Here is a 72,089-nt window from a genome sequence, read left to right as displayed (position 1 = left end):
GGATGGATGTTCAACTCCGTGTTATGCCCCATTGACATCACTCTTGCAAATGCAGAGTACTGACTCACACACCACCTTTTTGCTGGTGAGTAAAAATAGAACTTCAGCTTTCTTCTGAGCTTTACTTACACCTCCTTGGAAACAATAGATCACTTACTGGAACTGCCTTATTGCAGCTTCATGGGAGTGGAGGTTTAACTCTCTGCTAGGCACCACTGACAACAGACTGGGAGAAAGTACTGTGTTGACTAGCACACCTTCTTACTGCCTTGCTTCAGCCATTGTTGTTGGGGGTGGAAAGGTATCTCCTCACTTGTCCTAGCTGACATAAGTGGAGAGGAAGATTAAGTGCCAACTAGTACCACCTCACACCATCTCCTTCTGTCTTGGTGCTGCTATGTGGAAGTGCAAAATCAGAGAAGGGGAAAGCAGCATGTTGTTTAACATTACCTTGTACTGCCTCATTCCACCTCTTTGTGGGCAGGTGGAGGTGGGTGTCATCTTCCTGCTGGTCCCTACTGACACCAGGGTTGTGGAAAAGCAAAGTGCCAAGCAGCTCCACATCATACCACCTTGTTGTTTCCATGTGAGGGTGGAAGTTGAACTTTCTACTGAGCTTCGCTGATACTACTCCTGTAAAGAAAGACATCAACACACAGTGCTTTACACTAGCTCATTTTGGCCTTCTTGTCACCTCATTACTACTAAGTCAGGGTGGAAATTCTGCTCCCCACTGGGCTCCACTGACATTGAAGTGGGCGTGTGGACTGCCAACTAGCACCACCTCACACCACCTGGTGTTCCATGGTAAGAGTAGCAATTTAGCTTTCTACTGTGCCCTGCTGAAACCAGGAGTTGGGAAAGCAGTGTGCCAATCAGTGTTACCTGTTTGCTGTTGGTGGGAATGTAAGTTCAGCTCCTTGCTGGGATCTGCTGACACTATCTCTGCAATAGCAGAGTTCTAATTCACACTGCCTGTTGCTTCTGGGTGGAAACAAGAGTTTAGCTCCTTACTGGGCCCTGCTGACACCAGGGGTTGCAAAGCAGTGTGTTGACTAGTAGCACTCCTTTGCTGTCTGGTGGGGTTGGAAGTTCAGCTTTCTACTGAGACCCACTGACACTACACTGGTGTGGAAAGGAAAGTACTGACTAGCCCTGACCTTCATTGTTCATTCTGTTTTATTGATGCTGGGTGGGCATGGAAACCCAGCTCCGTGCTTGGCCCCACTGATACCACCCAGGTGGGTGAGTCCAAGCATCCTTTACTATCGCCAATAAGGGATTGAAAGTTCAGTTCCTTGTTGAGACCCACTAACACCATTTATTGTGTCTGTCGATAATTCTGAGTTGCAGTTTTCTCCAATGCCCCATTCAGTAAATGGAAGGCAAAATAAAGATGTAGGCAACTCACCAAGTTCCTAAAGTTTCCAGGTACCTAAACAGTCTATTACCTTCTTTCCACATTTCAGGGCTATTTTATGTTTTATAATATCCATGCTTTTGAATTGTTAAGAGAGGGAACTAGAGAAGATAGGGGTTACTCCATTCTGGCTAGAGCCCAGTAGTATATTTTTCAATTGTGTTTACTTCTTACTGTTAGAATATAAAGATAAAATTAATTTTTGCACACTGAATGTGGTTCAAGGTTCTTCCTAAGTTGACATGAATTTGCATAATTATTTGGACTTTACATGTACACAATTTTGTCATCTGTGAAAAGTAACAGCTTTTTCCCATTTATAACAATCATACCATTTATTACCTTTCACTGCTTATTGCAGTGCCTAAGATCTCCATTGCAATAATGAATTAATGCAGTGATGATGGACATTTCTTCTTTGTGCCAAAATCGAAAGGGAATTTATTAAATATTTCCCAATTAAATTTCTGTCATCTGTATAATTTTTGAATATGTTCTTCTATTAATGGAATCCTCTTCTATTCCAAATTTTCTGAGATTAAAAAAATTATACATCTGTATTGAATTTTATCAAATATATTTTTTCTGTATTTTTTTCCTTCTATGTGATTTACAATGATTTTTGAAGATTAAAGAAATCTTGCATTTTTGGACTGAATACTAGTGAGTGTTGTAATATAGTATTTTTCATATATCCCTGCAAGTTATTAGCTTTTATTTTGTAGAATTTTTGGATCTTGCATCTATATAGGCTTGTAATATTCTTTTCTTGTAGTAACTGAGTCATGTCTTCATATCAGAGTTATGCTGGTTTTCTTTTATTTATTTATTTATTTATTTATTTATTTATTGCTGTGTTGGGTCTTCGTTTATGTGCAAGGGCTTTCTCCAGTTGTGGCAAGCGGGGGCCACTCTTCATCGCGGTGCGCGGGCCTCTCACTATCGCGGCCTCTCTTGTTGCGGAGCACAGGCTCCAGATGCGCAGGCTCAGTAATTGTGGCTCACAGGCCTAGTTGCTCCGCGGCATGTGGGATCTTCCCAGACCAGGGCTCGAACCCGTGTCCCCTGCATTGGCAGGCAGATTCTCAACCACTGCACCACCAGGGAAGCCCTTATGCTGGTTTTCTAAAACAAGCTGGGAACTGTTTGATATTACATATTCTCTGAAAGATTTTGTATAAGGTTATTAAATAAAAATCTTCTTCTTTAAATACTTGGAAGAATTAACTAGTTAAGCCATCTGTATTTGAAATAATTTTTATGAGATAAAGTACAAAAAAGAATTCAATTTTTTCAAAGAATGTTCAGATTACTATTTTTTTCTTTTGTTATTTTTTCCAATAATGCCATTCATTTAGTCTTAGATATATATATAGTTTCATACAGCTATTCATAATGTTTTATTTTCAATAAGAGTAGACTCATAAGGTATTCATTTTTTCATATGTGATTTTGGTAATATGTATTTACTTTTTCTTTCATCTATCTCTTCAATAAACAAAATTGGCTTTGCTTATTGTCTCTATTTTGTGTCTGTTTCTATTTTTTTATTTCTTTTATTATTCTTTTATTCTAAATGTTTGGGTTTGTTTTGTTATTTTTTTTCCCCTAGCTTCTGAGATGAAAGTTTATGTGACAGGCAGAAAAATGTCCTCATTAAAGATGTCCAAATCCTAATTCCAGGATCCTGTGAGTATGTTGTCTTACATGGCAAAAGATACTTTGCAAAAATTATTAAGTTAAAGATCTTGAGATGGTAATGTTAAGTTACATTATCCAGATGAGCCCAATGTAATCATAAAAGCACTTTTAAGATGGAGGAAGAGTGTCAGAGTCAGAAAAGATGAGAAAATAGAAGCAGAGATCAGAGTGATGCAATAGCTGGTTTTGTAGAGGAAGGTGCCATAAGCTAAGGAATGCAGGCAGTATGTAGAAGATATAAGAGATAAGAAAACAAAGTCTCCGCTGAAGCACTCAGAAAGAATGCAATCCTGATGAGACCTTGACTTCAGCCCAGTGAAACCCATTTCAGATTTCTGATGACCAGAATAACAAAGATAATTTTGTCTTGTTTTAAGTCACTAATTTTGTGGTCATTTGCTACGATAACAATGAAAAACTAATGTGATTTTAATACTATCAGTTTAATAGAAAGTAATATGTTTCTAAAAACTAAAACTAATGGTATATATTTTTAACAGAAAACTAATAATATTTTGGTACCAGGAAGAGAGGTGCTGCTGTAACAAATAATTACAAATGTAGAAGTGACTTTGGAATTAGAGTCTGGAAGTATTTTGAGAAGCATGTTTAAAAAAAAGTCTAGATTGCCTTGAATAGACTATTAGTAGAAATACAGATGTTAATGACTGCTAAAACTCAGAAAGAAGTGGGAGCATGGTACAGAAAAATATATCATCTTAGATATACCTGAATCATCATGAACAGACTGTTTCTAGAAATATGAACTTTAAGGCACTGCTGGTAAACACTCAGATGGAGATGAGCAACATGTTATGGAAATTGGAGGCAAAGAATTTCATATTATATAGTGGCAGAAACTTATCTGAATTGTGTTCTGAAGCTATTCTTTTTGTAAAAAGAACTTGTAAATGATGATTTGGATTTTAGCTGGTGATATCTACAGGTAAAGTGATGAAGTTGCAGCATGATTCTTCTTGCTGCTTACAGTAAGTGCAAGAAAAAAGAAATATACTGAGGGAAAAACTGTTAATTAAAAGAACAAGATGAAGTTAGGAACCAATAACAGGAAGAAAACTGGAAAATATACAAATATGTGGAAATAAACAGTCTTAAAAAGCAATAGCCAAGAAAGAAATCAAAAGGGAAATTAGAAAACACAGTGACAAATGATTATAAGAACACAGCATATCAAAATTATGGGATGCAACAAAAGCAGCTCTAAGAGGGAAATGTATAGCTGTACATGCTTAAATTTAAAAAGAAGAATGATTTCAAATAAATAACCTAAGTTTTCTCCTCAAGGAACTAGAAAAAGAAGAACAAACAAAATCTAAAACTAGAAGAAGGAAGGAAATAATAAAGATTAGAACAGAGCTAAACAAAATAGAGAATATGAAAACAGAGAAAATCAAAGAAAGCAAAAGTTGATTCTTTGAAAATATCAATAATACTGACAAACTTTAAGCTAGACTGACAAAGAACAAAAGGAAGAAGATGCAAATAACTAAAATCAGAAATAAAAATGGGAAAGGATGATTCAAGATGGTGTTGATGAAAATATTCAAAAAACAATCTATAATAGGAATATAAAAGAGTTTTATTTGAGCCAAACTGAGGATTACAGCCCAGAAGACAGGGTCTCAGATAACTCTGAGGAACTGCTCTGGAGGAGAATGGTTTTAGGCACAGTTTTATATCTTGTCAGAACAAAGAACATTAAACAAGTCAAGAAGACATTCCTTCAAGTTTTCAAAAAAAAAAAACCCCAAAAAACACAAACCCACAACAGATCAGCACCTACACAATGAGTCAGTATGGCCTTGGCACCTGGGATGGGAGTCTTATCATTGAAAGGGTACCAGCATTGGCATCCCAGGAAGGGAAACATTTAATCTTCATTTTTAACATGGACATTCTTTACTTCTGGTCAATGCCCCCTTTTCTTTAATAATTAAAGCAGATGTACAATGTATGTTTGATAGGCCACACACAGGTTGTTTTAGTTAACATGAAATTCAAGTTAACTCATATATAAGCCAAAATGACTTTCCCATACCTCAGTATGTGAAAAATTTTTTATCAGTGATGAAGTAGGAAGATCCTGAACTTGTCTCCTACCATGGACACAGTGAATCTACAGCTACATATGGAAAATTTTTCTCTGGAAAAGACCTAAAAACTAGCTGAGTAACTCCTTCACTTCAGACAAATGAGAAAAAAAAGCCACATTAAAGTGGGTAAGAGAGGCTGAGACACAGTCTCACCATAAACTCCACCCCTGGTGTGGTGACCCATTATTGGGAGGGAACTATCAGATCCAGGGCTTCTCCCTGAGGCACAAAAAGTTTGTACCCACATCAGGCACCTCAAATTTTAAAACCTGCATCTGAGAAATAAGCCCCCAAAACATCTAGCTTTGAAAACCAATGGAGCTCATGTTCATGAGATATAAAGGGCTTTAGCAAGCTGAGAAATGGCTCTTAAAGGGCTTATGAGTGGACTCACCCCAGGACCCAGCACAAAAGCAGCCACTTGAAAAGTGCCCAGACTTTATGTGAAAGAAATTCATTTGCTTATCATAAAGCATCGGCTGAAGGGCAGGCGCCTACTGGGATACTCTCCAGGAACAGAGGCTTGTATGTGCCATTTTCATGTTCTCCCTCTGCCTTCCTAAAGTCAGTGGGTACCATCTTTTCTTTTCTTTCTTTCTTTCTTTCTTTTTTTAATTTATTTTTACTTTAGACCTTTGTTGTTGTTGTTCTCAGCAGGCACCATCTTTGTGCTCTCCCTCTATTGCACTTCAGAGCACCTGTAGCTCCCTGATGGGAGTTTTACTCACATCTGGTACCCTGATTTTTATTGCTGGTGTTCAGGGAACACCACTTGATTGCAAGTCTTTGGAGGACAGGGGAGTTTGTGTTTCCGTTTCCCCTGGGACTGTAAGAATCAGAGAGAGAGTTCATCACAGACTACCACCCCCAGGACACTGCACAGATAGATGACTAAAAAGATTCCCTCATCTTTCTGAAAAAGAGGTCTGTTTGCTTGACTAGGAGCTTTTGTCTGAAGGGCAGGCTTCTGGTCTGGCACTCTTCTAGGTGTCTATGGATGTACTCTCAGTGAATGGAGGTCAGTGGATGCAATCTTTGCCTTCTCCCTCTGCCTCACTTGAGCTCATTGGTATCTCCCCGAAAGGAGCTTATAACCTTGTCTGGCATCCCTATTTTTTCAGTTGCTACTAGGGGACACCTTTACATTACTTGGTTCTGGTGGCCAATGGAGATTATGCTCACGTGTCCCACAAGACTGCAACTAATGGAGAAAGAGTTCTTAAACAGCTACAAACCTCAGGGCACAGTAAGAGGAAACATCCAGGAGCTCAGTGTTTCTGTGAAAGAGGCTGTAGGTTTATAATCATAGCTGCATACAGAAGAGCAGGTTTCTATTTAAATACACATCTAAAGGCTGACTGTAAACCTCTCTAGAGACCTTGGAGTACAGCTACTATCTTCACGCTCTTCCTCTGGTATGCCCCAGAGCACCAGTATCTCTCAGAGGGGAGTTCTTGCACATGTCTGGTGCACCAGTTTTTTATATCTGGTGCCCTGTTTTTTGCAGCTGCTGTCCTGGGGATGCCCTTGATCATATGGCTCTGGTGGGCAGGGGCCTTGCATTCCTGTGTCCCATGGGACTGTAACAATCAGAGAGACAGTAATTTGCAGGCTTCCACCCCCAAGCCATTGCACAGACAGCAGACTGAAGCATACCCAAACATACCCACAGTATTTCTTTGAGTGAGGCCTATTTGATTGTTCTAAGCTTGGGTCTGAGGGGCAGGCTTCAGCTTTGGCACACGACAGAGGCCTTTGAGTGCATGCATTTGGGAAACAAACAATGCATTTCAGAATTGAGATGACAAGATTTTGTTCATAAGCCAGGGGAGATCAAAAGGCTCTGGATCTCTATGATGAAGGCTATTTTTCCATCATTGCTTAGGCTGTTCTATTTTATTATTTACCTATGATGGGCCCTTGCTGTGCAACTGAGTTTTAGTTTCTGTGTATATTTCTAAGAATTATAGAAAGGTAAACAAGTGTAAATTAAAATTTTGCACAGTATTCTCTATAACAAACTGAAATTTAAATATATTTGACGTCAATTGTGTGGGAATTATGGAAATTTTATTGCCAAGGAATGCTCCCAAGTGAAAGATGAGAGAAATATTTCTTTAGTACCTAATTGCATGCTTATTGTATTTTGTTTTTCAGTCTCTTCTTCTCAAGGAGATCTTGATTATTCCCAAACTTTCCATTAAAAAAATCAACTGTCATTTTGCCCTTTATTGGTCCTCTCCTTTACTTCTTTCCGTTATCTTCTTTTTTTCTTGATGTTGATCTTGTATTTGAGCTAGAAATATCCCTATCACTTACAGATTTCTCAGGAAAGAATCTAGATTTTGTGGAACATAAAGCTTATATAATCTGGGATGAGGGAACTCTTTGAGAAAAATTCTATAAATTTATCATAACCAGACAGAGCTTTAGAAGGGACCTGTGCAAGTGAAGGGCCCTGAAGTTTGAGTTTGTGGTAAATCCTCCCATCATTATTAATCCATTCCAGACTTGTTCTTCCTTTCCATTGATTTCTCATTATAAATTTACTGGAGGACAAAATGTAACAGAGCTTTGGCTATTGTTATTCAATACCCTATTTTCACCAACTATGAGGCAGTCAATTGTGTAAAGAAGCAGCTGTGAACTTGGTAGAAACTCTCAGAGATAAAATTCTTATCAATGTACACCTGCCTCTGAACAAAATTGGCACTACATGAGATTGGCACTACATGGCACTAGTGTGTATGTATATATATATGTATGTATGTATATATATATATATATATATATAATTTCCAGCCTTAAAAAGGAATGAAGTTTTGATACATACTACAACGTGGATGAAACTTGAACTCATTATGCTAAGTGAAATAAGCCACATACAAAAGGACAAATATTGTATGGTTCCACTTATACGAGATAACTTAAAATAGACAAATTCAAGGAGACACAAAGTGTAATAGAGGTTATCAGAGGCTGGGGGAAATGAGGAATGGAGAGTTAAACATAAGGGGTACAGAGTTTCAGTTTGGGATGATAAGTTTCTGGAAATGAATATTGATGATGGTTGTACAACATTGTGAATGTACTTAATGCAACTGAATTGTACACTTATAAAATGGTTAAAATTGTAAATTTTACGTTATATATATTTTAGCACAATAAAAATTCAATTACAGTAACTTTTACAATAAATTAATCATAAAAGAATATATAGGGTTACATTTAACAAAGGAAGTACAAGATTTGTTTACTGAAAATTACAAAACATTGCTGAGAGTAATTAGAGAAGTCAAATAAATGGAGAGAATTGCCCTGTTCATGGATTGGAAGACTCAGTCTTGTTAAGATACCAATTCTTCCCAAATTGATCTATAGATTCAAGGCAATCCTTATCAGAATTCCAGGCTTTTATTTTTTTTTTAGAAATTAACAAGCTGATACTAAAATTTATATGGAAATGCAAAAGACTCAGAATAGCCAAAACTCTTTTGGAAAAAGAAGAAAAACAATGGAAGACTTTCATTTCCGAATAAAGAAATTAATATAATGATACATAATCAAGACTGTGGTACTGGCATAAGGATAGACATATAGATTGATGAAACTGAATTGAAAATCCAGAAACAAATCCTTATATTCATGGTTGTGGTGAGTTTGAGGATTTGGGGACTGATCAAGGAAAAGACAAGGAGACAAGGTGATGGTAGTATTGTACAACAAGCTTTATTGAGTGGTGTCTGGACCAAGGTTGCATGAGAGGGTAAGTTTCTCACAGCAGAAGACCTTATACAGACTTTTCAATGGGCCATAACCCAGAGGGTGAAGAGGGTAAGGGAATTCCTGGGAGAGAGGTAAATCAAAGAGGGGGCTTAAGTGTCTAGGCGCTGTCCTTCAGCAGAAAGGTGGGCAGTCTTTGGATCAGAGAGCTCCAAAGGGCAGCAATTTAGGATCTTTTATAGCTACAGAGTTTATCTCTAGCTAGCAGATGTTGGGTGCAGTTTTGTAGGGTAACAGGCAAGCTCTAAATGACCAAAAATATGCTTATTTAGGTATAATTAAAGCAGTTAGATGTGTGAGGATTTGAGTTTGGTTCTGAAGGGCTTTGAGCTAAGGGTCCTAGCCTGCTATGATGAATAAACAATGTAGGGGCTGATATACAGGTGTCATCTTTGGTCCATTTATATAACAATGGGCAACTGATTTGTGATAAAAGTACCAAGGCAATTTATTGAGGAAAAGATAGCTTTTTAAACAAATGGTGCTGGGACAAATAGATATCCATATGCAGAAAGCTAAACCAGGGCCCTTGAACTCACACCATCTGCAAAAATTAACTCAAAATGGATCACAGACCTAAATACAAGAGCTAAAACTATAAAACCTTTAGAAGAAAATATAGGAGAAAATCTAGGACCTTGAGTTAGGCAGAGATTTTTTAGTTATGACACCAAAACACAGTCCATTAAAAAATGACAAGTTGGATCTCATCAAAATTCAAAACTCTTGCTCTTCAAAAACACCATCTTAAGTAGGTGTAAAAATATGTGCAGCATACTGGTGGAAAATATTGCAAAACATGTATCAGATAAAGGACTTGTTTGGAGAATATGCATAGAACTCTTATACCTCAATAATAAAAAGATAATCATACCAATAAAAATGGGTAAAAGATTTGAAGATGTTATATCAAAATATATGTGAATGGCTAATATGCACATGAAAAAATAATCATTAGGGAAATGCAAATTAAACTACAACAGGATACCTTTTCATACTCACCACAATGGCTAAAATAAAAAAAAGACTTGCACACAAATGTTCATGGTAGTATAATTCAAAGCAGTCAAAGTTGGAAACAGCCTATATGTCTATCAATTGGTGAAAAAGTAAACATAGTGTGGTATATCCATGCACTTAATTCCTATTAAGCAATAAAAAGGAACCAACTATGGATATATGCTATGACATGAATCTCAAAATCTTTATTCTCAGTGTAAGAAGCCAGACACACAAGACTACATATTGTATGATTCCACTTATATGAAATATTCAGAAAGATAAAGCTATAAAGACAGAAAGTGTATTAACATTGCCTATAATGGAAGTAGGAATTATAATGGAAATTAACAGTAAATGTTCATGAACTATCATATTGGGATGATAAACATGTTCTGAAATTGATCCATGGTGGTGGTTGTACAACTTGGTAAATTTAAGATCATTGAATTATGCACTTGAAAAGGGTGCATTACATGATATGCAAAATATGACCCAATGGGGTTATTTTAAAAATAATGATGATGTGAACATTTTTAATACCAATTTGTTGGTAGCAATATCTGAGAGTTCCAATTTCTCTACATACTTGTCAAAGTTTGGAATACTCAGTTTTTTAAAAATTATAGGCATTTCAATTCTCTTTATGTAGTAATCATTTATTTTGTATATATATATGTGTGTTATACATATTTTACTTATTTTTGCTTAGTGCTCATTTTACTTATTGTTTATGTTTTTGTTTGTTGGTTTGTTTTTTTCAGCATTTTATGGTAAAATATACATAACATAAAATTTACTATTTTAACCATTTTTAGTTATACAGTTCAGTGGCATTAAGTACATTCACGTTACTGTGCAACTATCATCACCATCCAGAATGTTTTCATTTTTCTGAACTAAAACTCTGTACCCATTAAATAAAAATGCCCATTTTCACCTGCCCCTAGGCTCTGGCAACCACCATTCTACCTTCTGTCTCTATGAATTTGACTAGTCTAGGTACCTCATATAAGTGGAATTATACAGTATTTGTCTTTTTGTGTCTGGATCATTTCACTTAGCATAATGTCTTCCAGATTAATAATCCATGTTGCAGCATATGTCAGAGTTTCATTCTTTTCAAAGGCTGAATAATATTCCATTGTATAAACATACTACATTTTGTTTATTCCTCTGTCAATGGACATGTAAATTGTTTCTAACTTTTGGCTATTGTGAAAAATGCTGCTACGAACATTGGTGGAAAACTATCTGAGACCCTGCTTTCAATTCTTTTGGGTATATACCCAGCAGTGGAATTGCTGGATCATATGGTAGTTCTGTTTATTTTTTTTTGAGGATCCGACATACTGCATTCCACAGCTGCTGCACCATTTTATCTTCCTCAGCAATACACAGAGTTTCCAATTTCTCCAAATCTTTGCTGACATGTTATTTTTTGTTTTCATTATTTTATTATTTTCATAATAGCTAGCCTATTGGATGTGAGGTAGTATCTTATTGTTTTTTCAATTTGCATTTCCCTAATTAATGATGTTGAGCATTTTTTCATGTGCCATTTGTATCTCTTCTTTGTAGAAATGTCTATTCAAGTCCCTTGCCCATTTTTTAATTGAGTTATTTGGGTTTTTGTTGTTGTTGAGTTGTAGATCTCCTTAATATATTCTCTATGTTAATCCTCTATATGACTTGTAAATATTTTCCCCCATTCCCTGGGTTGCCTTTTAATTCTTTTGATAGTATCCTTTGATACACAAATGTTTCTAATTTGAAGTTCAATTTATCTATTTTTTCTTTCATTGTCTATGCTTTTGGTTTCATATACTTTTGTTTCATGTAATGAAATCACACCATTCCCTTTGTGGTTTCTGTGGCTGCATGTATGACTATGAAGGACTCTTCAATCTTAAAATTAGATGAACATACTTTCTCTTTGCCCTTTAATAGTTTAGTTTACATAGTATATTTAAATAAGTGGATTTTCTTCTAAAATTACATTTTTAGAAACTAAGAACATTGGAATATGTTAATGAGAGGAAAAATTTATAAGTCTATCCCAGTTTTACTTTAAAAACACCTCCAGGGCTTCCCTGGTGGCGCAGTGGTTGAGAATCTGCCTGCCAATGCAGGGGACATGGGTTCGAGCCCCAGTCTGGGAAGATCCCACATGCCGCGGAGCAACTGGGCCCGTGAGCCACAACTACTGAGCCTGCGCGTCTGGAGCCTGTGCTCCGCAACAAGAGAGGCTGCGATAGTGAGAGGCCCGCGCACCGTGATGAAGAGTGGCCCCCACTTGCCGCAACTAGAGGAAGCCCTCGCACAGAAACGAAGACCCAACACAGCCAAAAATAAATAAATAAAATTAAAAAAAAAAAAACACCTCCAGCCTAAACACAACACTTATATAAACAGGTCAGAAAGAAAAGGACCAAAATGTTCACATTAGTTCTCTCAGGGTTGTGAGATTAGTAGTGATTTCAGCTATGCTCTAAAAATTTCCTTATTTTCCAAAATTTTAAAAATAATCATATACTGTATTTATTATCAGAAAACTACAAGGAATGTTGCTACTACAGAACCAGAAAAAGAAAACCGGAAATGCAGGACTCTTAACTATGGAACTACCCAGATTGATACATGAGCCTGAAAATTGAATTTTGTAAATAATGTAATGATAAACAGTACAGAGAGATTAAGTAAAAAGAAAAATTTGCCTACATACTGAAAGAATCTGTAAAGAAATACAACAATATGTAAACAGTGTTTATCTCTGTGATAGTAGTACGATAGAAATTAGTGTTCAAATCTGGAAAAGACAGTTAAATTTTTTTAATTGTTCAATTAATAAATAATCAGCATTGGAAATATGGACAAAGTAAACATCACCAATGATTCCTACCCAAAGGAAATTTTTAAATGACTTCATAGTATTCCATCCTATGAACACTCTAACATATATCTAACCATGTCTTTAATGCTGAGATTTAGATTATTTTCGATAACATTTGTCAAGCAAATGTTAAGATTTAAAATATATATATATATATTAATTTACATTTGAGCATTTCTTTTAAAAATTCCCAATGGCTTTAAACCCAGCATCAAGAAAGAGGAAGAGGCAAGTCAGTATTAGGACTGGGTTACTGACTATAAGCCAGACAACTGGTTTATAGTCTTGTGTGTTCACTTGCCATATAGTGGGATACAGCATTTTGGCTCTTCATCACAGGCCCTCTTTAACCCAACCTCCATCTAACCATCTAAACTCCTCCTTCCTGTCCCCACTCCCTACCCCAGGAAATGTTAAGGAGGATTTTCCAATCTCAAATTATTGCTCACTTATCATACAGCTTGTGGAAAGCACAGAAAACCAGAATATAGAATATTTAGATCACTGGCAGTTACACCACCCTGAGACCAGCATTTGCTAATTTTTTCCCCTTCTAATCTATTTTTATAAGTCGTCCCCCCACCCCACCACCTCTCTCCTTCCCAGAGCCCAGGGCTAAAATCAAAGGGACAGATTTAGGATGGGCGAATGCCTTGTCTGACATTTTAGTTACTACTTTCTCTTAACTCTTTTGAAATTATAAAAATATAATACCAGTTGAAAACTGAAAGGATAAACTAATAAAACCTGGTTTCTAGAAAACTTGGGTGGTGGTGTGGATCGAGTGGGAGGTGGATGAATCAGCCATATTAGAGAACCTGGAAAAGTGAGCAGAGTTAGAAACTTGATAAATCTATTAATTTATTGGCTCTTAGTTTGTCAATCACGTCAGCCCAGCAAATGAAGTTAGAATAGAGTCGTGGGGGAGGGAGGGTGTGACGCAACAAGCTATTTGCACCAAGAAAATCTAGCCGAGAGACAGCTGCGTAATCATATTGCGGCACCGTTTTTACTTGCAGCAGCTGCTGCTTGCGGAGGACATCAGCCGACTGCGGCTCTCTGCAGTCTCTGGCCCGCTCCTGCAGGACCGGTCACTGCGGCCATTGCTATTCTCTGCACCCCAGCCCGGCCACCGCTGCCTCTGTTCTGTTCTCACAGCCTCAGCACCGCCTTCATCCTGGCAGCAGCCTCGACCGTCGCTCCCAGCTCCCGTATCGCAGTCCGACCACTACCGCACGTTCCACCTCTGCCCCAGCCACCGCCGCTTCTGATATTCCGGTGAGTCTTTCCTTGCGGAGGTCAGGTCTCCTGATCTTGGCAGTAGCCACCTTAGGCGTGTGAGGTCCTTTGAAAAATGGCCGAGTCACCCGACCACAAGGAACTCTTAGAATCCAGTCAAGAAGAGGCTGGTGATAAGGTAATGATGGAGGGGCCCAGGGAACAGCCGGAGCGCGGTGAAGATGCCGCAGCTGGGCCTGGAGATGATGGGGAGCGCGGTGAAGAAGCCGCCGCGGGGCCTGGGGAAGAAGGGGAAAAAGGTGAAGAGGCTGCTGCTGGGTCCGGGGATGGCGGGGAAAAAGGTGAAGATGCTGATGAGGACTCAGACCCCGACCGTCCAAAAGGACTTATCGGTTATCTTTTAGATACAGACTTTGTTGAAAGTCTACCTGTGAAAGTTAAATACCGTGTGTTAGCCCTAAAAAAGCTTCAAACTAGAGTGGCCAATCTAGAATCCAAATTCCTAAGGGAATTTCATGGTATTGAAAGAAAGTTTGCTGAAATGTATCAACCTTTATTGGAAAAAAGACGTCAGATAATCAATGCAATCTATGAACCTACAAAAGAGGAATGTGAATATAAATCAGACTCTGAGGACTATGATGATGAGATGTATGATGAGGAAGAGATGTGTGGTATTGAGGAGGGTCTGCTACATGACTATATAGATGAGGATGACGGTTGTGAAGAAGATTATTATGATTATGCTATTGAAGAGGATGATGATGATGATGACGACGACAATGATGACGACGACACCGAGGCAGCTGGAGATGAGAATAAAGAAGAGGATCCTAAAGGAATTCCTGATTTTTGGCTGACTGTCTTAAAAAACGTTGACACACTCACTCCTTTGATTAAGAAATATGATGAGCCTATTCTGAAGCTCCTGACAGATATTAAAGTGAAGCTTTCAGATCCTGGTGAACCTCTCAGTTTCACGCTAGAATTTCACTTCAAACCAAATGAATATTTCAAAAATGAGCTGTTGACAAAGACCTATGTGCTGAAGTCGAGGCTAGCGTATTATGATCCCCATCCCTATAGGGGAACCGCGATTGAGTATTGCATAGGCTGTAAAATAGATTGGAATGAAGGAAAGAATGTCACTTTGAAAACAGTCAAGAAAAAGCAGAAACACCGGATCTGGGGAACAATTCGAACTGTGACTGAAGATTTCCCCAAGGATTCATTCTTCAATTTCTTTACTCCTCAAGGAATCAACTCAAAGGGAAAGGATGGAAATGATGATTTTCTACTTGGTCACAATTTACGTACTTACATAATCCCAAGATCAGTATTATTTTTCTCAGGTGATGCACTTGAATCTCAGCAGGAGGGGGTAGTTAGGGAAGTTAATGATGAAATTTATGACAAAATTATTTACGATAATTGGATGGCTGCAATTGAGGAAGTTAAAGCCTGTTGCAAAAATCTTGAAGCAATAGTAGAAGACATTGATCGCTAAAGCAGAGTGTACATGGCCCTGAAATTAATTGCCCTAGATCTAGTTACTCAAGTTATAAGAAGTTAATTACATTCTTGTGTTCTTAATTTTTCTTGTAGTGTCAGTTAAAATGTATGTCTCAGAAATATAAGAGAAGTTCAAATACTAATTCATTTGACTTTGCATTTTAGTAGTAGAATACCTTCAAGAAAGTATTTACTGTGGTAAATGATTTAAGACATATTAATATAATGTGTAGTTTAATCCTTCTGAAGTCCTTTTGTCATGTAGGTATTAATCTGTAGCTGTGAATATTATCAGAAATGCTAAATGATGTCAATATTTATTCCAAAAGAAAATCTTGGGGAACCAACCCAAGGTTCTTTTCCTGTTGTTTGTTTCTTGCATTTGTGTTTTCTTAGGACTTTAGCTAGTGGGTTTAATTTTATTGTGCCTGCTTCAATTTGCAATAAAAATGCAATAGAATTCAAAACTTGAATGCTTAAGAAAAAGCCTGTATATGGTTAAGAATTTCAGGCAAAACCACATTTATTGCTAATAACAGCTTGTTCATAGGCTCTTGTATTTTATGTGACCATGATAAATAATGAAACTTAGTCATATTGAGGTTATCAGTGAAGTGTTAATCACAGTATTCTCCAAAGATTGCCACATATTGCTCTGTGTAATTGTGTAAACTGTAATTACAGTGTATAATTTCTCTTTTCCTATAGTACTTAATCATTCATTGAAAGTGATCACTTTATTATTCTGAAAAGATTTTTCATGTTCCTTCACCACAAAATAAAATGAATAAAAATTTCAGTGTTTCATGTTATAAAAGTGATTTTTTTTATTATAAAAGTAATATGTTTATTGGAGTACTGAAAACCATATACCCATTCCCCAAAGATAAGCATTGCTTATGTTTTGATTTATTTTCTACTCTTCTTTTTCTGAGTGTTTATATATGCCTGCAAATTTACTAAAACTCTGCTTAGACGGGCAAAGAAAGTGTATCTTTTTATTGTTTATAACTGATCTAGTCTTAATCATGAGTCCACGTCCACCTCCCAGGGCTGCAGGGAAACAAAAATCTCAATTTTAATCAATCCAGTAAATTCATTGCCATTTAATAATTAAAACACTCCAAAAATAACAGGCTTATGTGTGTTAGTCTATATTTCAGATTTACCTACTCTTCCACAATGTCATCTGGATGTATAGGGGCTTATATTGCTTTATGACATTGGTTGGGGGTGCACTGACTGGGGACAATGAGATGAGGTTGGTCAGAGAGCTGACTTTGTCCCAGAGCTGATTTTGCCTTCCTCAAGTGTGGAAACCCAGAAATTTGGCTGCCCCCTTTGGCAAACTCTGTGAAGGTCACATCTATCCCTCTGGGATAGCAGCAAACTTCTTAATCTCTTCCATGCCATGTGAGAGCTGAGAGTGGCTAGGAAGTGCTAACTCTATCTCGTTATTGCTGCCTATCCACTCTTCCGTCCCAGGTGGTTGTGATGTGATCCCACAGAATTATAAAATGAAAGTGGAACAAAAGCTCCTCTGCTCATGACTTATTCTTCCACTATTGAACATACCTCTTCCTTCGGATTTCGGCTCAAAGAGGTAAGTTTATAACATTGCCTGCATTTCTTACCACTGTCTCATCTCTACAATCAACTGGGGAGGAAGGTATGGGCTTTTTTCTCTCCTTTTCCTGTCTGGACAGGACCCTCCTCTAATATCGTATCTTTCTCCCAGGGTTAGGGGTAGATGCTCACTTGCTTTTGTCTGGGGTTGCAATAGTTGACAGGATATTGGGAAACAGACAACTTACCATAATAGGGGAACCTAAATCAGGAAACATTTACAGTGTATACTTGATAAATGTAGACTTTTTCACACTTTTCACCACCATTAATCTTGACCTCTATTAAATTCCTGACTCCCTCTAAACCCCTCCCACACACAAAAATTGGGCGACTTTCAATAGTGGTTGCTGTTAGTATGCATTAAAAAGTTAGGAACATGGGTGTATCTTTCTTGCTATTTCAGGGAGGAATATCAGACATTTTGAAGTCCCTCCTGTCCCTTTCTCTTGCCTCCATGAAATAGAGCAGTAAAGCTGCTTCTGGGCTTTCTGTAAGGGCAGGCCAGTCCCCTTTGCTGTATCTGTTATGTCAGTGGCCTCCAGCCAAAGACCACCAGGGACATACCAGTAGTTGAACAAGTTGGGTTTATTCATCATTGCTGTGACAGAGAACCATCGTATGTTATCAGTAAGTGGGTGTTAGAAAACATACTTCAGGATTTGGGCTTTGGTTGCATGATTTGGTGTATGGTCTAAGGAAGTGGGGGTATTGGTAGCTCAATAAATCTTATCTATAGGGAGGAGAAAATAGAACAAAGATAAGGCAGTAGTTGATAAAGAGGTTTAGCTACTCATTTTAGCTAGAATGGCAGGGGTGTTTGTTTGGTATTTTGTGGATGTAAAAGTGACCTTGTTTTTGTCTGTGCTTAGACAAAATTAAGAGACCTTGCTTTGTCTCATTTTATTGTGGTCCCAGAGTAACCTTTTCCGAGGTTGGTATTCTATGAGTTGGTTTATCTACACTAGAATAACATGGCCTAGTTGTGAGTACCAGGCCAGCTTCCTGATGTCAGGGACTGCTTTTTATATTTCTTTCTCTTTCACCTCTTCTCAGGAATGCAATTTGATACTATAATCGCTCCCATAGCTTGTGGTGGGATGGAGGTTCATTTGGTTTGGGTTTAGACTAGTGTAGAGGTCCTTTAGGCCTTGAGGGTAGGCCATCAGCTTTTGCCCACATGCCAGAGAGACCTGTATTAGGGTTTAGGGCTCAAGTGTGACTAAAAATAGAATTTTACCTTAATTCTTTTTGTAACTGTTCTTAAAAAGTATGTCATTAATATGGTTCTAGAGGGATTGTTGAGCTCACTGTTAGGCATTGTTAGAATTTTGGTATTCTGAGGGAAAATACTGAAATACATAAATACAACAAAATTTCATTTTGGGGTACATAATAATTTATAGTGTAAATCATAGTATTTAATATTATATATCATATGGCAGAGTGGCTAGTCTTTGAAGCCAGGCTGCTTGGATTCAAATTAGTTGTGTGACCTTGTGCAAGTTACTTTATGTGTCTCAGTTTTCATACCTGTAAAAATATGGTAATAATTGTACAATTACCTCATAGATTATTATGAAGATTTAACTGGTTTATGTAAAGTTCTTGAAATATACATGGCACATAATAAGTGCTATATAGGTGTGTCTATCTTTATTATTTTTATTATCAAGTTTATATCTAAAACACTCAAAGCTGTCTGGTATACAGTAAGGGTGCAGTAAATTCTTATTAAATTATTAATAATTGTCCCCCTAATATGTTTCTAACTTATAAAAAGTAAAATCATATACTTTGCATTTTAATAACAGACTCTCCAAGACTTCTGCAAGTATTAAGAAGGGCTAAGTGGCAAGTTTACCAGCAATACTTACGTTAGTGGCAAGCCTGGTTAATGAAGAAGAAAATAAAGTGACTCTGACTCTGGTGTTCCTCACTGCTGAGTGCATTTATAAGCCTTGTAGCTGTGTACACCAGGCTCAACACTCATCACAGGCCATTTTGTTCACTGGCCAATAAATGCATCATTAAATTAAAATATTTGGAAAACAGAAATAAATACAGAAAATGAAAATCACATGAATTTATATATCATTCATAAGTATATAACAAATTTGATTTTTCAGTTACCACACAGCTATGTGCAGCATGTAGCTAACTATTTGAAAGCAGATAATCTTTTAAAAAGGAATATAAATTACAACTTTATATGGAACGCTTTAACATGTGTGAATGTGTCTTCACTTCCAGCCTCCTTCAAAGCTGCTTATGGCACCTGACCCCTGTGTGCCTCGGCCAGAATTGCCTTCCTTCTTACAGGCCACAGGTACTCTTACACATAGAATATGGTTTCATAAAGCACCGGAACCTGAACACTATTCATCCACTCCTTTTGACCAGCGTGCTTGCACAAAGGCCAAAGAGGAGACTTACACTAGGGGCCTCCATGATGATTCAACCCTATCTCTCCTCCCACCCTGCCATCCATGTATGCTCGTACATGCCCTAGGAAAGAAGTTTTATCCGGGCTGGTGTCCTTTATGACCCCTAGTTGTAATTCACTGCCTCTGTAAGATAGAGAATTCGTGTATTGATTTAAACCTCATACAAAAGGTTCTGCTTTCCAATGGAGTGTATCACTGGGCCATGAGAAAAAAGCTTTCCCAGTAGTCTTATTTGCTAAGATTGGTGCTGAAATAAAAATTTCACAAGGCAACTTCATGAAAATGGTAAAAAATGACTATTTTTATTAAATTTTCTATTTCACACTTAACATGCTCTCAGACTCTCTCTCTCTCTCTCTCTCTCTCTCTCTCTCACACACACACACACACACACACACACACACACACACTGGATGATCCAGAATGAGAGGAAGCTCATGGTCAGAGAGATTGACAGCAGGTGGAACCAATATGGAGTGCTTTATCATTTGTTACTTCTCCATCAGCTATCAATGTGAAAGGAGGTAATAAAAATTGATATTGTGTGCATGCTCACATCTGTGTGTAAATATACGTTTTAATGCAGAATATGCTAGTAACAAGTGGAAATGATACTTAGACAATAATCTTTGTTGTCCAAAATATCATGTAGTTTGTCAGGAATCCTATGGATAAGGAAAGAGCGAGTGGTTTGCGGTGAGTTTTCCTCACTATGATGAGGTATGTTTCTCTTTACAACTTAGAGGAATTGAAAAGGTGCTTTTACTTGCTGAGACCCATATTATGCAATTTCAGACATTTACATTTCTTGGTCAAGTATTAAACTTACATACTCTTACTGTATGGTGTTTGCAGAACACTCCAGCATTAAAGTCCTCAGTAGTGTTTGGGTAAGAGTGGTTATCTCAGTTTTTCAGATGAGAAATCTGAGGTCTGACCTCATCGCTTGCACTCTTTTCATTGCATCATGCTGCCTTCAGTGAAACTGAATGATGCTGCTAGTTTACTTATGTTAAAATGTCTCTACCCATATTAAAGCTGCTTGGTACTAGTACTAGAATAGATATTAACCTAAGTTCCTTTGTCAGGTTTGCTACTTGATTGACTTAGAGTATATGGTAACAGCTAGGCTGAAGCTTTTTAAGAAAACTTCCTAATGCAGCTTAACAATGTAAAAGTACTACAGGAATTAAATTTCATTTCCTCTTAAATATTCTATAATTTACACTTCAGTAATGTGACCTAGTTCTCACTTAGTCATAGATTTAATTTAAATTTATTGCTTTTTTGAACCCTCCTTTTTAAAAAATAATCTGGGTTCTTGTCCCTATTGTGAAACTTGTGTATTATGTGACCTGGGTCAAACTAATAAACTCCACTTGTCAGCAGTTTCCTTATCTGTACAATGGAGATAATTAGTAGTGTCTAGGTCATAAGACTGTTTTGATAACTCATTGCGATAAAGACTGTCAAGTACTTAGCACAATGCCTGGCACATAACAAGCCCTAAAACATTAGGTGATTATTATTATAATCATCATCATCACTTCTTAGGATTCTTAGGATCACATTATAATATAATCGGCTTTGTACATAATAGGGACTTAAATTATAGCTACTCTTTTATAGCTTTATATCCCTGAGGTAATCACAAACAGAAGAGGATTTGAGGTGATTAAATGCCACTTTTTCTTTTTTTCTATTTTTATTTGAAATAATTATAGACTCACAGGCAGGTGCAAAACTAGAACATAAAATCATGTGAACCCTGTAAGCTTATGCTTTTTGCCAGATTTTGGGGTTTTTCAGCTTTTATTTACTTGAATATTTTTTCAGCACCACACTCCTGCTCCTTTCTTTCTGGGACCCAGATGACGTGCATGTTAGATCTTTTATTATTGTCACAGGTGTTGTGGTTTTGCTCATTTTTTTCAGTCTATTTTCTTTTTGTTCAGATTGGGTCAATTCTATTTGTCTGTGTTCAAGTTCACTGATTCTTTCCTGCCATTTGCATTCTGCAGCCAGTGAGTTTTTAATTTTGGTTGTTTTATTTTTTCAATGTTATTATTTCTATTTGATTCATTGTTATAACTTCTATTTCTTTGCTGAGATTTTCTATTATTCATTTGTTTCAGTAGTGTTCATAACTGCTTCTTGAAGCATTTAATGATGGCTGCTTTATTAAAATCCTTATCAGATAATTCCAACATCTGAGTGATGTTGGTGTTGGCATCTGTTGATTGGTTTTGCTCATTCGGGTTGTGATCTTCTGGTTCTTTATATGTTGAGTGATTTTTGATTATATCTTGGACATTGTTAGTATTATAAGACACTGGGGCCTATTTAAATCTTATATTTTAGCAGGCTGTCACCCTGGTTAGGTTTAATGTGCAAGTGTTTTTGTTTTTGGTGACCTTGACAGTTTTGAGGAGAATCAGTCAGGTACTTTGTAGAATGCTCCTCAATTCAGATTTGTTTCATGTTTCTCTCATGCTTAGACTAGGTTTATGGATTTTGGAGAGGAAGACTAAAGAGGTGAAGTGCCTTTCTCATCACATCGTATTGATGAAAAGTGCCATCAAAATGATATAACTGATGATGTTAACCTTGATCACCTGATTAAGATAGTGTTTGCTAGGTTTCTCCACTGTGAAGTTACACTCCCTCTCCCCCTCCACTTTCCATAATGTTACTCTTTGGAAGCAAGTTAATAAACATAGTCTACACTTAAGTGTTGGGGATTTATGCTACATCAGGAGTATCTACATAAACTATTTAGAATTCTTCTTTGCAAGAGAATATCTCTTCTTCCATTTATGTATATATGTATGTATGTATGTTTTCATAGACATGTATTTTATGACTTGGGTTATAATCTAATAGTACATTATTTCCTTTGTTACACAGATTGTTCCAGCTTTGGCCATTCGTAGCTCTTTGAGTTGGTTCCTATGTCTCTAGGCATACCCGCATCTTTGTATGTGCCTGGCATTACAAGATGCTACAGACTAATTTTGTATATTCCTATTTCAGTCCTAGAATCAGCCATTTCTCCAAGGATACCTTATTCCTTTTTTTGGAGGATGGTGTCAGAAATCAAGATCTAAGCACTTGGTGGGTTCAGTGCTACTGGGATGTCTTTGCTTCTACACCTTTTCAGTAAACAGAGCTAGGAAATTTACGTATATATGCTAACCTTTGTATACACACATCTCTATAATTATTTCTATTACCATCCATCAGTATCTATATTAAACTAAACATGCTTTCATATTGATTTCTCTGACCCTAATCTGTTACCATATGGATCATTCTAGACCCATCTCCTTGCTTCTCTGTAACCTCTCACTCCAACAGTGAAAAATCTGATTCTCATCATCCACTATCTATTTACTTATTTGCTTAATCCCATTATAAATGTTTCAGAATTGTTAACCCATATCCCCAAGAGAAACAACTTAACCAATTACAGTATATTGCTTATGTACAGTCTCAGAAATAATATTTCAATAAAAACTATTCATGTAATTTGAGCAATCTGTGTGCAATCCAAAGTTATGTCATGGGTTTTCCAGAACTTGAGTGTATATTTGTAAAACTGGTACTTCTATCTTTTCCAAATCACAATCCATTTATATGTTTTACCTTTAGATAGTTTATTCATTCATTCAGACTTAGGATGTGTCTACTGTGTTCTTAGTGTGGTCTTATATATAAAGAGAAATTAAATTGTATTTCTGTCATTAGGAACTCGTAGATAAAGGAATTAAAGGGACTGACCTATGGAGGGCAAATCCCAAGAATCTCATAGGTACTGGGAAATCTAAAATGTGAAAAACGAAATACAGGGAGTAGAATCTGATAGTCATTGACAGTACTACTGTCATTGATTTTTTTTTTTTTTTTGGGGAATAAGATTATCCTTGGGGCATCTAAATTATAGGAGATTTTTAAAGAATTTGTAACCTATTTTTTGTATTAATAGACTATTTTTAGAACAGTTGAAGATATACATTAAAATTGAGTAGATAGTATAGGAAGTTCCCATATTACCCCCCTCTCACATACACAGTTTCCTCCTTTTTTTTTTATATTGGTAAAATATACATAATATAAAATTTATAATTTTAACCACTTTAAGTGTGCAGTTCAGTGATATTAAGTACATTCACATTATTGTGAGACAATCACAACCATTCATTCCAGAGCCTTTTATCTTCCCAAGCTGAAACTCTGTATTCATTATACAATAACTCCCCATTCCTCCAGCCCCCAGCCTCTGGAAGCTACCATTTTACTATCTGTATCCATGAATTTGATTACTCCAGGTAACTCGTATGAGTGGAATCATACAATATTTGTCCTTTTGTGTCTGAATTATTTCACTTAGCACAGTGTCTTCAAGAATCATCCATATTGTAGCATATATTAGAGTTTCCTTCTTTTTAAAGGCTGAATAATATTAGATTGTACATGTAAAATACATTTTGTTTATCTATTCAACCGTCGATAGACATTTGTTTTTCCCCCCCACCATTTGGCTATTGTGAGTAATGCTGCTATGAACATGGGTGTACAAATATGTTTGAGACCCTGCTTTTGGGTATATATCCAGAAGTGGAATTGCTGGATTATATGATAATTCAATGTTTAATTTTTTGAGGGACTGCCATACTGTTTTCCACTATGGCTGTGCCATTTTACAGGGGTTCAAATTGCTCCACATCTTTGCCAATACATACTATTTTCTGTAGTTTTCTTCAATAACAGACGTCATATTGGATGTAAAGTGGTATTTCATTGTGGTTTTGATGTGAATTTCCCCAATGATTAGTGATGTTAAGCATCTTTTCATGTGCTTCATGGCCTTTTGTATATCTTCTTTGGAGAAATGTCTATTCAAGTCCTTTATCCATTTTTGAATTGGCTTTTTTTGGTTGTTGTTGAATCATAAAAATTCTTTGTATATTCTATATATTAATGCCTTATCAGATATATTATTTGCAAACATTTTCTCCCATCCAAGGGTTGCCTTTTAGCTCTATTGGTAGTATCCTTGATGCAAAAAACTTTTTGATTTTGATGAAATCCAATTTATATTTCCTTTTGTTGCCTGTGCTTTTGGTGTCATATCCAAAAAATCATTACCAATGCCAATGTCATTGTGCTTTGCCCCTATGTTTTATTCTAAGAGTTTTATGGTTGCAGCTCTTACATTTAGGTATTTGATCCATTTTGTGTTAATTTTTGTATATGGTGGAAGGTAAGGGTCCAAATTCATTCTTTTGCATGTGGATATCCAATTTTTACAGCACCATTTGTTGAAGACTCTCCTTTCCCCCATTGAATTATTTTAACAACCTTGTCAAAAATCATTTGACCATATATGCGAGGATGTATTTCTGAAGAGTCTATTCTATTCCACTGGTCCATTCTATTCTTATAGTAGGTCTGTCTTTATGCCATTTTCACACTGTTTTGATTAGTGTAGCCTTGTAGTAGGTTTTGATAACAGGAAATATGAGTCATCCAACAGTGTTCTTCCTTTTCAAGATTGTTTGGGCTATTCAAGGTCCCTTGAGATTCCATATGAATTTTAGGATGGAGTTTTCTATTTTCACAAAGTTATAATTGGTATTTTGATAGGGATTGCATTAAATTTGTAGATTGCTTTGGGTAGTATTGACATCTTAACAATATTGATTCTTCCAGTCCATGAATATGGGATGTCCTTATGTTTATTTCTGTCTTTCAGCAATATTTCATAGTTTACAGTGTCCAAATCTCTCACCTCCTTGGTTAGGTTTATTCTTAAATATTTTATTCTTTTTGATGCTATTATAAATGGAATTATGGAATGCTTTCTTAACTTCCCTTTTGAATTGTTCATTGCTAGTGCATGAAAATGTAACTGTTTTGTGAATTGATTTTTGTATCCTGGAACTTTGCTGAATTTGATTATTAGTTCTAACAAAATTGTGGAATCTTTAGGGGTTTCTGCAAATGTGACCGTGTCATCTGTAAACAGAGGTGATTTTACTTCTTTCAAATTTGAATGCCATTTTGTTTTCATTTTCTTGCCTAATTGAACTGAATAAAACCTTCAATAATATGTTGAATTGAAGAGGTGAAAGTGAGCATCCTTATCTTGTTCCTGATGTTAAAAGAAAAGCTTTCAGTCTTCCAACACTATGATGTTTGCTGTGGGCTTTTCATTATACCCATAATATATATTCCAGTAATTGCTTTCTATTCCTAGTTTGTTGAGTGTTTTTTTTTTTTAACATGAAAGTGTATTGAATTTTCTCAAATGCTTTTTCTTCATAAATTGAGATGATCATGTGAGTTTTTTCCTCATTCTGTTAATGTAGTGTATAACACTGATTATTTTCATATGTTGAACCATCCTGGTGTGAAAAATTAATGAACAGAAACCTAAATTAAATAGATTTGGGAGACCAGAAGGGGTGTTCTCATGCCTTGTGACAATAACCGAGTTCAACAGGAAGAAGAAAGACTCCTTTTTTTTTCTGGCAAGGTGTCAGGCAATGAAAAGCCATGGACTCTTTGTTTACTATAGCCCTCCTAACCTTCTTTTTTCTCCTTATTAAAGCCTTCTCTTTTCCTTGCCGTGTGTGGACTTGCATATGGCTCACCATGGTTGCAGATGCTGAATTGCAATTCTCTGCTGATCCTGAATAAATCCATATTTCCTGGAGAAATATCTGGTAGTCTGTTTGTTTCAGGCCAACACTTGCATTTTGAGGAATAAATCCCACTGGGTCATGGTGTATAATCCTTTTAACATTGCTGAATTCACTTTGCTGGTACTTTGTTGAGGATTTTTGCATCAATATTTATAAGGGATAATGGTCTGTAGTTTTCTCTTCTTGTAGTGATTTTGTCTTTCTTTGGTATCAGAGTAAAGCTGTCCTGCTAAAGTGAGTTAGTAAGTGTTTCCTCCTCTTCAATTTTTTAGAAGAGTTTGAGAAGGATTGGTATTATTTCTTTAAATGTTTGGTAGAATTCACCAGTGAAGATATCCGGTCCTAGACTTTTCTTCATTGGGAAGATTTTGAGTACTGGTTCAATCTCCTTTCTGGTTATAGGTCTATTCAGATTTTCTAGTACTTCATGATTCAGTCTTGGTATGTTATATACCCCTAAGAGTTTGTCCCTTTCATCTGGGTTATCTAATTGGTTGATGTATCATTGTTCATAGAATTCTCTTATAATCTTGTTAATTCCTATAAAATTGGTAGTCAAAAGTCCTCTCTTTCATTTTTATTATAATTTTAGTAATGTGAGTATTGTCTCTTTTTTTTTCTTATTCAGCCTACCTGAAGTTTTGTCAATTTTATTGATTTTTTTTAAAGTCCAACTTTTGGTTTCATTGATTTTCTCTGTTTTTTTTCCTTCAATACTTTATCTCTGCACTAATCTTTATTTCCTTTTGCCAGTTTTAGTTTTAGTTAGTTCTTTTTCAAATTCCTTTAGATGTAATGTTAAGTCATTGATTTGAGATAGCTCTTCTTTTTGTAAAGTAAGCATTTAAAGCAATAAATTCCCTCTTAGCACTGCTTTAATCCATCCCATAAATTTTGGAATGTCTTTTCATTTTCATTTGTCTCAAGATATTTTCTAATTTCCCTTATGATTTCTTCTCTGACCCATTTTTTACAGAGTATATTGTTTAATATCCACATATTTGTGTATTTCCCTTTTCATTCTCCTATTGGTTTTATTTTTTGTTTCATTCCATTGTGATTGGAAAAGATAGTTTGTGTGATTTCTATCTTTTTAAATTTACTAAGACTTGTTTTGTGTCCTTACATAAGAACTATACTAGAGACTCTTCCATGTACACTTAAGAAAAAGTATGTTCTGCTTCTTGTTGGGTGAAGTGTTCTATATAAGCTTATTACATGCAATTGGTTTATAGTGTTGTTCAAGTCCTCTATTTCTTTATTAATCTTCTGTCTGGTGTTATTATTGAAGGTAGGGTTTTAAGACGATTCCTACTATTACTATAGAACTATCTATTTCTTCAATGACACCACTGTCATATTTATTTAGAGTTCTGGTTATATATATGTTTGTTTTATCTTCTTGGTGAATTGACCCTTTTATTGATATATAAGACCCTTCCTTTTGTGTCTCTTGAAACATTTTTAAAATTAATGTCTCTTTTATCTGATATTAATATAGGTACCCTGCTTTCTTTTAGTTATTATATGCATGGAATATGTTTTAGACTATTTTACTTTCAACCTAAGTATGTCTTTAGATATAAAGAGAGTCTTTACAGTCAGCATATAGTGGGATCATTTTTTTATATCCATTCTGCCAAACTGTGCTTCTTTCATTGAGGAGTTTAATCCATTTACATGAAATAATTACTGTTAGGAAAGTAGCTTAGATTTTGCTATTTTGTTGTTTCCTGTATGTCATACTTTTTTGTCCCTAACTTTCTCCCTTACCACCTTACTTTGTTTTTAGTTGTATAAGTCCTCATGTATTTTGGATATTAATCCCTTACCAGATGTATGGTTTGAAAATATTTTCTTCCATTCAGTAGGTTGTATTTTCACTCAGTTGATTGTTTCCTTTGTTGTGCACAGGATTTTTGGTTTGATGCAATCCCATTTGTTGATTTTTGCTTTTTCCTGTGCTTGTGGTGTCATAGCCTGTGGCAAAGAAATCACTTCCAAGACGAATGTCAAAAAGCTTTTCTCCTATGTTTTCTTCAATGAGTTTTACAGTTTCTCGTTTTCTGTTTAAGTCTTTAATCCCTTTCGAGTTGTATTTTGTGTATCATGTAAGGTAGGGGTCCAATACAATTTTTCTCCAAGTAGATATCAGTTTTCCCAACATTGTTGAAGAAGCTAGTCTTTCCCCATTGTGTATTTTTGGGATCCTTTGTTGAAGATCAGTTGACTATATCTGTGGGTTTATTTCTGCGCTTTCTATTCTGTTGCATTGGTCTGTATGTCTGTTTTTATTCCAGTACACACTGTCTTAACTACTGTGGCTTTGTAGTATATTTTGAAATGAAGAAGTGTGATATGTCCAGCCTTGTTTTCCTTGTTCAAAATTGCTTTAGCTATTTGGGGTCTTTTTTGGTTCCATATGAATCATAGGTGAAAAACCTCCCAACAAAGAAAAGTCCAAGACCAAATGGCTTCACTTGTGAATTCTAACAAACATTTCAATAATTAATGCCAATCCTTCTCAAATTCTTCCAAAAATTGAAAACGAGGGAACATTTCCAAACTCATTTTACAAGGCTAGCATTGCCCTGACACCAAAGCCAGACAAAGACATTACAAGAAAGTAAAAGTACAGACCAATAACCCTGATGAACATAGATGTACAAATCCTCAACAAAATACTAGCAAACCAAATTCAATAGCACATTAAAAGGATCACACACCACAGTCAAGTGAGATTTATCTCTGGGATGCAAGGAGGGTTCAACATAAGCAAATCAGTTAATGCTATATACAACATTAACAAGATGAAGGATAAAAATCACATGATATCTCAACAAATGCAGAAAAAGTATTTGGCAAAATTCAATATCCATTCATAATAAAAACTCTCAACAAACTGGGTATAGAGAAAACGTATCTCAACATAATAAAAGCCATATATAACAAGCCCACAGCTAATATCAAACTCAACAGGGAAAAACTTAAAAGTTTTTCCTCTGAGATCTGGTACAAGGAAAGAGTGCTCCTTTTCTCATCACTCCTATTCAAAATAGCATTGAAAGTTCTAGCCCAAGCAATTAGACAAGAAAAAGAAAGAAAAGGCAACCAAATTGCAAAGGAGGAAGTAAAAATTATATGTTTGCAGATGATGTGATCTTATGTAGAAAACCCTAGACTCCACAAAAAAAATTGATAAAACTAATAAAAAATTAGCAAAGGTGAAGATGCAAAATTAACATAAATTTGGTTGTGTTTCTATGCACTAATAAGAAACTTTCTGAAAAGGAAATTAAGACAACAATCTCATTTACAGTAGTACCAAAAAGAATAAAATACTTAGAAATAAACTTAACAAAGGAGGAGAAAATTTGTATGCTGAAAATTATAAAACATTGCTGAAAGTAATTAAAGAAGACACAAAGAAATGGAAATCCATCCTGTGTTCATGGAATGGAAGACTTAATATTGTTTAAGTGTCTATACAACCCAAAGCAATCTACAAATTCAGTATAATCCCCATCAAAATCTCAATGGCAATTTTTACAGAAATTGTTACCTGTAGCTTTATCTCATATTTTAAAGATGGGCAATATCCATTATCCAACTTTGTTCTTTTTCAGCATTGTGTTGTCTATTTTGTCATTTCATATCAATATTAGAATAAGTTTGTCAATATCCACAATATAACTTGCTGGGATTTTGTTTGGGATTGCAGAGCCCTCATGAATTAAATTAGTGCCCTTATAAAGGTGGTCTGGGGCTTCCCTGGTGGCACAGTGGTTGAGAGTCTGCCTGCCAATGCAGGGGACACGGGTTCGAGCCCTGGTCTGGGAAGATCCCACATGCCGTGGAGCAGCTAGGCCCGTGAGCCACAATTACTGAGCTGAGCCTGCGCGTCTGGAGCCTGTGCTCCGCAACAAGAGAGGCCGCGATAGGGAGAGGCCCGCGCACCGCGATGAAGAGTGGCCCCCGCTTGCCGCAACTAGAGAAAGCCCTCGCACAGAAACGAAGACCCAACACAGCCATAAATAAATAAATAAATAAAATAAATAAATAAATAAATAAATAAATATTTAAAAAAAAAAAAAAAAGGTGGTCTGAGAAAAGTCAGTTGTCCCTTCCACCACATGAAGTTACAGTGAAAAGATGTCCACCTATGGACCAGGAAGCATGCTCTCGCCAGACACCAAATCTTCCAGTACCATGATCTTGGACTTACAGCCTCCACAACTGTGAGAAATAAATGTTTGTTTTTATAATCCACCCAGTTTATCGTACTTTTCTTTTCTTTTTTTTTGTTAAGATTGAATTAAGAACTATCAATGGATGTTTTTTTAAAAAATATTTGTTTTCTTTTTTTTTTTGGCTGTGTTGGGTCTTAGTTGCAGCACGTGGGATCTTTGTTGAGGCATGTGAGACCTTTCGTTGTGGCGTGCAGGCTTCTCTTTAGTTGTGGTGTGTGGGTTTTCTCTCTCTATTTGTGGCATGTGGGCTCCAGAGTGTGTGGGCTCTGTAGTTTGCACCATGCAGGCTCTCTCATTGAGGTGCATGACCTCAGTAGTTGTGGCACGTGGGCTTAGTTGCCCCACTGCGTGTGGGATCTCGGTTGCCTGACCAGGGATTGAACCCACGCTCCTTGCATTGGAAGGCAGATTCTTTACCACTGGACCACGAGGGAAGTCCCTACTTTTCTTATAGTAACCCAAAAAGACTAAGAGAGTGTTTTTAAACAATTCATATTTAAAGTGGTTATTGATATGGTTGAAATAATATGTACCATACGTGTAGCTGCTTTCTATTCACTCTCCTTGTTCTTTGTTTCTTTTTTTTTCTTTGTCTTCCACTCACCTTTAACCTTATGTGGTTTAATTGGGCTTTTTATGTGATTCCATATTCTCTCTTTTCAACATATCTATTATAATTCTATTTATTTTAATTTAGTGTTTGCCCTAGAGTTTACAATATACATTTACAACTAATTTAGGTCTATGTTCAAATAACATTATACTGTTTCATAGATAGTTCAGGTACTATGTAACAGTGTTCCAATTCTTCCCTATCATTCTTTATTATGCTGTCATTCATTTCACTTTTTCATAACCTATAATCACCCAATACATTGTAGCTATTATTATTTTAAACAAACTGTTATCTGTTAAATCAATTAATAATAAGAAAAACAAATGGTTTTATTTCACCTTTATTTATTCCTTCTTGAACACTCTATCTTTATATAGGACAGGTTACTGAGCTATATCATTTTCATTCTCTCTGGAGAACGTTTTCTAGCACTTATTGCAAGGCAAGTTTACTGGTGACAAATTCCCTCAATTTTTGTTTGCCTGAGAAAAGTTTTTATTTCTCCTTCATTTTTGAATGTTAATTTTGCTAACAAAGTTCTAGGTTGGTGGATTTGGGGTGATTTTTTTCTTTCAACAATTTATATACCTCACTCTACTTTCTTCTTATTTTAACGGTTTTTGAAGAGATGTTTCAATGTGACTCTTATCCTTGTTCCTCTATATTTTTCTAAAAATGAGTTTTTAGTCAGCTAATAAGCCCTTGTGGAAATCAAATGTCTGACCATTAGAGTCTGTTGAAATTTTGTCCTGATGTGTGCACTTTTGAGGTCAATTTGGATTCTAAGCCTGACAAGATAAAAAGGGCTTTGTAAAGCCTTGCTTGACCCTTGAACTTGGAACACAACTCTATGGTCCTGCAACACAGCTTGTTTTCTGATGCCGAAGAAAAGTCTCTTCCTTGGTTGGAATCCTGAATTCACAAATGCTAATTGCCTGTACTTAACTCTATATCTGAAACCTAATACTGTTTGCTGTGAACTGCTTCAGTCTCAGCATTAACTATGCTGAACTAAAACTGGAAGAAATTGCTCCACTCAAAAAGGAGAACACAGACTCTGATACTCTTGCAGATTTATTTATTTATTTATTTTTTAAACATCTTTATTGGAGAATAATTGCTTTACAATGGTGTGTTACTTTCTGCTTTATAACAAAGTGAATCAGTTATACATATACATATGTTCCCATATCTCTTCCCTCTTGCATCTCCCTCCCTCCCACCCTCCCCATCCCACCCCTCTAGGTGGTCACAAAGCACCGAGCTGATCTCCCTGTGCTATGTGGCTGCTTTCCACTAGCTATCTATTTTACGTTTGGTAGTGTATATATGTCCATGCCACTCTCTCACTTTGTCACAGCTTACCCTTCCCCCTCCCCATATCCTAAAGTCCATTCTCTAATAGGTCTGTGTCTTTATTCCCGTCTTGCCACTAGGTTCTTCATGACCTTTTTTTTTCCCTTAGATTCCATATATATGTGTTAGCATACTGTATTTGTTTTTCTCTTTCTGACTTACTTCACTCTGTATGACAGACTCTAACTCCATCCACCTCACTACAAATAACTCCATTTCGTTTCTTTTTATGGCTGAGTAATATTCCATTGTATATATGTGCCACATCTTCTTTATCCATTCATCCGATGATGGACACTTAGGTTGCTTCCATGTCCTGGCTATTGTAAATAGAGCTGCAATGAACATTTTGGTACATGACTAATTTTGAATTATGGTTTTTTCAGGGTATATGCCCAGTAGTGGGATTGCTGGGTCGTATGGTAGTTCTATTTTTAGTTTTTTAAGGAACCTCCATACTGTTCTCCATAGTGGCTGTATCAATTTACATTCCCACCAACAGTGCAAGAGTGTTCCCTTTGTTCCACACCCTCTCCAGCATTTATTGTTTCTAGATTTTTTGATGATGGCCATTCTGACCAGTGTGAGATGATATCTCATTGTAGTTTTGATTTCCATTTCTCTAATGATTAATGATGTTGAGCATTCTTTCATGTGTTTGTCGGCAATCTGTATATGTTCTTTGGAGAAATGTCTATTTAGGTCTTCTGCACTTTTTGGATTGGGTTGTTTGTTTTTTTGTTATTGAGCTGCATGAGCTGCTTGTAAATTTTGGAGATTAATGCTTTGTCAGTTGCTTCATTTGCAAATATTTTCTCCCATTCTGAGGGTTGTCTTTTCGTCTTGTTTATGGTTTCCTTTGCTGTGTAAAAGCTTTTAAGTTTCACTAGGTCCCATTTGTTTATTTTTGTTTTTATTTCCATTTCTCTAGGAGCTGGGTCAAAAAGGATCTTGCTGTGATTTATGTCATAGAGTGTTCTGCCTATGTTTTCCTCTAAGAGTTTGATAGTGTCTGGCCTTAATTTAGGTCTTTAATCCATTTTGAGTTTATTTTTGTGTATCTTGTTAGGGAGTGTTCTAATTTCATACTTTTACATGTACCTGCCCAGTTTTCCCAGCACCATTTGTTGAAGAGGCTGTCTTTTCTCCACTGTATATTCTTGCCTCCTTTATCAAAGATAAGGTGACCATATGTGCGTGGGTTTATCTCTGGGCTTTCTATCCTGTTCCATTGATCTGTATTTCTGTTTTTGTGCCAGAACCATACTGACTTGATTACTGTAGCTTTGTAGTATAGTTTGAAGTCAGGGAGCCTGATTCCTCCAGCTCCATATTTCGTTCTCAAGATTGCTTTGGCTATTCGGGGTCTTTTGTGTTTCCATACAAATTGTGAAATTTTTTGTTCTAGTTCTCTGAAAAATGCCGTTGGTAGTTTGATAGGGATTGCATTGAATCTGTAGATTGCTTTGGGTAGTATAGTCATTTTCACAATGTTGATTCTTCCAATCCAAGAACATGGTATATCTCTCCATCTATTTGTATCATTTTTACTTTCTTTCACCAGTGTCTTATAATTTTCTGCATACAGGTCTTTTGTCTCCTTAGGTAGGTTTATTCCTAGATATTTTATTCTTTTTGTTGCAATGGTAAATGGGAGTGTTTTCTTAATTTCTCTTTCAGATTTTTCATCATTAGTGTATAGGAAAGCAAGAGATTTCTGTGCATTAATTTTGTATCCTGCTACTTTACCAAATTCTTTGATTAGCTCTAGGAGTTTTCTGGTAGCATCTTTAGGATTCTCTATGGATAGTATCATGTCATCTGCAAACAGTGACAGCTTTACTTCTTCTTTTCTGATTTGGATTCCTTTTATTTCTTTTTCTTCTCTGATTGCTGTGGCTAAACCTTCCAAAACTATGTTGAATAATAGTGTTGAGAGTGGGCAACCTTGTCTTGTTCCTTATCTTAGCGGAAATGGTTTCAGTTTTTCACCATTGAGGATGATGTTGGCAGTGGGTTTGTCATATATGGCCTTTATTATGTTGAGGAAAGTTCCCTCTATGCCTCCTTTCTGCAGGGCTTTTATCATAAATGGGTGTTGAATTTTGTCAAAAGCTTTCTCTGCATCTATTGAGATGATCATATGTTTTTTCTCCTTCAATTTGTTAATGTGGTGTATCATGTTGATTGATTTGCGTATATTGAAGAATCCTTGCATTCCTGGAATAAACCCCACTTGATCATGGTGTATGATCCTTTTAATGTGCTGTTGGATTCTGTTTGCTAGTATTTTGTTGAGGATTTTTTGCATGTTGCAGATTCAGAACACCCCTCTGTGGGGCCATCAACTATGAAAATATCCTGGATGTTGGTGTACCATTTGGGTAACATAAAAATGCCCACAGAAAAGGGCTTATCATCTAATGGGACCTCCTAAAATTGAGCTATTGAATGACTCTTTATTTCTTACACAGAGACTAGTTGCATTTTTAAAAGAAACCACTTTATTGAGGTATGTTCGTATCACACACACACAAATAATTGCATTCTTAACTTGTTATTAAAGTTGAAAGCTGCAAGTTGGAGTAGGGCATAGCACAGGACTGTGATTCCTCTACCTACTCATGACAGATTGGACATTTGACCCTTTAGTGGAGATGGTTGTGTCGACTGAAAAAATGCACAACCTAAAAGTTGAGAATTATGGGGTTTCTTTGGCAGACAAAACTGAGGACTTCAGCCCAGAAGACAGCCTCTCAGATAGCTCTGAGGGACTGCTCTGACGAGGTAAGGGAGGAGCCGGATGTATGAGGTTTTTTGCAACAAAAACCAGGTAGTAGGAACATCAACAGATTACTGTTAATTAAAGAAAACCAGACATCTCAAGTTAATGAATTTAGTGCTCTTCTATGTATGGGAAGATGCAAGAGTTTGAGCTAATTGAAATCATTCCTTTGTTATGCATCTTAACTACCTAGGGCCAGTATCCTGCTTTTCTCCATCCTGAATCCCCTCTGGGTATAGTAGGTGGCTGCAGTGCTGATGGCTTGATGGCTGCAACATCTTTTGTTTACTTATATGGTAGGCAACATTTTTAATCCACAGCTGGATGTTGATGGCTTGCAGTGTTTGACTTTCTGGATTAGTTGCACTTTGCAACAGTAGACTGGTAGCCTGACTCTACTTCTCTCACCTTTCTCTTGGTACTCACACCTTAGTAAAGTACTTTGTTTATTCAATACAGATGTCTCCAGAATGGCATTGCTCTTTTTGTGGCTTCTCACTAGATAAATGATCAGGACAAATTGATTAAACATTATATAAACACACTTTGAATTTTTTTGAAAATTAAGGATTTGGTCAGAACATGATCTGGTTAAGTCACATAAAATTGTTTTTCTGTGAAAATGTTTTGGTCCTTCTTTCATAAAACTCATCCAGGTGAATGGTCTGGATGAGATGAAAATATGGGAGAAATGTAAATTATGATTACTGAATAAGACACACTGACTTTATAATAACCCAGAAAAAAATACAGGTACCCAGGGAAACATGAGAGTGGGGTTGGGGATGGGTGGATGGATAAGAAATTAGAGACCCTTGTTTTTCAGAGCTGTACCTGAAACCTTCCCTCCCCTCAATAAAAGCACCAATGTTATCTTCTCAGTTGCTCAGAGTGTTTTGAATTCAAACTGACTATGGAGCCTAAGTTCACACCTGACCATGCTGACTATGAGACAGCAGGGGGTATCCTGCTACATTTTCCATGCAGAGCACCTCCAGATGTCATTCACACTCACAAAACAGATGATCTGGTGTCATGGACAAGCAAAACTGTTTGGAACTGATCACATTCAGACAGTCTTCTTAAAAATCCAAGGACTAAACTGAATTAATTGGACCAGACTGGGGCAGAAAGTCCCCTATGCAAGGCCACATTAGGGGCCTACATGACAAACCTCCAATAAAAACCTTGGTCACTCAGTCTCTAGTGAGCTTCCCAGCTCACTGCTGGAGAAATTCATTACTGGGGAAATGAAGTGCGTATGGTGAGACATCCCTCAAAAAAGACTCTTGGAAGCTCTTGGTCTCCTCTAGCCTTTGACCCATAGGCCTATTCCCTTTGCTGATTTTGATTTGTATCCTTTACTATAATACATTTTGGCTGTCACTATGACTATATGCTGAGTCTTATGATCAGTAGCAAAAGTCTGAGTTGTCTTGAACACCCTCATACAGTGGATGTTCAAAAGGATTTATTATAGGATTTGCATTTGTTTTAGGTGATTAGGGAGAAGATTTAAGCAAGCTAGGCTTTACTCTGGATTGGGTGATGTCAGGAGGTGGAGGCAATTCTATGACTTCATACTTTTAAAATGTGTTATCTAAAAATAAGGGCGATTAAAATGAGGCGAAAACTAATTGGTAAAGTAACATCATTTACTCATGTTGGCCAGGATAGGGGCATGTTCGGTCATTTTTGTGCTTTGGAAAATGTCCATGTATTTTTCTGTGTTCAGACACTATTACTAAGTGTGTCCTTTTTATCTTGGTTCATTATGGTCACAGAGTGGCATTCTCTTATGTTGGTGGTGTAAGATTATTTATATTCAACAGGAGAGCACCAAGAACTACTTGTGTGCCAGACCAGCTCCTGGTGTCAGTAGCTGCTTTTCTTTTCTCAGATTTATGCTATGTAGCAATTTTTCCTGTATTTGGAATTATTTTGATAAATTTTCCTAGATGATTTTTATAAATTTAACTTGTCTAAACAGAACATAGGAAGGGACTCAAGAGATCAGTGATTTATTTCCAGTATTACTACTGATTGACCTTATGACCCAAGGCATCATTTTCCAGGTGGAGAAGCTAGAGGAGAAAATATGCTGTGAAAATTTTACAATAAAATTCTCAAGCTCCAAACAAAACGGCATTTATAAAACACACTTTGAAAAAGATTGGGGGTGCTTTTGGAAAAATAAGTAGTTTCTATCTGTAAGTTAGAAATAAATGGTCTTTTATTTTCTAAAAGTTCATTTTGACTTTAAATGATAGTAAGGCCATAAAGGACAGGGAAGTTATAACATGAAAAATTAGCTAAATTTGTAAGTAATAGAGTTTTCATTTTTTATTCGTATGTGTTTAATAATAGGAACATCCATTAAACATAATCTATGTAAGATGTAAGACTGGTGTGACTTTGTCTGTGGAAACAAATGTCCATTTGTTTATTTTTTAGAGGATTTTATTGGGAGGTCAATTAGTGGGATAGTTGTTTTTGGTGGTGAGGTGGTATGAGTATACTGGGGATTTAAAAGCCCAGTGAAAGCACTTGACATCTATGCATAAAGAAGCCAAACCTAGGGCCTCATTGACTTTCCATTTCCTTCATTCTGTTATGCAGATTCCAAGGGGGCCATATTTGTATCAGCTATGTTGTCATCAGAAGACAATTTAGTCAATTCACTGGAGATTTTGGTTTTTTTGGAAACCCATGGATTAATTTCTCTAAACTTAATATTTTGAAATAGATCCATGTGATTTAATTTGCCCCATGTTTGGAGTATCTACTTTCATGTGCCACACATCTAAAGGGTGTGTCTAGATAGATAGATAGACAGACAGACATAGATAGATAAAAAATAACCTGCCAGAAAGTGTGCATCCAATACTTGTCAACCTGTTTTTCTGATTTTATTCCATTCTTTTAAAATTAGAAATATTATAGGGCAATGTAGGACTTTTATTGTCAGCTAATTAAAGTTCCATGATATTTATAAAAGAGGCATAATTTTCCATAGTTAAATGAAAGATAAGCTAAAGCAACCTGCACTGTTTGGAAATTGGTAATTTGTATTTGTCCTTATGGAAATTTAGGGGAAGAAACTTTTTCAAGGAAAGAGCAGTAGTTATTGAATTGCTACTTCATGCCAAATAAAAAACTTTTCTAACTACTTTGTGTATAATTATAATGTGCATAAGTCATGTTTTCATTTGGAACAATATAGTCATTGCAACTAGAACTGTAAGTTTAAACAGAAACAGTTCAATAGTGTTATTTGTGTTTCCGTCATTGCATTTGGATATCATGAGAATATGTGTCTTAGCCTTCTTAATTTTCTGAAAACCAGTTTCCTTTCTCAAAGTTGAAGCCAGCTAGTAACATTTCTAGGATGATAGACGTCCAAAAATTTTAGTCTACTTGTCATCTAGAAATTAGATGATGGGCAGCGAGTGTTTTGAAATCCTTAGGGTGTGCAAGATACTTAAGCCATATTTCCAAAGAAAAAGTGTAAGCTAACTGGGGCCTGCTATGGACAGAAGACACTGAAAGTAGCAGATTATTTTACTGTGGCCAAACTACCTGAATCTCTCTGGGGAGTTGAACTCTTTCTGCAGGGAGATGAGTTGTTTACTATTGGAAAGACTTGGGCTTCTTCTTTATTCTCCTCTAATTCATTCATTTATTCATAAATTTATTTATTCATGTCTCTAATTATGCAAATTGAATATGAATTGTGAAAATATAGTTAGGAAATACTAATAAATGAATAGAAAAACAAAGCATTGAAATTACTCCAAATTCCACAACTCCAGGTGTAGCAACTACTGGCTCTGTGTTATTTAACCTTTGTTAAAGAAAAATTAATCTGACACTCATTAAAATGGTAAGGAAGACTTTATTCAGGACTATTGTGATAGGTATTAAGACTGTTACAATAGGGGAGAGAGATCTGGCTCAACTTCAAGTACAAGAACGAGTGAGGATTTATAGCCAAGGAGCAGGTTGGAGGGGTAAGTGGATGGAAAATTACTAACAGAAGACATCAAGAATAGGAGTAATTCTTGCTAAACTGATCTAAAAGGATTCTTGCTGAAGACAGGCCAGGGTGACCAGCTATCACCTGGGGGATGGTGGGGGGGTGAGGAATTTGATCAGATATCAAGGGTAGGAGGGTTCTCTCTAAACTGGCTTAGCAGGATTCTTACTAAAATCAAACCAGGTAAGCTTGAGGACAATTTTGAAAAGGCCTAGTCAAAAAGAGGGCTTAGAGGAAATTGTCTAAAGTTTGGTCAAAGAGAGAGTCTTTGTCACCTTTTACACTTTGTCTATGCAAGTTAGAGGTGTGTGTGTGGTGTGTGTGTGTGTACATAGGAGAGATTAGGAAAAAGAAAACAAATTTGGGTTCCTAGTATATATTGGATACTTCATGGCAATGTTTAATTTTGTGTAATGTAATCAGGTATTTCCCTTTTGGTTTGAAAACTTCTTATATGGCTATAAAGCGAAATTTGCAAACAAGTCACATGAATGATTCTGTCTTTTATTTTTATTCATTTATTATTATTAAATTATTCAAATCACTTAAATATCAGTGAATAATCTTTAAAATGGTAATTCTGAAGACTATTTATTGACATGGGAAGATCCTTTTGATAGGAACTTAAATGGGGAAAAAAGGCAGATATGGAAGAGTCAATACTATGTGATCTCAATTTTTCAAAATCTCTATTTGTTATTCACACCCAAAGAGGAAAAGAAGGGAAGGCATCAATATATTCACATTAGTTCTCTCAGAATGGTGAGATTGCTAGTGGTTTTATTACCTACTACAAGTTTCTTACTTTCTAAATTTTCTAAAATGAGCTTGTATTATATTTATCAGAAGAGGAAAAATAATTTTCTAATTATAGAATTAAAAACAGAAACAAGCAATGTAGGATTCATAATTATAGAACTATGGGACTGACACATGAGCCTGAAACTTCATATGTTATTTGAACCTTCTACCTTCAGTCTATTTTAAATGAAATATGTTTTAATCAAACACAGGCACACACAGACAAATTGTAGTGGTTAAATATTTACATAATATTTACTGAGGGAAGGAACATCTTTTCTTTACTTTCTACTTAAGCTCCTTGCTCCATCCTCTACACAAAGCACCTTCTGGGACCTTCCAATTTTTGTGACTCTCTACCATAGGTCTTTTAGCCCAATGAGAAGAATTTCTTCCCTGTTTTCTTTCTCCTCCTTCTACTCCCATTTCTTCTCCTCTTCCCGTCCTCTTCTTTTCCCTCATTATTATCAAGAAAGTTTTTAAAATGGAAATTTGGTTGTGTGGAAAGTAGCACAGGCACCACATCAACTATAAAACAACCAGTCACCCATCCTTAGAAACCTATCATCTAAAAGGGAGGTTGTGTGGTAGAATGAGAAGAAGCACTGCAATAATACAGTGTTTACAGTTTTCTAAATTAAAACACACACACACACACACACACACACATCTAAAAACCTGGAAAGAAATACACCAGCACTCTATGATTATTTCTGTGATTATGACACAAAAAATGGTTAACTGTTAAATTTGGAATATAATAACAAACACTCTTTAAAAATCAAAATCTTTAAGTTATATGTGATCAGTATTGAAGTATGGACAAGAAAAAACTAGTTGGTTTCCCTACCGTAGGAAATTTATTCCATCTTGTTAATACATTATCATGTCTTTAACTTTTTCCCTAGTGCCAAGTCATTGAATATTTCCAATTTATTCAGAATTTCAAGGCAAATGTTTTGCTTTTAGGAATATTACTTCACATTTGAGTATCCTTTTGTTTTACCTCCAAGACAGCCAGCATGGAGGGAGGGTAATTTGCAATTCAGCAGCAGTATTCTGGGATGTTGATAATTCAGCTGTTAAGTGTTAACTAGTCATACATATAACTGTGGGCACTGGTCACCATAGACCCTCCTTTACCCCCATTCCATCTCATCTCACTCTTCCCTAGTAAATGTTATCAGAGTTGATACAACTTTAAAAGAATGTACACTGTTCATAGAGATTCTGAAAATCCAAAATTAGAAAATAAAAGAAATCTCTGGGGAGTCAACATCGCTTAAAGATCTTCATTGTTAATATTTTAGTGTGTTACCCCCTTCTCTCTTTTTCGTGTATTTGAATATAAAAGACTCTCCCCCCTCCCGCCCTGCACATGTGTCCTTACAGTAGGAGATAAAATAATGTAATAATCTCAATGGGCTAAAGACATTCCTATTGTTTGTTTGTTTTTGTAACCAGTTGACATTATAGCTGCAACCTTGAGCTCTTTTGGAATTTTTTTAACTGTAATACTCGTTAAACATGGGATAGAAAGAAAGCATATACGTTTTACAAAAGATTATTGAACAACACTCAATTAGTGGTCATCCGTATTAGATCTATTAATTTTCCATATAAGAGCGACTTGGAAGTCACATTTCAGGCCTCTAACAACTCCCCTAGCCTGTACTTTTTGCTCTTCTAAGATAAAGTTTTCTCAGGTTTACTAAAAATCTAGGTTAGTCTCAATCTGCTCCTCCTCTACTAGATTGTCCTCAACCCCTCCAGTCTAGAAATTTTGGAGCCTTGCCGCTGGGAAGGGGTGGGGCGCTGGAAGTGTGATGGATCTGATCATTCATTGGACAAGAGCTTGTCAATCACAGCTACCCAGCAAATAAGGTGAGCTTTGAAGCAAAAAGTTTAGAGGGTCATCCTCTGAGAAATCGGCTTGAGGCACCTCCTCCTTTTGCTTAGGCAGCTAGTGAGAAAGGTCATTTAGTGGGCTGCTCGGGCTGCAGCCTTAGGCTTGCTCCGGTATTGCACCCGCCTGCCCCTCTGCTGCTTCCTCCCCCTCAGTCCAGCTTCCGCAGCAGCCTCAACCGCTTCCGTTTCTGCCTCCATCTTAGCCCCCGCTGGTGCCCACGTCTCAACCAACTGCCGTCTACTCCACTTCGGTGAGTCTTTTCCTGTGAAAAAGCTAATGATGGAAGGGCTTGGGGAACAGGGTGCAGCCGGTGAAGAAGACCCATTAATCGGCACGGTGGCAGCCGAATCCTCTCCACAGGCCTTGATGGGGTACTCCTTAGATGAGGACTTTACTGAGAGCCTGCCTCTGGCAGTTAAGTACCGAGTGTACGCTCTCAAAAAGCTTCAGGCCAAATCCGCAGGCCTAGAAGCCAAGTACCTGAGGGAATTTCATTCCATCGAGAGGAAATTTGCCGGCATCTATTGGCCCTTATTGGAAAAGAGACGCCAGATCATCAATGCGCTCTACGAGCCCACGAAAGAGGAGTGTGAGATGAAGTCCAAGGCCGAGGACTATGATTATAATGAGGTGGAAGATTATTCTAATGCTCAGATGCAGGGTCCGGAGGAGAATCCGGAGTATGAGGACTTGGAGGAGTATTGCGAGGAAGATTTCGAGGATGTGGAGGAGGTGTTTGCGGAGTATGGAGGAATCGAGGGACATAATGTGGACGAAGAGAAAGAGGAGCCTACAGGGATCCCCGATTTCTGGCTCACAGTTTTAAAGAACGTCGAGGAGATCTTTCCATTGATTCAGAAATATGATGAGCCCATTCTGAAACTCTTGCGAGACGTGAAAGTCAAGTTTTCAAAACCCGACGAGCCGCTCGCCTTCACTCTGGAATTTCACTTTGAACCCAACGACTACTTCATAAATGAGGTGCTGACCAAAACTTACACGCTCAAGTCTAAGCTGCATTACTCTGACCCCCACCCCTTTAGGGGATCTGCGGTGGAGCATTGCATAGGCTGCAAGATAGACTGGAAGGAGGGAAGGAACGTCACTGTGCAAACGGTCCTGAAGAAGCAGAGGCACAGGTTTTGGGGACTGATGCGCACAGTGACCCAGGAATTTCCCCAAGAGTCCTTCTTCAACTTCTTCAGTGCTCTCCGGTGGGGTCTGGATGCCGATGAAGATGAGGAAGACGTCTTCATTGCTCACACTTTGCGCACCTTTGTCATCCCTAGAGCTGTGCTGTACTTCACAGGAGAAGCACTTGAGACCGAGCAAGAGGGGGTGATCAGGGAATGTAATGAGCTGGCTTATGACAAAGTCATTCATGAGAACGGGTTGGCTGCTGTTGAGGGTGCTAAAGGCCAAAGCCTGGACCCCCAGGCAGAAGATATTGATCGCTGAAGCAGGGAGGTTGGTGTATGTGGGCCCCCAGGTTAAGAGCCTGCCTGCGTTTACAGTAACCAAAACTTAACCATAAGTTACTTACCGTCTTAAAGTGTTTTCTCTTCCTGGTACTCTCAGTATAAAACTATGTCCAAATATATTTAACAATGCATTCCGTCTAGCACTCCAGTATTGTAAATTTTTTAAAGAAATGTAGAAGGCAGTGAATTCTCTAAGCATATGTAAACCTTGCTATTGTGAATTCATGGCTTTTGTCAGGTTGCTGTTAGTTTCTAGCCATGATAAATTACCAGAACTGATAACTGAGATATATCTGTTTGGAGATTTTTTTTTCCTGGAAAAAGCAAAGTGAGATTGCCCCTGTTCCCCAGCCTTCTTGGTGAATGGGCTTTATTCTGTTTGCACTAACTCTGCCTTCAACTCTTTGTTATAGAAATGCAGCAAGTTATACTAAAATGCACTTGATTTGTAATTTAAGAAACTACTAGCATAAGAATAAATATTTGCAGCAAAACTACATTTATTGTTATTGACTGTTAACTTGTTTATAGGCTCCTGTATTTTATGTGATATAGTGATCTACTCAGAAACCCAGCTGTATTATTGTTTATCAGTGAGGTATAGTTAAAACTATTTTCCCTAAATCCATAAATTGTGCCATGTACTTCTGCAAAGTGGGGTTAAAGTATGCATTTTCTTTTCTGGAATGTTCCTCTCTTTTATGGAAATTACATGATTAGTTAAGCTTTTTCCTTATGTTTGTTCATTCTAAAATAAAGTTAATACAAATGTTAAACACTGTGTTTCTTCTGAGGGTATTGGAGTTAAGGATATGGCCTTGTCCCTTCAAGTACCAGGTGGAGGCTTTGGTTGGGAGTTATTAGCAGATCAGGTTTATCCTTTGGGTATAGTATGCACTGTTCCTAGGGCCCACTACACTTTTAAGAGTCTACAATGATGTTCTGATTTGTTTTAAAATCAGAAGAAAATGAATATTATAATAATAACAATGTATACATAATAATCTGTCCTAGATTATTTTTGTCTTATACCAAAAGAGATGTAAAATATTATTCGTTTATGTATACATGAATATCATAGAGAAAAAGGGACCAGGAAGGTAAAACTACCTAGACTCTATGAAAATCACAGTGAGGCCCTGGGTCCCACCATTAGAAATAAGTGAAGGAGGGAGGTCATGGAGTGGTTGAGAGGGGTGGTAATGTGACAAAGGAGAAGAAAAGAGGGAGGGGAAGAAGGAAAGAGAGGGACAAGCAGTGATGGGTTCTTCAAGGAAAGGGGAATAGAGGGTGTCCAGGCTCAAGGAGCAGTGAATGTCCTGACTAGCTGGAGGGGAGAGGGTTAACAGAATGCTGGAGAGGGAGAGGTGGGGCCAGAGCCCTGTTTGGACAAGGCCTGGGAGAAATTGGAGTGGGCTTGGCAAGGGAGAAGGAAAAGGACTGGAGAGGACAGAGGAGGGGGAAAGGAAGGTAAGGACAGTGAATGAGAGGTCTGGAGGACAGAGAAGCAGAGGATGAAAGGGTGAAGCTTATTAGGGATGAAAAAGCATTCCTTGCCATTAGGTTGCTGAAGTTCAGGTTTTATGGTTTTGGTGTATTTTGCAAAAACTTTAGTACCCTGTCCAAGAAGAGGGACCCGAAGGGGAACTAGAGGAACATCGGTCTATTGTAAGTAACCTTTAATCATGCTCTTTCGTTGCCAAAATACATACACATATGAATTCACTAATTTTTATTAAACACCTTATATTGTACTATTTTTGTGTGCCAGACACTGTTCTAAGCACTTTACAAGTATTATCCTCTGTAATATTTATTTTATAAATGAAAAAGTAGTAAATGTAGCAGAGAAGAATTAATTATAATACCAATTAATACTTTCTTCCAAACCCCACTTTAACTGTTAACAAGCATATAATTTTGTATGCTGCTTTAAAAAAAAAAAACTTACCATTATAGCATTAGTGTTTTCCTGAACTTTAATTTACATTTTAAAAGCTTAATTATTAATGATCATGCAGTATTCCAATGTATGAGAACACAATTTAACTATTATTTTAATGTTGGTTATTGGTTTCTAATTTACATAGTAAAGTAGGCAAATGTTCTGTTTTCTAATATTAAGACATTTTATTCAAGTTTCTTTTTTTAATTTTGCCTTCTAAGGCTTTTGCAAACTGTCTGAGAGCTAAATGGCAAATCAGAAGCAGGAGTCAAATCAAATCATTGATTAGTCAGAAGTTCAATGAGAAATATAGTCACTAGACTGTAACTTGATCTTTCACATGTATAGTCACAAACCTTTCCTACTCAACATGTATAACAAATCCTTTTCCTGATCCCTGCACCAAAAATTTTTCACACATTTTTTGAACATGCAAGAACTTGAGAAATAGAGTTCTCTTGAGCCTTTTTAGGAGAATGATAAACTTTAGGCCACCAAAAAAAAATGAATGGAGGATCTAATGCAAAAGTACCAATGGTGAGCATTAAATCAACTTAACTATAGGACTAAGATTATGAACATATATGGTTAAACAGAAAACAATTTAAATTTTATGAGCACTATCAATGTGAACATAATATAACTAGCAAAAGTTGGGACTAGAAGGGGGATTTCTTCTTTTATAGCTGGGGATCAAAAAATCTGGCAAGGTAAGTAACAGACATAAGTATATATTTAAATAATGCCCTACGAAAAACAGTATAATCAACAAAAATTAGATACTGATTTTTTTCCTAGCATTGCTCATGATAACAAGTCAATAGATACTTTTTAAAGAAATCAGTAATTAAACATTAAATAAAATTGTGTTTATAAATGTAACAACTAGAAAAAAAGGCAAATTTTCCAAATTATCAAAAGGAGGATTCAAAACTAAACTAAGAAAATAAGTACTGTATAATAAATAAGGAGAAAAAAGAAAAACAGAAAACCTAAAACAGATGTGGTTAGTGAAATAAGATATAACATTTGACTCTCCTTGTCTGGAAAATGCTTCCTTAGATATCCTCGTGAATATCTCTTACCTCTTTCAAATATCACTGTCTCAATAAGGCCTACCTTGACCACCCTACTTTAAGTTGTATGTGCTTCCTACATATACTCACAATTTTCCCTTACCCAGCTTTGACTTTCCCCCATAGAAAATAGCACCTTCTAACTCACTATATGATTTACTTATTTGTTATTTATAGTGTTGATTGTCCTTTCACAGAATATAAGCCTGTGAGAGCAAGGATTTTTGTTCATTGATGTTCATTGATTTTTGATCCTGGTTCATCGATGTATCCCAAGCACCTATAATGGTGCCTGGCACAAGGTAGCTGCTCAATAAACATTTGTTAAATATATTAATCAATATCTGTCTTACTAAATGTGAATGGGATAACTCATCTAGGAATTTATCCTACAAATATACTTTTGCAAAAGTACATGCTCAAGGATATTTACTGTAGCACTGTTATAGTGAAATAATGGGAAAATTTTCAAGTCCATTGGTAAGGTCTATTTACATAATTACAGTCCATCTCTACAGTAGACATTCTTAAACACTATGAGACAGCTATATACACCAATGAAGAATAACCTCTAAGGTAAAACGTTAAGGGAAGATAGCAAGATGTTGAACACTATATTATACTATCATTTTTGTAAAATTTAGAAAATATATAAAAGGATTTGATCACATATTGATCATGTATTGATTCTGTACTCTTCTGCAAAGATACATGAGACCATAGTAATGGTGGTTGCCTTTGTGGAAGGAAATAAGGACATAATGGTGGGAGGGAGACTTCCTCTTAATCTATGCTTTTATCACATGTGTGTAGATCTCATGGGCATAAAAACTGGGCCTCTGGGAAGGCTTTGGAAGGAGAGCTTAATAAATAGGAGAGCTATTTAGAGAGCTTAATAAAATCCTCTTAATAAAGAGGATTGGATTATTCTACCTAAAATATTGGGAGGAATTTGTTTCTGCTCTAGTTGCTTTTCTATAACTATTTGCATCTTTAATGGCTTGTTTGATTTCAAGAGAGAAATGAGAAATAGGGCCCATTAAAATGTAAAGAGACTGGAGCCTGAGGTAGCAGAAATGTATAAGGGACCTTTTTAAAATAGGAATGTGTGTTAATTTTAAGTTTTTATTACTGCAGTGTACACTTACCTCCCCCATCTTATATATTTGCTAAAATCTGTTATATATACAAAGAACTTATGTGTATGGTCCCAGATGTAAATCAAGTAAATGGGTTTTGTTCATATCTGAGTCCATATAGCTTGTAGAGATAATGGGATAGCAAGAGTGTCTACCAATCTAACTTATTCAGCAAAAAGTATACCTAGGAGCCATGAGAGAATGGATATTGCAAAAGCCATTTTCCTTCACAATTAGTTCTCTTTAAAATTGATTGGTCTAGTCTGATTCTTTGATTCTCAAAGGATCTAATACACCAACTGGTATACTGGAGTATTGGAGTGTGTGTGTGTGTATTCCTTTAAAATCCAGTAGTAGATATATAATTTATTTAACTCCTTTTTCCCTGCCAGAATTCCATGAGTTTTACAGTGAGAAAACAACTGTGCTTGATTCTTACCTTACTCCATGACTTAGTAGTTGTGTGATTTATTTGGCAATGATTTAACTTACTAAGTTCTGATTTTCTCATGTGTAAAGTATCTATCCTTATGTATATATATTGTGTATTCCTAGGATATCTACCCCTTCTGGCAAATATCCCTTTCTTTTTGGAAAATTGCTCCTCTTCCCACTCCTAGAATTTTGGTTCTAGTGGAGGTTGTATCTCTGGCCACAGAAGTGCTCATGTGATTCAAGTCAGTTCCATCTGAGTCCATCCCTAGAATTTTTCCAATTGAATCTAAGGAAGACAATCTTTTTGTCTCAAGTGACAGGGCTAGGATAAAATTAGTCCAAGCCATGCAGCTAACCACAGTTCCATCTTCGTGAAACCTGAAGTTCACATTCCTTCCCTGGTTTCTGCTTTCCTAGAGCTTTCAAATTCACCTGTTCAGCTCTTTCTTTGATTCAGTAAGTATTTTTTCAATACATATATTTTTTCCTACATAAAGCTTGCTTTCTATCATGGGTATGTAAATTACGTCTACCTCACTAAATTACATCTATGATCACAAAGTTGTCAAATGCTAGTAAATGGTATGGTAAATGCTTATCCTAATGCACTACACGTAGACACTCAGTGATACTGTAGCACATATAAGAGGAACAAAGAAATAATTATTGCTACTTATAATCTCACACTACTCTCTAGGTGTGGAATTGGTAACCTGGGGGCCTTTTGTTTATTGGTAAAATTGAATATGCACATTTGAAGGAATTAGGACCTAAATTACTCTGCAAGCGAATAGAGGAGATAATTTAGAACCAAGGGAGGGCAAGGAAGAACTCTGGTTTAAGGTACAAGGCAGAAGAGATGCATTAAATGGGCAATATTATCTCCAAAGATAATTTCATGTGTGGAAAAACTATAAAAATAAATACAATATATTCAAAATATTGACTTGATATATAGTTTACTAATTGATTATAATTAAATTAATTACAGTTTCTTACCTTAGAACTGTGAAAATTCATGACTTATACTTGGATCAGCAAAGTATGTTTGGGTATATGTGGGCAAAGTCTCATTTTACTGCGTTATAAAAGAGTGATATCTTACACAAGTCAGCTTATTTCATTTTTAATTACCTAAAATTAATAGTCAAGAAAACAAAGTTTCTAAAATTATTTTAAGGAGAAATGGATAAAAGATAAAGAAGACATAGAAAATTGTATCAAACATACTTTGTCCTACCATGAATAAAACTTTATCAGTTCAACAATTTTTTTCTTAGTAATTGTTCTCATCTGCCTTTTCAGTGTTATTTCTACCTACTGTCAATATTTACGTCAAGTTGTTTTAGCAGTTACCTGATTAACTCTAAAAAATGCATTTATATCTGTATTACTTGAATTATCGATATCAGTTCTGCTTATTCTGCTGATTCTCCACTGTGAAAGATGAGCAATTTAGCTCCCATTCCCTGCTTTCATCTCCAAGTCTCAGTACCTTAAAATTTTTTTAATACTCATATTAGTAACATTTATAACATTACATACACTTAGAGCTTTCTTTCTTTTTTCTTAACACCTTTATTGGAGAATAATTTCTTTACAATGGTGTGTTAGTTTCTGCTTTATAACAAAGTGAATCAGCTATACATATACATATATCCCCATATCTCCTCCCTCTTGCGTCTCCCTCCCACCCTCCCTTTACCACCCCTGTAGGTGGTCACAAAGCACCTAGATGATCTACCTGTGCTATGCAGCTGCTTCCCACTAGCTATCTATTTTACATTTGGTAGTATATTATAAGTCCACGCCACTCCCTCACATCATCCCAGCTTACCTTTCCCCCTCCCCATGTCCTCAAGTACATTCTCTATATCTGCATCTTTATTCCTTTCCTGTCCTGCCCCTGAGTTCTTCAGAACCTTTTTTCTTTTTTCTTTTTTAGATTCCATATATATGTGTTAGCATATGGTATTTATTTTTCTCTTTCTGACTTAATTCACTACGTGTGACAGTCTTTAGGTCCGTCCACCTCACTACAAAAAACTCAATTTCATTTCTTTTTATGGCTGAGTAATATTCCATTGTATATATGTGCCACCTCTTCTTTATCCATTCATCTGTCAATGGACACTTAGGTTGCTTGATGTTCTGGCTATTGTAAACAGAGCTACAATGAACATTATGGTACCTGACTCTTTTTGAATTATGGTTTTCTCAGGGTATGTGCCGAATAGTGGGATTGCTGGGTCATATGGTAGTTCTATTTTAGATTTTTAAGGAACCTCGATACTGTTCTCCATAGTGGCTGTATCAATTTACATTCCCACCAACAGTGCAAGAGGGTTCCCTTTTCTCCACACCATTTCCAGCATTTTTGTTTGTAGATATTTTGATGATGGCCATTCTGACTGGTGTGAAGTGATACCTCATTATGGTTTGGATTTGCATATCTCTAATGATTAGTGATGTTGAGCATCCTTTCATGTGTTTGTCAGCAATCTGTATATCTTCTTTGGAGAAATGTCTATTTAGCTCTTATGCCCATTTTTGGATTGGGTTGTTTGTTTTTTTCATATTGAGCTGCATGAGCTGCTTGTAAATTTTGGAGATTAATCCTTTGTCATTTGCTTCATTTGCAAATATTTCTCCCATTCTGAGGGTGGTCTTTTCGTCTTGTTTATGGTTTCCTTAGCTGTGCAAAAGCTTTTAAGTTTCATTAGGTACAATTTGTGTGTTTTCGTTTTTATTTCCATTTCTCTAGGAGGTGAGTCAAAAAGGATCTTGCTGTGATTTATGTCATAGAGTGTTCTGCCTATGTTTTCCTCTAACAGTTTTAGAATGTCTGGCCTTACATTTAGGACTTTAATCCATTTTGAGTTTATTTTTGTGTATGGTGTTAGGGAGTGTTCTAACTTCATTCTTTCACATGTAGCTGTCCAGTTCTCCCAGCACCACTTATTGAAGAGGCTGTCTTTTCTCCATTGTATATTAATGCATCCATTATCAAAAATAAGGTGTCCATACATGTGTGGGTTTATTTTTGGGCTTTCTATCCTGTTCCATTGATCTATATTTCTGTTTTTGTGCCAGTACCATACTGTCTTGGTTACTGTAGCTTTGTAGTATAGTCTGAAGTCAGGGAGCCTGATTCTTCCAGCTCCGTTTTACTCTCTCAAGATTGCTTTGGCTATTCGGGTCTTTTGTGTTTCCATACAAATTGTGAAATTTTTTGTTCTAGTTCTCTGAAAAATGCCATTGGTAGTTTGATAGGGATTGCATTGAATCTGTAGATTGCTTTTACTAGTATAGTCATTTTCACAATGTTGATTCTTCCAATCCAAAAACATGGTATATCTCTCCGTCTGTTTGTACCATCTTTAGTTTCTTTCACCAGTGTCTCATAGTTTTCTGCATTCAGGTCTTTTTTCTACTTAGGTAGGTTTATTCCTAGGTATTTTATTCTTTTGTTGCAATGGTAAATGGGAGTGTTTCCATAATTTCTCTTTCAGATTTTCCATCCTTAGTGTATAGGAATGCAAGAGATTTCTGTGCATTAATTTTGTATCCTGCTACTTTACCAAATTCATTGATTAGCTCTAGTAGGTTTCTGGTAGCGTCTTTAGGATTCTCTATGTATAGCATCATGTCATCTGCATACAGGGACAGTTTTACTTCTTCTTTTCCAAATTTGATTCCTTTTATTTATTTTTCTTTTCTGACTGCTGTGGCTAAAACTTCCAAAACTATGTTGAGTAATAGTGGTGAGAGTGGACAACCTTTTCTTAATCCTGATCTTAGAGGAAATGTTTTCAGTTTTTCACCATTGAGAATGATGTTGGCTGTGGGTTTGTCATATATGGCCTTTATTATGTTGAGGTAAGTTCCCTCTATGCCTACTTTCTGGAGGATTTTTATCATATTGGGTGTTGAATTTTGTTGAAAGCTTTAACAGCATCTATTGAGATGATCATATGATTTTTCTCCTTCGGTTTGTTAATGTGGTTTATCACATTCATTGATTTGCGTATATTGAAGAATCCTTTCATTCCTGGGATAAACTCCACTTGATCATCGTGTATGCACCTTTTAATGTGCTGTTGGATTCTGTTTGCTAGTATTTTGTTAAGGATTTTTGCGTCTATGTTCATCAGTGATATTGGCCCTTAGTTTTCTTTCTTTGTGACATCTTTATCTGGTTTTGGTATCAGGGTGATGGTGGCCTTGTAGAATGAGTTTGGGAGTTTTCCTCCTTCTGCTATATTTTGGAAGAGTTAGAGAAGGATAAGTGTTAGCTCTTCTCTAAATGTTTAATAGAATTCGCCTGTGAAGCCATCTGGTCCTGGGCTTTTGTTTGTTGGAAGATTTTTAATCACAGTCTCAATTTCAGTGCTTATGATTGGTGTCTTTATATTTTCAATTTCTTCCTGGTTCAGTCTCAGAAAGTTGTGCTTTTCTAAGAATTTCTCCATTTCTTCCAGGTTGTCCATTATATTGGCATATAGCTGCTTGTAGTAATCTCTCATGATCCTTTGTATTTCTGCTGTGCCAGTTGTTACTTCTCCCTTTTCATTTCTGATTCTATTGATTTGAGTCATCTCCCTTTTTTTCTTCATGAGTCTGGCTAATGGTTTATCAATTTTGTTTATCTTCTCAAAGAACTAGCTTTTAGTTTTATTGATCTTTGCTATTGTTTCCTTCATTTCTTTTTCATTTATTTCTGATCTGATCTTCATTATTCCTTTCCTTCTGGTAACTTTGGGGTTTTTTTGTTCTTCGTTCTCTAATTGCTTTAGGTGTAAGGTTAGGTTGTTTATTTGAGAAGTTTCTTGTTTCTTGAGATAGGATTGTATTGCTATAAACTTCCCTTAGAACTGCTTTTGCTGCATCCCATAGATTTTGGGTTGTCGTGTTTTCATTGTCATTTGTTTATACATAGTTTCTGCTTTCCTCTTTGATTTCTTCAGTGATCTCTTGGTTATTTTGTAGTGTATTGTTTAGCCTCCATTTGTTTGTATTTTTTACAGACGTTTTCCTGTAATTGATATCTAGTCTCATAGCATTGTGGTCGGAAAAGATACTTGATACGATTTCAATTTTCTTAAATTTACGAAGGCCTGATTTGTGAGACAAGATATGATCTGTCCTGGAGAATGTTCCATGAGCACTTGAGAAGAAAGTGTATTTCGTTGCTTTAGGATGGAATGTCCTATAAATATCAATTAAGTCCATCTTGTTTAATATATCATTTAAAGCTTCTGTTTTCTTATTTATCTTCATTTTGGATGATCTGTCCATTGGTGAAAGTGGAGTGTTAAAGTCCCTTACTATGATTGTGTTACTGTCGATTTCCTCTTTTACGGCTGTTAGCATTTGTCTTATGTGTTGAGGTGCTCTTATGTTGGGGGCATAAATATTTACAATTGTTATATCTTCTTCTTGGATTGATCCCTTGATCATTATGTGGTGTCCTTCTTTGTCTCTTGTAATAATCTTTATTTTAAAGTCTATTTTGTCTGATATGAGAATTGCTACTCCAGTTTTCTTTTGATTTCCATTTGCATGGAATATCTTTTTCCATCCCCTCACTTTCAGTCTGTATGTGTACCTAGCTCTGAAGTGGATCTTTTGTAGACAGCATATATATGGGTCTTGTTTTTGTATCCATTCAGCCAGTCGTTGTCTTTTGGTTGGAGCATTTAATCCATTTACATTTAAGGTAATTATCAATATGTATGTTCCTATTACCTTTTTCTTCATTGTTTTGGGTTTGTTATTGTAGGTCTTTTCCTTTTCTTATGTTTCCTGCCTAGAGAAGTTCCTTTATCATTTGTTGTAAAGCTGGCTTTGTGGTCCTAAATTCTCTTAGCGTTTGCTTGTCTGTAAAGGTTTTAATTTCTCCATCGAATCTGAATGAGATCCTTGCTGGGTAAAATAATCTTGGTTGTAGGTTTTTCCCTTTCATCACTTTAAATATGTCCTGCCACTCCCTTCTGACTTTCAAAGTTTCTGCTGAAAGATCAGCTGTTAACCTTATGGTGATTCCCTTGTATATTATTTGTTGTTTTTCCCTTGCTGCTTTTAATATTTTTTCTTCGTATTTATTTTTTGATAGTTTGCATAATATGTGTCTTGGTGTGTTTCTCCTTGGATTTATCTTTTATGGGACTCTCTGCATTTCCTGGACTTGATTGAATATTTTCTTTCCCATATTAGGGAAGTTTTCAACTATAATCTCTTCAAACATATTCTCAGTCCCTTTCTTTTTCTCTTCTTCTTCTGGGACCCCTATAATTCGAATGTTGGTGCATTTAATGTTGTCCCAGAGGTCTCTCAGACTTTCCTGAATTCTGTTCATTCTGTTTTCTTTATTCTGCTCTGCAGTAGTTATTTCCACTCTTTTATCTTCCAGGTCACTTATTCGTTCTTCTGCCTCAGTTATTCTGCTATTGATTCCCTCTAGAGAATTTTTAATTTCATTTTTGTGCTGTTCATCATTGTTTGTTTGCTTTTTAGTTCTGTGGGTTCTTGTTAAATGTTTCTTGTATTTTCTCCATTCTATTTCTAAGATTTTCAATCATCTTTACTATCATTACTCTGAATTGTTTTTCAGGTAGACTGCCTATTTCCTCTTCATTTGTTTGGTCTGGTGGCTTTTTACCTTGCTCTTTCATCTGATGTGTGTTTCTCTGTCTTCTCGTTTTGCTTAACTTACTGTGTTTCGGGTCTCCTGTTTGCAGGCTGCAGGTTTGTAATTCCCATTGTTTTTGGTGTTTGCCCACAGGGCTAAGGCTGGTTTAGCAGGTTGTGTAGGCTTCCTCATGGAGGGGACTCGTGCCTGTGTTCTGGTGGATGAGGCTGGATCTTGTATTTCTGTTTGGTAGGACTGTGTCCGGTGGTGTGTTTTGGGGTGTCTGTGACGTTATTATGATTTTAGGTAGCCTCTCTGCTAATGGGTGGAGTTGTGTTCCTGTCTTGCTAGTTGTTTGGCATAGGGTGTCCAGCACTCTAGCTTGCTGGTTTTTGAGTGGGGCTGTGTCTTAGTGTTGAAATTGAGATCTCTGGGAGAGTTTTTGCCATTTAATATTACATGGAGCTGGGAGGTCTCTGGTGGACCCATGTCCTGAACTGAGCTCTCCCACCTCAGAGGCACAGACCTGACACCCGGCCAGAGCACCCTGTCAGCCACATGGCTCAGAAGAGAAGGAAGAAGAAAAGAAAGAAAAAATAATAATAAATAAAAAGAAATTTATTAAAAGAATTTTTTTTAACTATTAAAAATAAGAAAATTTAAAAAATAATAATAAAAAAAGTAGGAAAGAAATAAGAGAGCCACCAAACCAAAAAACAAATCCACCAAGGGTAACAAGTGCTAAAAACAATATTAAAAAAAAAAGGAAAATGGGCAGACAGAACCCTAGAACAAATGGTAGAAGCAAAGCTATACAGACAAAATCACACAAAAAAGCATACACATACACACTCACCAAAAGATAAAAAAGAAATATATATATATATATATATTTAAAAAAAGGAAGAGAGCAACCAAATCAATAAACAAGTCTACCAATGATAATAAACTCTAAATACTAAACTAAGATAAACATAAAACCAGAAACCAGTCTGTCGCATACAGCAAACCCCAAGTCTACAGTTGCTCCCAAAGTCCACCGCCTCAATTTTGGGATGATTCATTGTCTATTCAGGTATTCCACAGTTGCAGGGTACATCAAGTTGATTGTGGAGATTTAATCTGCTGCTCTTGAGGCTGCTGGGAGAGATTTCCCTTTCTCTTCTTTGTTTGCACAGCTCCTGGGGTTCACCTTTGGATTGGCCCTGCCTCTGAGTGTAGGTCGCCTACACATAGGATGGGGTTAAAGGAGTAGCTGATTAGGGGGCTCTGGCTGACTCAGGCGGGGTGGAGGGAGGGGTACGGAATGAGGGGCGAGCCTGTGGTGGCAGAAGCCATTGCAACAGCCTGAGGCACGCTATGTGTTCTCCTGGGGAAATTGTCTCTGGATCACAGGACCCTGGCAGTGGCAGGCTGCACAGGCTCCTGGGAGGGGAGGTGTGGATAGTGACCTGTGCTTGCACACAGGTTTCTTGGTGGCTCCAGCAGCAGCCTTAGCGTTTCATGCCCGTCTCTCATGTCCGCGCTGATAGCCGCGGCTCGAGCCGTCTCTGGAGCTTGTTTAGGTGGTGCTCTGAATCCCCTCTCCTCACGCACCCCCAACAATGGTCTCTTGCCTCTTAGGCTGGTCCAGACTTTATCCCAGACTCCCTCCTGGCTAGCTGTGGTGCACTAGCCCCCTTCAGGCTGTGTTCATGCAGCCAACCCCAGTCCTCTCCCTGGGATGTGACCTCCGAAGAAGCCAGAGCCTCAGGTCCCAGCCCCCACCTGCTCTGGCGGGTGAGCAGACAAGCCTCTCGGGCTGGTGAGTGCTGGTTGGCAGTGATCCTCTCTGCAGGAATCTCTCCGCTTTGCTCTCTGCACCCCTGTTGCTGCGCTCTGCTCCGTGGTTCCAAAGTTCCCCCCCCCGCCACCTCCACCCCCCCCCCCGTCTCTGCCAGTGAAGTGGCTTCCTAGTGTGTGGAAACTTTTCCTCCTTCACAGCTCCCTCCCTGAGGTGCAGGTCCCGTCCCTATTCTTTTTCCTCTGTTTTTTCTTTTTATTTTGCCTTACCCAGGTACGTGGGGAGTTTCTTGCCTTTTGGGAAGTCTCAGGTCTTCTGCCAGCGTTCAGTAGGTGTTCTGTAGGAGTTGTTCCACATGTAGATGTATTTCTAGAGCTTTATTTCTTGAATAATAACTTTAGACAGTATTTCTTGATTTCCCACTTTGTAAGATATAAGTTTTCTCTATTTCTTTCCATTTTACCTTTGAATTCCATGGACTATATAGTACATTTTACATTTATAGTTACCGCAGTAACTTTCCACTTTGTATTCAGCAGTATGTTCAGATAAGTACAGAGTTATAGTAAAATATTGCGTAATACTAGAGGACATTTGTCTGTATTTTTTTCAGAGAGATTCTATGTAATTAAACTTTCTTAGTCCTTGCTTATTTGAAAATATCGGTTTTCTTCACATGTGGTTGATACCTTAGTAGTGTAGAATTCTAACCCCTTCCTCTGAATCTGGACTTGCTCTACAGTAAAATGTCTATTCATGTTTTTGCACATTTTATAATTGGACTTTTTATTGGATAAAACATATATGACAGAAAATTTACCACTTTAACAATGTTAAGTGTAGAATTCAGTGGTATTAAGTATAGTACAGTGTTGTGCAACCTTTACCACTATCCTTTTTCAGAATTTTTTTCATTATCCCAAACAGAAACTCTGTACCCATTAAACAAGTCCCCATTACCTCTCTCTGCAGTCCCTGGAAACCTCTATTATACCTTTCATCTCTGTGAATTTGCCTATGCTAGGTACCCCATATAAGTAGAATCATACAATATTTGTCTTTTTGTGTCTGGCTTATTTCACTTAGCATAATGTTTTCAAGGTTCATCCATGTTGTAGCATGTTTCAGAATTTAATCCCTTTTTAAGACTGAATAATGTTCCTTTGTATGTATATACTACATATTGTTTATTCATTTATATATTGATGGACTCTTGGGTTGTTTTCACCTTTGACGATTGTGAATAATTCTGCTAAGAACATTAGTGTGCAAGCATCTGAGTCCATACCTTTAGCTCTATCGGGTATATAACTAGAAATGGAATTCTGTGTTTAATTTTTTACGGAATTGCCATGTTGTTTTCCACAATGACTGCACTGTATTACATTCTCACCAGCAATGCACCAGAGTTACAATTTTTTCACATCTTCACCAAAACTAATTTTCAATTTTTTAATAATAGCCACCCTAATGAGTGTGAAGTAGTACCTCATAGAGGCTTTGATTTTTCATTTTTCTAATGTGACTAGTGATAGTAAAAATTTTTCATGTGCTTTTTGGCCAGTTGTATATCTTCTTTGGAAAAGAGTCTATTCATATACTTTGTACATTTTTGAACTGTATTGTTTGATCTTTGGTTGTTGTTGAGTTGTAACAGTGTTTGAATATTAAGGATACTAATCCTTTAACAGATATATTATTTGCAAATATTTTCTCCTATTCTGCAGGTTTTCTTCTCACTAGTTAATGACCTTCGATGCATGAAAGTTTTTAATTTTGATGAAGCCCAATTTGTCTATTTTTTCCTTTTTTCACCTGTGCTTTTGGTGTCATCTAACAAATAATCATAAAATCTAAAAGCTATAAAGCCTTTCTCCTGTGTTTTCTTCTAAGAGTTTCATAGTTTCAGCATTTATGTTTAGGTCTTTAGTCTATTTTCAGTTAGTTTTTGTATATTACATAAAGGGTCCAACTTCATTTGTTTGCATGTGGATATTGAGTTTTCTCAGCACATGATGTTGAGAAGACTGTCCTTTCTACATTGAATGGTCTTGGCACCCTTTTCAAAAGTCAATGCAAAAGTCTATTTCCGGGCTTTCTGTTTGGTTCCATTGGTCTGTATGACTGTGTTTATGCCAGTACCATACTCTTTGATTACTGCAGCTTTGCAGTAAATTTTGAAATCAGAAAATGTGAGACCTCCAACTTTATTTTTCTTCTTCAAGATTGTTTTTCTTTTTCAAGATTTGGGTTCCCTTGAGGGTCTGTGTGAATTTTAGAATGGGTTTTTCTATTTCTAAAAAGAAATATTGTAAGGATTTTGATAGGGGTTGAATTGAATGTATAGATTGCTTTGGGTAGTATTGTTATTTTAAGAATTTTCAGGAGATAAGCTGTACCACCAAAAAAGTGTTATTCAAGATTTAGGAACCAAGATGGTGGAGTAGAAGGACATGCTCTCACTCCCTCTTGTGAGAACACAAGAATCACAACTAGCTGCTGGACAATCATCAACAGGAAGACACTGGAACTCACCAAAAACGATACCCCACATCCAAAGACAAAGGAGAAGCCACAATGAGATGGTAGGAGGGGCACATTCACAGTAAAACCAAATCCCATAACTGCTGGGCGGGTGACTCAAAGACTGGAGAACACTTATACCACAGAAGTCCACCCACTGCGGTGAAGGTTCTGAGCCCCACGTCAGACTTCCCAACCTGGGGGTCCGGCAACGGGAGGAGGAACTCCTAGAGAATCAGACTTTGAAGTCTACTGAGATTTGATTGGAGGACTTCAACAGAATTGCGGGAAACAGAGACTCCACTCTTGGAGGGCACACACAAAGTAGTGTGTGCATTGGGACCCAGGGGAAGGAGCAGTGACCCCAGGGGAGACTGAACCAGACATACCTGCTAATGTTGGAGGGTCTGCTGCAGAGGTGGGTGGTGGCTGTGGCTCACTGTGGGGACAAGGACACTGGCAGCAGAAGTTCTGGGAAGTACTCCTTGGCGTGAGCCATCCCAGAGTATGCCATTAGCCCCACCAAAGAGCCCAGGTAGGCTCCAGTGTTGGGTTGCCTCAGGACAAACAACCAACAGAGAGGGAAGCCAGCCCCACGCATCAGCAGTCAAGAGGATTAAAGTTTTACTGAGCTTTGACCACCAGGGCAACAGTCAGCTCTACCCACCACAAGTCCCTCCCATTAGGAAACTTGCACAAGTCTCTCAGATAGCCTCATCCACCAGAAGGCAGACAGTAGAAGCAAGAAGAACTACAATCCTGCAGCCTGTGGAACAAAAGCCACATTCATAGAAAGATAGTCAAGATGAAAAGGCAGAGGGCTATGTACAAGATGAAGGAGCAAGATAAAACTCCAGAAGAACAACTAAATGAAGTGGAGATAGGCAACTTTCCAGAAAAATAATTCAGAATAATGATAGTGGAGATGATCCAGGACCTCGGAAAAATAATGGAGGAAAAGACCAAGAAGATGCAAGAAATGTTTAACAAAGACATAGAAGAATTAAAGAACAAATAAACAGAGATGAGCAATACAATAACTGAAATGAAAACTACACTAGAAGGAATCAATAACAGAATAACTGAGGCAGAAGAACAGATAAGTGACCTGGAAGACAGAATGGTGGAATTCACTGCTGCGGAACAGAATAAAGAAAAAAAGAATGAAAAGAAATGAAGACAGCCTAAGAGACCTCTGAGACAACATTAAACGAAACAACATTCGCATTATAACGGTCCCAGAAGGAGAAGAGAGAGAAAGGATGCAAGAAAATATTTGAAGAGATTATAGTCGAAAAGTTCCCTAACATAGGAAAGGAAATAGCCACCCAAGTCCAGGGAGCACAGAGTTTCCCATACAGGATAAACCCAAGGAGAAACATGCCAAGACACATAGTAGTCAAGCTGGCAAAAATTAAAGACAAAGAAAAATTATTGAAAGCAACAAGGGAAAAATGACAAATAACATAATAGGGAACTCCCATAAGGTTAACAGCTGATTTCTCAGGAGAAATTCTACAAGCCAGAAGGCAGTGGAATGAAATACTTAAAGTGATGAAAAGGAAGATCCTAAAAGCAAGATTACTGTACCTGGGAAGGATCTCATTCAGATTCGATGGAGAAATCAAAAGCTTTACAGACAAGCAAAAGCTGAGAGAGTTCAGCACCACCAAAACAGCTCTACAACAAATGCTAAAGGAACTTCTCTAAGTGGGAAACACAAGAGAAGAAAAGGACCTACAAAAACAAACCCAAAATAATTAAGAAAATGGTCATAGGAACATACATATTGATAATTACCTTAAATGTGAATGGATTAAATGCTCCAACCAAAAGACACAGGCTTGCTGAATGGATACAAAACCAACACCCATCTATATGCTGTCTACAAGAGACACACATTAGACCTAGGGACACATACAGACTGAAAGTGAGGGGATGGGAAAAGATATTCCATGCAAATGGAAATCAAAAGAAAGCTGGAGTAGCAATACTCATATCAGATAAAATAGACTTTAAAATAAAGAATGTTACAAGAGACAAGGAAGGACACTACATAATGATCAAGGGATCAATCCAAGAAGAAGATATAACAATTATAAATATATATGCACCCAACATAGGAGCACCTCAATACATAAGGCAACTGCTAACTGCTATAAAAGAGGAAATCGACAGTAACACAATAATAGTGGGGGACTTTAACACCTCACATACACCAATGGACAGATCATCCAAAATGAAAATAAATAAGGAAACAGAAACTTTAAATGACACAATAGACCAGATAGATTTAGTTGATACTTATAGGACATTCCATCCAAAAACAGCAGATTACTCTTTCTTCTCAAGTGTGCACTGAACATACTCCAAGATAGATCATATCTTACGTCACAAATCAAGCCACAGTAAATTTTAAAAAATTGAAATCATATCAAGCATCTTTTCTGACCACAACGCTATGAGATTAGAAATGAAATACAGGGAAAAAATTGTAAAAAACACAAACACATGGAGGCTAAACAATACGATACTAAATAACCAAGAGATCACTTAGGAAATCAAACAAGAAATCAAAAGATACCTAGACACAGATGACAATGAAAACACGACATTTCAAAACCTATGGGAGGCAGCAACAGCAGTTCTAAGAGGGAACTTTATAGCTATACAAGCCTACCTCAAGAAACAAGAAAAATCTCAAATAAACAATCTAATGTTACACCTAAAGGAACTAGAGAAAGAAGAAAAAACAAGACTGAAAGTTAACAGAAGGAAAGAAATCATAAAGATCAGAGCAGAAATAAATGAAATAGAAATGAAGAAAACAATAGCAAAGATCAATAAAACTAAAAGCTGGTTCTTTGAGAAGATAAATAATTGCTAAACCATTAGCTAGATTCATCAAGAAAAAGAGGGAGAGGACTCAAATCAATAAAATGAGAAATGAAAAAGAGAAGTTACAACAAACACCGCAGAAATAGAAAGCATCCTAAGAAACTACTACAAGAAACTCTATGCCAATAAAATGGACAACCTGGAAGAAATGGGCAAATTCTTAGAAAGGTATAACCTTCCAAGACTGAACCAGGAAGAAATAGAAAATATGAACAGACCAATCACAAGTAATGAAATTGAAACTGTGATTAAAAATCTTCCAACAAACAAAAGTCCAGGACCAGCTGGCTTCACGGGTGAATTCTATCAAACATTTAGAGAAAAGCTAACACCCATCCTTCTCAAACTCTTCCAAAATATAGCAGAGGAAGGAAAACTCCCAAACGCATTCTACGATGCTGCCATCACCCTGATACCAAAACCAGACAAAGACACTACAAAAAAAGAAAATTACAGACCAATATCACAGATGAATATAGATGCAAAAAGCCTCAACAAAATATTAGCAAACAAAATCCAACAACACTTTAAAAGGATCCTGCACCATGATCAAGTGGGATTTATCCCAGGGATGCAAGGATTCTTCAATACACGTAAATCAATCAATGTGATAAACCATATTAACAAATTGAAGAATAAAAACTATATGGTCATCTCAATAGATGCAGAAAAAGCTTTTGACAAAATTCAACACCCATTTATGATCAAAACTCTCTAGAAAGTGGGCATAGACGGAACCTACCTCAACATAATAAAAGCCATATACGACAAACCCACAGCAAACATCATTCTCAATGGTCAAAAACTGAAAGCATTTCCTTGAAGATCAGGAATGAGACAAGGATGTCCACTCTCACCACTATTATTCAACATAGTTTTGGAAGTCCTAGCCATGGCAATCAGAGAAGAAAAAGTAATAAAAAGGAGTACAAATTGGAAAAGAAGAAGTAAAACTGTCACTGTTTGCAGGTGACATGGTACTATACCTAGAGGATCCTAAAGATGTCACCAGAGAACTACTAGAGCTAATCAATTAATTTGGTAAAGTTGCAGGATACTGAATTAATGCACAGAAATCTCTTGCATTCCTATACACTAATGAAGAAAAATCTGAAAGAGAAATTAAGGAAACACTCTCATTTACCATTGCAACAAAAAGAATAAAACACCTAGGAATAAACCTACCTAGGGAGACAAAAGACCAGTATGCAGAAAACTATAAGACACTGATGAAAGAATTTAAAGATGATAGCAACAGATGGAGAGATATACCATGTTCTTGGGTTGGAAGAATCAATATTGTGAAAACGACTACACTACCAAAGCAATCTACAGATTCAATGCAATCCCTATCAAATTATCAATGGCATTTGTTACAGAACTAGAACAAAATATCTTAAAATTTGTATGGAGACACAAAAGACCCCGTATAGCCAAAGCAGCCTTGAGGGAAAAATAAGGAGCTGGAGGAATCAGACTCCCTGACTTCAGACTATACTACAAAGCTACAGTAATCAAGACAATATGGTACTGGCACAAAAACAGAAACATAGATCAATGGAACAAGATAGAAAGCCCAGAGATAAACCCATGCACCTATGGTCAACTAATCTGTGACAAGGGAGGCAAGGATATACAATGGAGAAAAGACAGTCTCTTCAATAAATGGTGCTGGGAAAACTGGACAGCTACATGTAAAAGAATGAAATTAGAACACTCCCTAACACCATACACAAAAATAAACTCAAAATGGATTAGAGACCTGAATGTAAGACCAGACACTATAAAACTCTTAGAGGAAAACATAGGAAGGACACTCTATGACATAAATCACAGCAACATGTTTTTTGATCCACCTCCTAGAGTAATGGAAATAAAAACAGAAATAAACAAATGGGACCTAATGAAACTTTAATTTTAGGAGAAAGAAAAACAACTGATTTTTGTGTGTTGATTTTGTATCCTGCAATAATTGCTGAATTCATTTATTATCTCTAAGAGTTCTTTCATGGAGTATCTAGAATTTGCTACATATTATATGTCATCTGTCAACAGGATAATTTTATTTTTTAATTCTAGTTTTGATATCTTGTTTATTTTTCTTGCTGAATATGTCCGCCTAGAATGTCTATCACTATGTTCAGTAGAAGTGGCAAAAGCAGACATTCTTGTCTTGTTCGTGTCTTAGGGGACTTTTTTTATTGTCTCCATAGTTTTGCTTTTTCTAGTTGCAATATTATAGTATATAGCCTTCTCAACTGGGCTTCTTTCACTTAGTAATATGCATTTAATGTTCTTCTGTGTATTCATGGCTTCATAGCTCAATTTATTTTAGCACTGAATAATATTCCATTGTCTGTATATACTCCACCTTTTCTATCCATTTAACTACTGAAGGACAATTTGGTTGCTTTCAAGTTTTAGCAAATATAAATTAAGCTGCTATAAACATCTATGTTCAGGTTTTTGCATGGACATAACTTTTCAAATCCTTTGGCTAAATACCAAGGATTGTGATTCCTTGATCTATGGTAAGAGTATGTTTAGTTTTGTAAGAAACTGCTAAACTGTTTCAATGTGGCTGTACCATTTTACATTCCCACTTGATTGAATGAGAGTTCTTATTGCACTACATAGTCACCAGCATTTGGTGCCGTCAGTGTTCCAAATATTGGACATTCTAATAGATGTATAATGGTATCTGACTGTTTTTTAGTTTGCATATTTATGATGACATATGATTTGGAGCATCTAAATTTCCCAAATCAAGAGAGATAAATGAACATCCAGAACTATGAAGCCCCCTAAAACCCAAATAAACTAAATATAAAGAGATCTTCACCAAGACATTTTGATCAAATTGTCAAAACTCAAAGACAGAGATTTTTGAAAGCAGCAAGAGAAAAAAAATTATCTCATACAAAGGAACTCCTATAAGACTGTTATGGGATTACTTAGCATAAACCTTGTAGGCTAGGAGAGACGGAAATGATATATTCAAGTGTTGAAAGGAAAAAAAAACTGTCATCCAGGAACACTGTACCTGGAAAAGATGTCCTTCAGAAATAGAGAGATAATGACTTTCCCAGACAAGCAAAAGATGGGGAAGTACATCACCACTAAACCTGCTTTACAAGAAATGCTAAAGGGAGTTCTTCAAGTTGAAACAAACAGATGCTAAAAACTTGAAATTGTATGAAAGTATAAATTCACTGTAAAGGTGAGAGTTTAGTAAAATTCAGAATATTCTGATACTGTAATAATGGTGTATAAATCATTTTAAACTCTAGTATAAAAATTAATACACACACGTATTAAAAATAATTATAACTACAATAATACCTAACCTAACCTAACTTAACCAAGAAAGTAAAAGACCTGTACTGGTAAAATTATAAGATATTTTTAAAAGAAATTGAATATCACACAAACAAATGGAAAAATATACCATGCTCATGAATTGCAAGAATTAATATTGTTAAAATGACCATATTACTCAAGGTAATCTACAGATGAATGCAATCCCTATAATAATACCAATGGCATTTATCACAGAATGAGAATAAATAATTTAAAATATTATATGGAAATGCAAAAGACCCTGAATAGCCAAAACAGTCTTGAGAAAGAACAGTGAAGATGGAGGTATTACTTTCTCTAATTTAAAAGTATACTACAAAGATACAATAATCAAAACAGAATGGTAAGAGGCAGCTTCAAGATGGCGGAGGAGTGAGACGTGGGGATCACCTTACTCCCACAAATACATCAGAAATACATCTACATGTGGAACAACTCCTACAGAACACCTACTGAACATTGGCAGAAGACCTCAGACTTCCCAAAAGGCAAGAAACTCCCCACGTACCTGAGTAGGGCAAAAGAAAAAAGAAAAAAACAAAAGACAAAAAGAATACGGACGGGACCTGCACCTCAGGGAGGGAGTTGTGAAGGATGAATAGCTTCCACACACTAGGAAGCCCCTTCACTGGTGGAGACGGGGTTGGGTGGATGGGTGGGGGGAAGCTTCGGAGCCATGGAGGAGAGCCCAAGAACAGGGGTGCAGAGGACAAAGTGGAGAGATTCCCTAACAGAGGATAGGTGCCGACCAGCACTCACCAGCCTGAGAGGCTTGTTTGCTCACCTGCCGGGGCAGGTGGGGGCTGGGAGCTGTGGCTCCAGCTTCGGAGGTCAGGTCCCAGGGATAAGACTGGGTTTGGCTGTGTGAACACAGCCTGAAGGGAGCTAATGGCCACAGCAAGCTGGGAGGGAGTCTGGGATAAAGTCTGGACCTGCCTAAGAGGCAAGAGACCATTGTTTCGGGGTGTGCGAGGAGAGGGGATTCAGAGCATTGCCTAAGCAAGCTCCAGAGACGGGCATGAGCTGCGGATATCAGTGTGGACATGAGAGATGGGCATGAAACGCTAAGGCTGCTGCTGCAGCCACCAAGAAGCCTGAGTGCAAGCACAGGTTACTATCCACACATCCCCTCCTGGGAGCCTGTGCAGCTTGTCATTGCCAGGGTCCCGTGATCCAGGGACAACTTCCCCAGGAGAACACACGGTTCGCCTCAGGCTGTTGCAACGTCACGCTGGCCTCTGCAACCACAGGCTCACCCCGCATTCTGTACCCCTCCCTCCCCCTGGCCTGAGTGAGCCAGAGCCCCCTAATCAGCTGCTCCTTTAACCCCGTCCTGTCTGAGCAAATAACAGACGCCCTCAGGTGACCTACGCACAGAGGCAGGACCAAATCCACAGCTGAACCTCAGGAACTGTGTGAACAAAGAAGAGAAAGGGAAATCTCTCCCAGCAGCCTCAGGAGCAGTGGATTAAATCTCCACAATCAACTTGATGTACCTTGCATATGCGGAATACCTGAATAGACAATGAATTATCCCCAAATTCAGGTGGCGGACATTGGGAGCAACGATATATATATATATTTTTCCTTTTTCTCTTTTTGCGAGTGTGTATGTGTATGCTTCTTGGTGTGATTTGTCTGTGTAGCTTAGTTTTTACCATTTGTTCTAGGGTTCTGTCTGTCTGATTTTTGTTTTTGTTTTTTAGTATAGTTTTTAGTGCTTGTTATCATTGGTGGATTTGTTTTTTGGTTTGCTGCTCTCTTCTTTCTTTTTTTTCTTTTTTTATTACTTTTTAATTTTTTTATTTTTAATAATTATTTTTTTATTATTTAATTTAATAATAATTTATTTATTTATTTATTTATTTATTTATTTATTTATCCTTCCTTTTCCTCTGAGCTGTGTGGCTGACAGGGTCTTGGTGCTCCGGCCTGGTATCAGGCCTGTGCATCTGAGGTGGGAGAGCCAAGTTCAATACATTGGTCCACCAGGACGTCTGGGCCCCACATAATATCAAATGGCAAAAACAATGCCAGAGATTTCCATCTAAAGGCTAAGACTCATCTCCACTCAACGACCAGCAAGCTCCAGTCCTCGACACCCTATGCCAAACAACTAGCAAGACAGGAACACAACCCCACCCATTAGCAGAGACGTTGCCTAAAATCATAATAACGTCACAGACACCCCAAAACACACCACTGCACGCAGTCTTGCCCACCAGAAAGAAAAGATCCAGCCTCATCCTCCAGAACACAGTCTCCTCCACCAGAAAGCTTACACAACCCACAGAACCAACATTAGCCACTGGGGGCAGACACCAAAAACAATGGGAACTATGAACGTGCAGCCTGTGAAAATGAAACCCTAAACACAGTAAGTTAAGCAAAATGAGAAGACAGAGAAACACACAGCAGATGAAAGAGCAAGGTAAATACCCACCAGATGAAACAAATGAAGAGGAAACAGGCAGTCTACCTGAAAATGAATTTAGAGTAATGATAGTAAAGATGATCCAAAATCTTTGAAATTGAATGCAGAAAATACAAGAAACGTTTAACAAGGACCTAGAAGAACCAAAGAGCAAACAAACAATGATGAACAACACAAAAAATGAAATTAAAAATTCTCTGGAAGGCATCAGTAGCAGAATAACTGACGCTGAAGAACGGATAAGTGACCTGGAAGATAAAAGAGTGGAAATAAATACTGCAGAACAGAATAAAGAAAAAAGAATGAACAGAATTCAGGACAGTCTTAGAGACATCTGGGACAACATTCAATGCACCAACATTCGAAATATAGGGGTCCCAGAAAAAGAAGAGAAAAAGAAAGAGACTGAGAATACATTTGCAGAGATTATAGTTGAAAACTTCTGTAATATGGGAAAGGAAATAGTCAATCAAGTCCAGGATAAATAAAAGATAAATCCAAGGAGAAACATGCCAAGACACATATTACACAAACTATCAAAAAATAAATACAAAGAAAAAATATTAAAAGCAGCAAGGGAAAAACAACAAGTAACATATAAGGGAATCGCCATAAGGTTAACAGCTGATCTTTCAGCAGAAACTCTGCAAGCCAGAAGGGAGTGGCAGGACATATTTAAAGTGATGAAAGGGAAAAACCTACAACCAAGATTATTCGACCCAGCAAGGATCTCATTAAGATTTGACGGGGAAACTAAAACCTTCACAGACAAGCACATGCTGAGAGAATTCAGCACCACCAAGCCAGCTTTACAACAAATGATAAAGAAACTTCTCTAGGCAGGAAACATTGGAGAAGGAAAAGACCTACCATAACAAACCCAAAACAATTAAGAAAATGGTATTAGGAACATACATATCAATAATTACCTTAAATGTAAATGGACTAAATACTCTCACCAAAAGACATAGACTGGCTGAATGGATACAAAAACAAGAAATGTATGTATGCTGTTTACAAAAGACCCACTTCAGACCTAGGGGACATACAGACTGAAAGTGAGGGGATGGAAAAAGATATTCCATGTAAATGGAGATCAAAAGAAAGATGGAGTAGCAATTCTCATATCAGACAAAATAGACTTAAACACTATAACAAGAGACAAAGAGGGACACTACATAATGATCAAGGGATCAATCCAAGAAGAAGATATAACAATTGTAAATATTTATGCACCCAACATAAGAGCACCTAAATACATAAGGCAAATGCTAACAGCCATAAAAGGGGAAATCAAAAGTACCACAATCATAGTAGGGGACTTTAACACCCCACTTTCACAAATGGACAGATCATCCAAAATGAAAATAAATAAGGAAAAACAAGCTTTAAATGATACATTAAACAAGGTGGGCTTAGTTGATATTTATAGGACATTCCATCTGAACACAACAGAATGTGCTTTCTTCTCAAGTGCTCTTGGAACATTCTCCAGGAAAGCTCATATCTTGGGTCACAAATCAAGCCTTGGAAAATTTAAGGAAATTGAAATCGTATCAAGTACCTTTTCTGACCACAATGCTATGAGACTACATATCAATTACAGAAAAGTCTGTAAAATATACAAACACATGGAGGCTAAACAATACACTACTAAATAACCAAGAGATCAGTGAAGAAATCAAAGAGGAAATCAAAAAATACCTAGAAACAAATGACAATGAAAACAGGACAACCCAAAACCTATGGGATGCAGCAAAAGCAGTTCTAAGGAAAGTTGATAACAATACAATCCTACCTCAAGGAAGAAGAAACATCTCAAATAAACAACCTAACCTTACACCTAAAGCAATTAGAGAAAAAAGAACAATAAAACCCCAAAGTTAGCAGAAGGAAAGAAATCATAAAGATCAGATCAGAAATAAGTGAAGAAGAAATGAAGGAAACAATAGCAAAGATAATAAAACTAAAAGCTGGTTCTTGGAGAAGATAAGCAAAATTGATAAACCATTAGCCAAACTCATCAAGAAAAAAAGGGAGAAGACTCAAAACAATAGAATTAGAAATGAAAAAGGAGAAGTAACAACTGACACTGCAGAAATACAAAGGATCATGAGAGATTACTACAAGCACCTCTATGCCAATAAAATGGACAACCTGGAAGAAATGGACAAATTCTTAGAAAAGCACAACCTTCCGAGACTGAAGTAGGAAGAAATAGAAAATATGAACAGACCAATCACAAGCACTGAAATTGAAACTGTGATTAAAAATTTTCCACCAAACATAGCCCAGGACCAAATCGTTTCACAGGAGAATTCTATCAAAAATTTAGAGAAGAGCTAACAGTTATCCTTCTCAAACTCTTCCAAAATATAGCAGAGAGAGGAACACTCCCAAACTCATTCTATGAGGCCACCATCACTCTGATACCAAAACCACACAAAAATGTCACAAGGAAAGAAAACTAAGGGCCAATATCACTGATGAACATAGATGCAAAAATCCTCAACAGAATACTAGCACACAGAATCCAACAGCACATTAAAAGGTGCATACACGATGATCAAGTGGGGTTTATTCCAGGAATGCAAGGATTCTTCAATATATGCAAATCAATCAACGTGATAAACCACATTAACAAATTGAAGGAGGAAAATCATATGATCATCTCAATAGATGCAGAAAAAGCTTTCAACAAAATTCACCACCCAATTATGATAAAAACCCTCCAGAAAGTAGGCATAGAGGGAACTTACCTCTACATAACAAATCCCAAATATGTCAAACCCACAGCCAACATCATTCTCAATGGTGAAAAATTGAAACCATTTCCACTAAGATCAGGAAAAAGACAAGGTTGCCCACACTCACCGCTATTATTCCACACAGTTTTGGAAGTTTTAGCCACAGCAATCAGAGAAGAAAAAGAAATAAAAGGAATCCAAATCGGAAAAGAAGAAGTAAAGCTGTCACTGTTTGCAGATGACATGATGCTATACATAGAGAATCCTAAAACTGCCACCAGAAACCTACTAGAGCTAATCAATGAATTTGGTAAAGTAGCAGGATACAAAATTAATGTGCACAATTCTCTTGCATACCTATACACTAAGGATGAAAAATCTGAAAAAGAAATTAAGGAAACACTCTCATTTAGCATTGCAACAGAAAGAACACCTAGCAATAAACCTACCTAAGGAGACAAAAGACCTGTATGCAGAAAACTTTAAGACACTGATGAAAGAAATTAAAGATGATACAAACAGATGGAGAGATATACCATGTTCTTGGTTTGGAACAATCAACATTATGAAAATGACTCTACTACCCAAAGCAATCTACAGATTCAATGCAATCCCTATGAAACTACCAATGACATTTTTCACAGAACTAGAACAAAATTTTTCACAATTTGTATGGAAACACAAAAGGCCCTGGATAGCCAAAGCAATCCTGAGAAAGAAAAATGGAGCTGGAAGAATCAGTCTCCCTTACTTCAGACTATACTACAAAGCTACAGTAATCAAGACAATATGGTACTGGCACAAAAACAGAAATATAGATCAATGGAACAGGATAGAAAGCCCAGAGATAAACCCACGCACATATGGTCACCTTATTTTTAATAAAGGAGGCACGAATATACAATGGAGAAAAGATGGCCTCTTCAATAAGTGGTGCTGGGAAGACTGGACAGCTACATGTAAAGAATGAAATTAGACCACTCTCTAACACCATACACAAAAATAAACTCAAAATGGATTAAAGCCCTAAATGTAATGCCAGACATTCTAAAACTGTTAGAGGAAAACATAGGCAGAACACTCTATGACATAAGTCACAGCAAGATCCTTTTTGACCCACCTCTTAGAGAAATGGAAATAAAAACAAAAATAAACAAATGGGACCTAATGAAACTTAAAAGCTTTTGCACAGCAAAGGAAACCATAAACAAGACCAAAAGACAACCCTCAGAATGGGAGAAAATATTTGCAAATGAAGCAACTGACAAAGCATTAATCTCCAAAATTTACAAGCAGCTCATGCAGCTCAATATTAAAACAACAAAAACCCAATCCAAATATAGGCTGAAGACCGAAATAGACATTTCTCCAAAGAAGATGTACACATAGTCAACAAACACTTGAAAGGATGCTCAACATCACTAATCATTAGAGAAATGCAAA

The 72,089-nt window shown here is 36.8% G+C and overlaps 2 protein-coding genes across 2 annotated transcripts; both read left to right on the top strand.

Annotated features, from left to right (window-relative positions):
* Positions 1–13,877: 13,877 nt before the first annotated feature.
* LOC103004630 (nucleosome assembly protein 1-like 2) lies at positions 13,878–16,460 on the top strand. Its single transcript, XM_007188453.2, has one exon. The coding sequence runs from the start codon at positions 14,265–14,267 to the stop codon at positions 15,654–15,656; it is 1,392 nt and encodes a 463-aa protein (XP_007188515.2). The 5' UTR covers positions 13,878–14,264; the 3' UTR covers positions 15,657–16,460.
* Positions 16,461–42,269: 25,809 nt separating this feature from the next.
* Positions 42,270–44,451, top strand: LOC103004926 (nucleosome assembly protein 1-like 2). Its single transcript, XM_007188454.2, has one exon. The coding sequence runs from the start codon at positions 42,471–42,473 to the stop codon at positions 43,650–43,652; it is 1,182 nt and encodes a 393-aa protein (XP_007188516.1). The 5' UTR covers positions 42,270–42,470; the 3' UTR covers positions 43,653–44,451.
* The last annotated feature ends 27,638 nt before the right edge of the window (positions 44,452–72,089 follow it).

The sequence above is a fragment of the Balaenoptera acutorostrata genome, chromosome X, assembly GCF_949987535.1.
Source record: "Balaenoptera acutorostrata chromosome X, mBalAcu1.1, whole genome shotgun sequence".
NCBI lineage: Eukaryota > Metazoa > Chordata > Mammalia > Artiodactyla > Balaenopteridae > Balaenoptera > Balaenoptera acutorostrata.
Note: the sequence above shows the minus strand (reverse complement) of the source record. Positions and strands in the feature narration are given on the sequence as shown.

Coding starts and splice junctions, on each gene's coding strand:
- LOC103004630 (XM_007188453.2), top strand. CDS start 14,265: ATGGCCGAGTCACCCGACCACAAGGAACTCTTAGAATCCAGTCAAGAA.
- LOC103004926 (XM_007188454.2), top strand. CDS start 42,471: ATGATGGAAGGGCTTGGGGAACAGGGTGCAGCCGGTGAAGAAGACCCA.